The sequence below is a fragment of the Pipistrellus kuhlii genome, unplaced genomic scaffold (assembly GCF_014108245.1).
Source record: "Pipistrellus kuhlii isolate mPipKuh1 unplaced genomic scaffold, mPipKuh1.p scaffold_m20_p_14, whole genome shotgun sequence".
NCBI classification, from domain to species: Eukaryota; Metazoa; Chordata; class Mammalia; order Chiroptera; family Vespertilionidae; genus Pipistrellus; species Pipistrellus kuhlii.
Window position 1 is genome coordinate 10508875 of NW_023425449.1, and position 58246 is coordinate 10567120.

General features: G+C 42.5%; 1 protein-coding gene across 2 annotated transcripts; it reads left to right on the top strand.

The window, feature by feature from the left end:
* Positions 1-17284: 17284 nt before the first annotated feature.
* On the top strand, positions 17285-35509 carry PABPC1 (poly(A) binding protein cytoplasmic 1). 2 transcript variants are annotated; one of them, XM_036436727.2, is made up of 15 exons: positions 17285-18021; positions 21058-21251; positions 21704-21819; positions 23952-24091; positions 25287-25381; positions 25954-26091; positions 26480-26575; positions 30575-30847; positions 30966-31056; positions 32063-32173; positions 32262-32416; positions 33181-33265; positions 33690-33820; positions 34405-34498; positions 35305-35509. In XM_036436727.2, exons 1-14 carry the CDS (start codon positions 17829-17831, stop codon positions 34495-34497), a joined length of 1911 nt encoding a protein of 636 aa, XP_036292620.1. In that variant the 5' UTR covers positions 17285-17828; the 3' UTR covers position 34498; positions 35305-35509. The 2 variants fall into 2 exon arrangements, with proteins under 2 accessions (XP_036292620.1, XP_036292621.1); XM_036436728.2 differs by having other exon boundaries at positions 23952-24082.
* Positions 35510-58246: the final 22737 nt, after the last annotated feature.

The window sequence follows — 58246 nt, forward strand, 5'->3', positions numbered from 1 at the left end:
TGCGACTGGAGTGGGTAATGAAAGTGTGGTGGGAAATGAAGATAGGGTTGGGGGAGGGGCAGGTCACGTAGTACCTTGCAGTCCTCGTAATTCTGTGTACTTTGGATTCTGTGTACTTTGAGAATGGAAGCCACTGGTGGGTTTTGAGTAACATGGTCAGACTTGCATTTTAAAAGTACCCACGAGTTGAGAATAAACTGGGTGGTGGGGAGGCAGGGGCAGCATAAGGGCAGAAGCAGGATGAACAGTTTGAAGGCTACTGCAGTCATCCAGGTTGACAGATAATGACTTACACCAGGATTATGGCCGTGGAAACAGTGAAAAGTGGTTAGACTCAGGATAGCTCCACAAGTAGAGCTGGTTTGATCTGCTGACCAATTGAATGTGGAGTATAAAAGAAAGAGAGGAGTTGAGGGAGATTCTAAGGTTTTTGGCCTGAGCGATGGGTGGAATGGAGCTGCGATTTTCTGAGATGGAGAAAACCTGACGAGGAGCAGGTTTAAGGGCACAAGTCAAGAGTTCAGTGTGAGCCGAAACCAGTTTGGCTCAGTGGATAGAGCATCAGCCTGTGGACTGAAAGGTCCCGGGTTCGATTCCGGTTAAGGGCATGTACCTTGGTTGTGGGCACATCCCCAGTGGGGTGTATGTGCAAGAGGCAGCTGATCAATGATTCTCTCTCATCGATGTTTCTAACTCTCTATCCCTCTCTCTTCCTCTCTCTGTAAAGAATCAATAAAGTATATTTTAAAAAAAGAGTTCAGTGTGGGAAGTAACAAGTGTGAGACTCCTGTAGGAAACCAAGTGAAATGTTGAGCAGGCAGCTTTAGATATATCAGTCCCAGGTTCTGCAGAGGAATCAGGGTGAGACATAAATCCAGAGTCATCACTGGTAACTTTTTCACACGTGACTCAATGAGCACACCTGGGGAGGGTCGACGGGACTGAGCCTCAGGTCTTTCCACTGCTCAGCACTAGGGAAGAATAGGAGGAACTATCAAGGGGGACCCGTTGAAGGGGAGGAGCTGGAGGGAAGGGGTGTCTCAGAGAGCTGCGAAGGGGGTTCTCAGAAGGAGCCAGTGGCATGCTGGCTTTGGCAGCGTGGTGGCCACTGATGACTGGTAGGAGCTGCTTTTACAGCGTTCTCAGGATGAAAGCCTGATTAGTGGTATCTGGACTGGATCAAACAGAAAAAGCACATTAGTGGGGAAATTGGTAAAACCTGAATTAAGTCTGGTGTTCACTGAATGTACCAATATTAGTTTCTTGGTCTTCACCAATGTGCCATCTATCTAATAATGGAATATACAAATTGTCCAAGATGCTGTTACAGTAACAGTAATGACCAGCAGTCTGCCTGGGGTGACAAGGCTGGCAGGGGTGTTAGTGAGGGACGACCACAGGACTCAACAGCAGGCTGCGTGGGGCAACCAGGCCAGCGGGAGTGGGGGGGGGGCAATTGGGGGTGATCAGTGACCAGGCCAGTGGAGGCGGGGGGGGGGGGGGGGTTGGGGGCAACCAGGCCAGCAGGAGGAACAGTTGGGGGCAATCAGGCTGGCAGGCAGAGGTGGTTAGGGGTGATCAGGCAGGCAGGCAGGTAAGCAGTTAGGAGCCAGCAGTCCCAGATTGTGAGAGGAATGTCTGACTGCCAGTTTAGCCCTGATCCCTAAACTGGCAGTCAGACATCCCCCAAGGGGTCCCAGATTGGAAAGGGTGTAGGCTGGGATGAGGGATCCTGCCCCCCCACCCCCCACCACCCCCAGTGCACAAATTTCATGCACCGGGCCTCTAGTAGTAACGTAAAATGTTAACATTAGGGAATAAACAGGTGAGAGATGTATGGGAGCACCTGTTTATCTTTGCAACTTTTCTGTAAATCTAAAAGTATTCCAAAACAGAAAGGACAGAGAGAGGGAGGGATTGAGGGAGGGAGAGAAGGAGAGAGAATGGTTTGTCTGTAGGTGACTTTTGGGCTCTGCTGAAATTCTACCACTAAAACTTTCAGCTCTTTGAAAACAGACATTTTTTTTCCCTGCTCTAAAGCAAATACTCTTGTAGAAGATAATTCCTTAATCCCTTTAATCACTTATACCTTAGCACTGTACTGTAAAAAGTTTATCCGCTAGCTTTCTGAGAGCAACCGGGACAGGACGGGAGGAAGTCAGGGTTGCTTTTTTCATAATTTACTAGTATTCTAGGACTAGACTCCTTCAATGAGATAGTTATGCCTGTTTAGTTTTGCTTTCAATCTTTACATTACACTAGTGTAAACTCATATCATTCTTAGTCCTGTTTCCTTCCTTCCTTCCTCCCCTCCCTCCCTTCCTCCCCTCCCCTCCCCTCCCTACCCCTTTCTTCCTTTCCTCTCTTTTCCTCCCTCCCTCCTCCCTCCCTTCTTCCCTCCCTTCCTTTCTTCCTTCCTTCTTTCCTTCCTAAGGACTGTTTACAAAATGAGCAAAAATTGGGACAGAAACTTGTTTTCTCCCTTGGTTACAAGTGCTTGTAGAAAGCTGCATTTTTACAACCTCTTTGGTCCTGGCAGTAACCCAAGGGTAATCCACTACAGAACCCATATCTGAAGCCCCCAGATAGCGTTGCCTAGCCAGAGGACGGTGGCAGGAATGGCCGTCACTCTAGAAATGACATGTTCTTGTCTTATCTGCCTCTTGCAGATTCTTGAACTTTTTGCTACCCCTGTTATTTAGAATGAGAATATTGGATTCCTGGGAGTAGTAGAGAAACCCATAACAAGGTGAGATCTTATATTTAAAGAAGCTTTGTTATGCATCTCTGCTTTCTGAGTCAAATATCTTATGTGGGACTTTATAATTCAATCTTTATAAATACCTTATGAATGAAAGCAATAAATATATTTTGAACCAACTGTATTTTAAATAAGAAACTTCACAGTGTTACAACACAACAAAACTTTGACTTTTCAAGGATGAAATTATCCTTAAATAATTTTGTTCTAGTTCATCAAAGCAAAAACTTGAACTTCCATAGACAGAGAGAAATATAAGCTAGCCAATTAGTAACTGCAAAAAATTTCTACTAAACTTTAAAATTAATTGAATTTATTATTACATATAAAATCCTTAGCTCCAATGTGAAGTGGGCCTAAGCCAGCAGGCAGACATCCCCCAATGGGTCCCAGACTGTGAGAGAGTGCAGGCCAGGCTGAGGGACGCCAGGTCTCTAGTTAGATATAAAATCCTTAGCTCCATAAAAATAAAATGGTTTTTATTAAAAAAAAAAAAAATCCAACCATAGTATTCTTTTCAAATTGATAATACTGTAATGTACGGGTGTCGAACTCAATCAGAGAAGGGGCCAAAATCTAAAATCCAGCCTAAATCGCGGGCCGAATGGTTTACTGAACAGTCATAAACTGTCACTGTGATGGAAACGCAGCGGAGTGCAGTGATGACAGCGCGGTGCGGGCCACATTGCAAGGCCTGGCGGGACGGATTTGGCCCGCGGGCCTTGTGTTTGACACATGTGCTATAATGGGTCTTTTTTGATCTTTGCACACCAAAGTTCTCAGCTTACTAGGCCTGTCCCTGCCTTCAGGCCAATTTATTGAAAAATGAGAATCTATCCAAGACCTCATTTAAAAGAAACACAAAACCTGTTATGTTGACTGGATGTTCAGCCTTAAAAATACAGTGCTATTGGGACCAAAAATCCTTGTTTCTTCTGTAATTTCAAATGCCACAATTTTACCTGGAAAGAAAAGTGAGTCCTTAGCTCGCCTTCCCACACTGGTCTGGCTAGTTGGGGAAGTGATATTTAAGCTGAGTCTGAGGTCAGGGCCAAGTTCCTGGAGGTAACTGTGTGGTCAGACTGGACCCCACACTCAGAAGGGCCAGTGCTTAGTTTAATACTCTGCTGTTACCATCTTGAATTTCTTAGTACTTTTTGAATAAGAGGTCTGGTTTTCATTTACCTGGGGTCCTGCAGATGAGGCAGTCAGTCCTGCCGAGCAGAGTAGCACTTGGTGAAACACAGCGGTGCTCCTGAGGATGACAAGAAGGAGCCAGCGCACAGAGCCCGCAGATGAATGTACCAGGCAGAGGACTGGCAGTGCCAAGGTCTGCCCTGGGAACGGGCTTGGCTTGTGTGAGCTGGGCTGCCATGCTGCATAGTCCCGGGGTCATCGTTCCCCCAAAGCCTGCCAAATGCCCTTTCTGGAGTGAAGCTGCGCCCCCTCACATGGCGGCCCTGTGTGCGAGAAACAGAAAAGCAGCCTGACTACATCAGAAAGGAGAGTCAGGCAGGGGCCAGATCACATGGTCTCACGGACCGTGAGGATGCGCTTGGAGTTTATTGTGAGATGAGAGGGAGGCAGATGAGTTTTAGGCAGAGGAGTGCTGTGATCTGATTTACAAGATGAATCCAGGTTCTGTGTAAAAATGAATGGAGATGGTCAGCATGAAAGCAGGTAGACTTAACAGTCCAGGTTAGTGATCGTGTTGCGATGGCTTGGACTTCGGTGGCAGCAGCAGAGTGACGTGTGAATCTATTCGGTGTGTATTTTAGAATCAGTAGTAGTATTTACGTCTGTTTCTGCTGGCAGTTACTAACCTGGCTGGTTCTATGTCATAGGAAGTCATTACATTCTCAAGGTCATCCAATGTGCCAGAGTTGATGGAGCCCTGACTCACCTGTTTCGAGAGTACGCACCTTCAAAACAGATTTGGGCTTATTCAGTTTAGAGTATGAAGTCATGCTCACATGTGAAACAGGGAACCTGGCATTTGTGGATATATTTATTTTTGGTATCAAGAGTCTCTGTGATATCAATAGGAAATGAAACCATAAAAAATAAAACTATCTAAAATACTTAAGACAAGAACCGCTGTATCATAATGACTGTGTTCCCATAGCGACCTCACAAGATATGCAAAAACCTGGGGTCACTTTGCAGTCAGCACTCGGCTATGGATTGACAATGAGCTCTTTGGTGGATGGAGGGAGTCTGTAGCTGGTAAATCCTTCTAACAAGCACAAACATTCACCAGTAGCAGGAGGCTGAAAGCTGCCATAGGATTCAGCTATCTTAAAGCACCCTGACCCACAACTGTCAAAGACGTAGGAATATAGAATACAAATTAAATTGATCATTTTAAAGACAAGCAACTCATTGTATGGTGCCAAGGTCCAAGATCAACCTCCTGACCCGCAGACAGTTTAGAGCACATGTGTCAAACACAAGGCCCGCGGGCCAAATCTGTCCCGCCAGGCCTTGCAATGTGGCCCGCACCGCGCTGTCATCACTGCACTCCGCTGCGTTTCCATCACAATGACAGTTTATGACTGTTCAGTAACCATTCGGCCCGCGATTTAGGCTGGATTTTAGATTTTGGCCCCTTCTCTGATTGAGTTCGACACCCCTAGTCTAGAGAATAAGGTCACATTAATGGGATTTGCCCTTGACCAAGTGTCCAGCATCTTCATCAAATCAAGCTGTCTGCATTTCAAAATGCATGGAAGGGCCCAGCCCCTTGCCACAGGTATTTGTTTAATTTATTAGTTTTATGAGAATTACTTAAGAATTTGGAAGGGTTTGTTAAACAGGAAATTGATGTTTAAAAAGATATTCAAATTATTAGATTAATATATACAGTTTAAAATGACTAACCAGATAGATAGACATTAATTTGCTAGATTTATAAATGGGATTTTCAAATGGATATATTTAATACAGATTTTGAAAGTAATGAATATTAAATTTTAAAAACCAAAGTAGCTTCTAAATATTCATTTCTGGGTAGAAAGTCTTAATACATTTTAAAAATAATTTTTTTATACAACCACAGAGAAAGCTCACAAGGAAATATCAAATCTTTATATGTGAATTCCAATCTCAATAGTGAATTGCCAACAAAAGAGCATTTGAGGCTATGTGAGTAGGCAGTGAATGTGCAGTTTGGGAAAGAGAGTCAGAGGTTTAGAAAAATGACACAATATAAACTCTGATTTTTCGCCTTCTTTCCAGACTTGTTTCTCTGGCTGTCTACAGGCCTTCAACTCAACATCCTTGCACCACCTTCAGCTTTGCATTTCAAACACTTAGTTCATCACTTCTATATCCCCACCTCTCTCCTCTAGGCTTCCCTTCAGAATTAACATGTTTATTGCACCACAATCAGCCCAGTTCACCAGGCTGGAAACCTGGTCATTTTACCCTCATTCCTTTCTCTCTACCCTAAATCCATCATTCAGCCCTGCTGAGCCTTTCTCTGAAAAGCCCACTTCCCTCCGTCACCACCACAGTTTATGATTATGTCACCTTACAGCAGGATTACTGCCCTAGCCTGTGGTCAGTCTCCCCTTGCTGTGATTCATTCTACAGATAGCTGCATCAGGCTTCGCTTTCATCTTTTTTGTTTGCATAAGTCTTAAACAACTCCCCAACATCTGTAAAATAAAATCCAACTCCCCTTGATGCCTAAGGTCTTCTGCAAACTAGAAATGCTCATCTTAGCATCTTCTATGTTGTCTTTTTAAAAAATATATATATTTTATTGATTTTTTACAGAGAGGAAGAAAGAGGGATAGAGAGCTAGAAACATCGATGAGATAGAATCATCGATCAGCTGCCTCTTGCACACCCCCCACTGGGGATGTGCCTGCAAACAAGGTACATGCCCTTGACCAGAATTGAACCTGGGACTTTTCAGTTCGCAGGCTGAAGCTCTATTCACTAAGCCAAACCGGTTTTGGCTTCTATGTTGTCTTGAAGCCACTCTATGTTATTAAGCTGATTTGCTGGCCATGTTCTCCACGTATGACACTGTACCCACATGGACCTACATCTTTGCATAGCCCGTTGCCTGTATATGAAAGGCAGGATCCCTCGTTTCTGACCCCTTGAGTCTGGTTTCCTCTTCTCCTTGCAAATCCTGTTAGCACTCACCTCTTCCCAGGCTTTATAATAGACCTCCTTTGGCTAGGTACAATATATATACCAATGGTCGGCAAACTCATTAGTCAAGAGCCAAATATCAACAGTACAACAATCGAAATTTCTTTTGAGATCCAAATTTTTTAAACTTAAACTTCTTCTAATGCCACTTCTTCAAAATAGACTCACCCAGACTGTGGTATTTTGTGGAAGAGCCACACTCAAGGGGCCAAAGAGCCGGATGTGGCTCGGGAATCGCAGTTTGCCGACCACGGATATATATAATACAGTCTCTTTAGCATCTGTATACATTTCTATAAATAATTTCCATGTGTTTATATTACTCTGTAACAATGTCTTCAGTTTTAGACATGTATTATTTCCTTAAAAAGACTATGGAAATCTTCAGGGAGGAATTTTATCAGCCTTGTCAACCACATGGGTAATAAAGAGTATCAAAAGAAACAGTTCATGTAGAAGTACTTTGCAAACTACCAAATTTTTATTCAAATACTGTGTTGGAATAGCACTGGTGTGGCTGAAAAGCCAAGGATTTGGACTTAGAAGTTTTGACTTGGAAGAGCTGAGTTCTCTTACTAACTCTATCTTCTACCAGTTGTATTTTTATAAGCAAAATTTACTCCTCCCTGAGTTGCAGTAGCCTCACCAGTAAAATGGCCATAAGATGCCTTACAGGGCAGAGAGGGGGTTTTGAAGAGCAAAGAAATTGACATAAATAAAAACTTTTTCCAAACTTTAAAGCATCATGTAAGTGTATATTGCTCAGTAATGACAAGGGAAGCACTTGGCTAATAAATGTTGACATAATGACCAATACACGTTGCCTTAGTGATTCAGAAAGACTATAAGATGGAGAGCACATACCACTGGCATAAGCAGCATCCCTTCGTAAATGGCATTTCATAGCCAACGCAAGTCGCTTTAGTGATTCACACAGACTGAATGTCCCTTATTTATTTATAGAAGTGATTAGGACTTCGGTTTAAAAAACCTCATATAAAAACAGCATTTCTTTTAGAGTAATTTACTATGTTTATTTAATTATGAGGGACTTTTGAAAGGGTAACACCATTTTAGGTCCTGGTAAAAATAGTTTAAGTCCTTTTTGTCAGGGAGCTTCCATTGCAATGGTGGCTAAGCCATAAGCAAACAAAATAACCACAGATGATAATAAATGCTATGAAGATAGTAGTAGTGTGGGCTGGGGTGAGAGCGCACTAGAGATGGCACATTCAGGAAAGACATCGAGGACGAGATGACATTTAAGCTGAGGTTGGAGGATGAAGAGCCACAGAAAGCCCAGGAAAGTGCATGCCAATCTGAGAGGAGTGAGGGCACACGCCCTGAGGCAGGAAAGGGCTGGCTGTGATAAGAGGCTGGTGTGGTTAGAGCCTGGTGATTAAAGAGCAGTCTGGAGCCAGATCATGCAAAGCCTGGCAGGCTTTGGTGAGAAGTTTGGATTTTATTCTATGATGAAATGGGGCTAAATGGGCTTACATATAATTGAGATTATAATTATACTTTAAGAAATCCTTATTACCATAATATACTATCTTGGGTCACTTCACAAAGCTTAGCATTATTTAGTTCAAAATCTAAGTTTAAAAGAAAAGAACTGGGTGTTTTTAAATTTGGGCATCCTCCGCACGGGTGGGGTGCGTGAGGAGGAGGAGCTGTATCAGTAGGTTCTACCTGCTGCTGCTCTTACCTTCAAATGTAAACTGTCTCTCAGCTGTCAAGAGGGCAGACAGGCCCTAGCCAGTTTGGCTCAGTGAACAGAGCTTCAGCCTGTGAACTGAAAGGTCATAGGTTCGATTCCGGTCCAGGGCACATGCCCGGGTGGTGGGCTCGATCCCCAGTGGGGGGCTTGCAGGTGGCAGCCAATCAATGATTCTCTCTCATCATTGATGTTTCTCTCTTTCTCTCTTCCTTTTCCTTCCTCTCTGAAATCAATAAAAGTATATATCCAAAAAAATTAAAAAGAGGGGAGACAGGCCACTTTCAGGTATCCTTTAAATAGGTTCTCAAGACATAAGTAAGGGAGCAGGAGGCTGTTGATGTGCTGATATGAAGGGATCCCAAAAATGAGTTGAGAGGAAAAACCCTTGCACACAATGAAGGTGTGCCATCAGTACTCACATATGCATAAGAAACTGGGAACATGGGTCACACCTAGCAATAGCTGGGGAATAGAGAGGAACACAATTCTTGCTCTCTACTTTTTAAATTTTTTTAATATTTTAAACAATGCGAATGTATTGCCCATTCAAAAAAATTAAAATCCAATTTTTTCAGTATCTTAAAGGAAATGGACAATATTCCAGAATTGGTGAGAAGGAACTTTTATTGCTTGGTACACCTAAAGTTATCCCATATCATTAAAAGGAGGTTTAAGATTAAGATCTATGTTGTCCAATGAGCCAAATGCCTATTTAACTTTAAATGAACTTAAAATTCAGTTCACCAGCCACATTTCAAGTACGCAATAGCCATTAGCTGTATGTGACTAATGGCTACTTATTGGACAACAGATACAGAAATTTCCCCATCACAGAAGTTCTACCAGACAGCCGGCTAGAGTCTTCTGCAGAATAGAACCAGGGTTGTGAACTAGTTCAAAACTTAGCTGAGCCCTGGCCAATGTTTCTCAGTAGTTAGAGCATTGGACCTAGCCCCAAAGGGTCTCAGGTTTGATTCCAGGTCAAGTGCACATTCCTGGGTTGCAGGTTCGCTTACTGCCCCGGTTGAGGTATGTGCAGGAAGCAACCAGTAGATGTGTCCCTCTCACATGGATGTTTCTGTCCCTCCCTCTCTTCCTTCTTCCCTCCCTCCCTCTTACCCTCCTTCTCTCTCCCTTCCACTCTCTCTGAAAAGCAATGGGGGAAAAAATATCCTGGGTGAGGATTAACAACAACCAAGTTTAGCTGATCAATACATAGAAACTCGGGAGTACAAAAATTCAAATATTCCAAAATGAATTTTTCCAAAATGACTCATAAGAATGGCACTTTGAGGTACAATCAAAACTGTGAACATTACATTTCTAAGGCAGTTAAGGATGTGATTTTGTCACTATAAAAAAAATAGTTTGTACTAGTATAGACATTGGCAGTTATGGACTAAGAGTTAACAATTATTCTTCTAAATGTAAACTTAAATTAAGTAAAACTAACATACTTGATATTTCCTGAATTTCTGTACCAATTCAGTGAGTCAAATAGTACTAACATGATAATATGAGTCAAATAGTAGATACTTGCAGCTTCTCATTAAGTATAAGTAATGAGGTTCAATTATATTTGACTTCTTTAGTACAATTTGCCAACTTTTTCATTTTGGCTTCATTATGAACTCAGCTTTTTACATATTAATATATTTCAACTAACCATAGTCATTATTTTCCTTTTGATACTCAAATTGACAGAATTTAACCAATGGGTTTCCCCTTAAACTGGCTTCTGTATTCTTCCATGCAAAACCATTATTTTTGGCCAAAACCGGTGTGGCTCAATGGATAGAGCGTCGGCTTGGGGACTAAAGGATCCCGGGTTCGATTCCGGTCTGGTTGCGGGTACATCCCCAGTAGGGTGTGCAAGAGGCAGCTGATCGATGACTCTCTCTCATCGATGTTTCTAACTCTCTATCTCTCTCCCCCTTCCTCTCTGTACAAAATCAATAAAATATATTTAAAAACAAAACAAAAAAAACAATACTTTTGGAACAAAGTATTGCTTTCTGGCCCAGTAAAATGTCCTAAGATTCACCTGTACCCTCCCAGACCTAGACGTCAATCAACCATTTTTCTAAGGTATATTGTTTCCTTTAAGTGAGAAATAGTATTTGACTCCATAATTTAGGCATTAGGAATGCATATCATCAGGTTCAGGGAGTAGTATTGTTCCTTAGCCATTTCAATAAACAGAGCTAGAAAATACATATTTTATCAAGTGACATTAATTTGTATTATTATTTCCAACTTAGTTCTTACACTACAGTATGGTTCTTCAATTTTTTAAATTCTTTATCTAAATTATATTTCCCTTCTTATAACTCAAGGAAACACTCAATTATCACACTAAATAAAAATGTTTAATTCTTAACACAGCATACTATGACATTTCTTTGATCTGATAATAAAAGCATAAAATATTACTACAAATATTAATACTAATAGTGAAATTGCTTTTTTCTCTTAGAATGCATCTTGCTAAGGCTGTCCAGTCGATTAATTTGCTACTCGTAATAAATCTTCATTTTGCAGGCTTATCTAATACTTACAAGTATATGGTTCACTCCTCCTGTCTTTGAGACAATTGGCCCTTCTGAATTTTGGACGTGGTGTCTTTCAGCTCCTCACTTTTACCTTTTGAGAAAACAAAATTTGTTTTTCAAATGCAAATTACTCATCAATAGTTAAATAGACAATAAGCTATCTTCACATTATCCTTTAAAAATAAATTTTTATATGGAAAGAAATGGACAATGGTCAAAATTATTAGTGAAAAAAAAATGGTATGACTGGGTAAACCTTAAATAATTCTAATAGATTAAAAAAAAAAATCTAGATAATAACCCTGGCCAGCTAGCTCAGTTGGTTGGAGTATCATCCCCATAAGCCAAGGTTGGGGGTTCAATCTCCAGTCAGGGCACATCCAAGAAACAACCAATGAATGCATGGGCAAGTGAAACAAGTCAACATTTCTCTCTCTCTCTCAAATCAATAAACAAAAATTTAAAGAAATATAGACTAAGTGGGGTAGGGTGGGGAGAGATTAACCAAAGAATTTACATGAATATGCAAAACCCATGGACACAGACAATAGTGAGGTAAAGGGGTGGAGAGGTGGAAGGGGCCAATGCATGTGGGGTGGGGAGGCGCACATCTGCAATACTTTCAACAATAAAGATAAATTTAAAAAACTCTACACTATATAACTCTAGATTTCCCAAGTCAGAGGCACATTGGACAGGTAGTTAAACATATAATTTTGTCACTAAAACCACTCAACGTGCACTTGTGGGGACAGAGGGCAGTTATTCGCCATGTGGCATCCTTGCTGAACCAGAACTGATTTCCCTCATGTAATGGAACAGGTAGGTCAGGTACACCTCACTTGACCTGCTGCAGTGCTCTAAGGGGCCTAACCCGGAGGAGGGGGCGCATCCCCGAGGTCATTGCAAGGGGTCTGCACCCAGGGCCCAGCTGTGTGCTGACCTTCTCCAGAGCAACTTGCTAAATTAGGAAACTCAGCCTGTTGCTCCTCTCATACCCAGTCCCAAACACCCAAAGATGAGTTCAATACACCTCCCCTTTGTACCCAGAGCACCTCATACTATACCACTGATGTTGTGTGTAATTGTTGGTTATCATGCCTGTCACCCCATTAGACTGTACTTCATGTACTATTTTATCATTATAGAGATCTCTGGAAAGTATACCCCTTCAGTTGGGAGGGGATGCTATATTCTCTTACTATTCATCTCAAATATCTCAATAATACCTAAGAGCTCATAAGCCCAGTCAACTTTGTGATATAGTAAATGAAACACTATAGTCTGGATATATTCTGAATATAGCCTGAAAATTATTTATAAATCTCTAGTGAAGTTCAAGCAAACAAGTTCTCTAGAGAATTTTACCTTTTATTGGCTAAAACAAGTTAATTGAATGGTGTTGATGTCATTAAACATTCTTAGGCACCTAGAGTGAGATGCTGCACATATAAAGACACTAGAGGCCCAGTGCACGAATTCATGCATGGGTGGGGTCTGGCTGGTCTGCCTTGATTGGGGCCCATCCGAGGTTGGCTGGCTGGCACTGCCCCGGATCTGGGTAGGCAGGGGGGGAGGAAGGGGAGAGCAACAGGAAGTGGCAACAAGGGGCGGGGCCAGCTGGGGGAGAGGCCCCGCCCCCAATCCGGGTCGGGGAGGTTTGATCTGGGCTGCAGTGCACATCACAGTGACGGGTTGTTCTGGTTGTTCCAGTGTTCAGTTCGCTTGGTATATATATATAAAATTCTGTCCTACAGTTTTGTGATCTAAAATTAGATGTACATAGGCAAACCAGATAAACACAGACAGCACATTTTTTAAGACTGAAAAGAGAAAAAGGAGAATAGTGAATCAAAAAGTCAAATGGAATAGACAAATATTACCTCTTCTGACTTTTATTTGTAATCTTAACTACCTCTATCAGAAGCTATCATACTGCTAAGGTCAAAGAGGGAGGCTGTCTGATAGCCCTTGAAGGCTGACAGAACGTTAATGGTTTCACCACTGCATGGTGTCCTCAGCTTTGGAGGTTCAGAAACTCCTTTTATCCAGCAGCCCTGGTCTGTCCCTCCTTGCCCGACTCTGGGGACTAGAAGTCTCCTCCCTCCAAGCACATCACTGAAAATGAGTGCCCAGCCAGTATGTTAGGAAATACTCCCTCCAGTAGCCTGTGGGGTTTAGCAGTAGGGCAGCAGGCTGCCAGGCAGCTTGGACTTGAACATGGCTCTAGGTGCCCAGGTGAACTTCAGGCTGAGATCTCCGATTAAGCCCCGTCTTTGTGTGGTCAATACATAAGCCTGACTGGCCTTCTCCCTCCAGTTAAAGAACAAACAAACCAAAAAAAATGCCTCCAGTGTGCCAGGCTTTATGATCGGCAGTAGAAATACAGATAGAGAGAACACTGGCTCTATTTTAGAGCTTACAAGTTATTTGACAAGCAGACTATTTTAAGACCATTTGCTAAATGTAAGGCAGAAGGGTGGTCAGGGGAAAGCCCAATGGAGTGGCCAGGGAGGGTGACAAGAAGGCTGGGAATAGGCTGAAAGCTGGGCAGAGCCAGAAGGCTTGTGATCCGGAAGCCAAGAGAGAGTATTAAACAAAACAGAGAGGAAAACAGGGTCAGATTCTACAGATGTCACGCAAAATTAACCAGAAGAAAGTGCATTCGGTTTGTCAAACAGAAGAGGAAATATTGTCGACTGATGAGAGGGCAGTCTGAGTGGAGGTGGGAGAAACTGTATGATAGAGGGGTTGAGGAATTAAGGGGAGATAAGAAGTGGAAAAAGTTTGGCTTTGAAAAAGAGAGTAAATCAGAGACTATGTGATTAAGGGAGAGTTTGGGTTTTTTGTTTTGTTTTGTTTTGTTTTTTTAATCAGAAAGGCTCCTGAGAGAAATGATCTCGGTGGAGATAACGACAAAGAGGTGACTTGTTTCATGGACCAATGGAACAGGTTCTTGGTTCGTTTCAGATCCTACTCCCTTTTCCTCCTGAGATGAGCTCTGACTTCCTCTCCTGAGTCAACTAGCTCCCTCTGCTCAGGGGCGGGCTTTGCTTCTAGTCTTCCCTGTGCCTACTCAACTGTACCTCCCTCAGATATGACAAGGACATGCCCCACATGCCAATGACAACGACAGCTGCCTAGGAATCCTAATGACCACTTTCCTTCTCAAAGTATTTACTAATCTACAAAGAACTGGCAGAACTTTCCAGCAACTAGAATACTTCTACCATCCAGGGCTTCCAATTCCTGTGTCAAGGTGCCCTGGAAGCTCAGCTAATTAATTGGACTTATTAATTGGGAAGTTGCTGGTTCAAAATGGATTTGTAACAAAGAGAAGTCTTTTGAGTCATTTAATGTAAGCTCTAGTGAAACCATTTCTAGTGACGGGAGTGCTCAAACCCACTCTAGATAGTGCTGGCCAAACTCTTGTTCTCTTGACAACATTTTCTAGACTCCAAGCAGACCTTTTTTTTTCCTTCTCAACTTTGGTATTTACAATCATGTTTTAGTGAAGTGCACCAGAAACTGTACCCTCATCTTCCTCTACCAGAAGTATACTGAGTGGCCAGATTACAATCTCTGAACATATAATAACCTGGCCACTTATATAATAAAAGGCTAATATGCAAATTGTCCCCTCGACCAGGAGTTCGACTAGCAGGCAGGCCAGCCAACCACCCGTGTCCCCTTCCCTTAGCCAGGCTGGCCGGACCCCACCTATGTACGAATTCATACACCAGGCCTCTAATACACATACACACACACACACAGAGTGGCCAGATTATTATGCGTTCAGAGATCATAATAATCTGGCCACTCAGTGTATATGTAAAATCCCCTGGATAGATAATCCTGGTAATTATGCATGGTTTGGGTAGTTTATACTTAGTATAGTTTAATTTACAAGTTATTAGTAAATTACTAATTTATTGTTATAAATTAGTAATTTACTAATTTATTTCACTGCTTTATTGAGTACAACTCTTTTTTTAAATCCCTTTTTAATTTTATATATTGTCTCTGTCCAGTGATTTCATTGAAATACTAAAATAAATTCATGTTTTCTTTTGAAGTATAATAATGGAACTTTCATCCTCTTTTTAAAGAAAACAAATTTAGAATCTAATAGAAAACTGTCATAGATAAAATGCTGGGACTGAATGTTTACTGTACTGAATGCAACGCCTGTATCTATGACTACCAGAGGAACTCATCATAACCCTCTGAGGACAGGAATTTGTTTTTGTCTGCCATCCTTACTTAACGAAGATAGTACTCTCCCCTTGATAGGCACTCTATATATCGATGGATCCATTTTAATCAGAGTTCTAATAGATCGAGTGTGATTTACCATTTAGGAAGAGATGTGTCTTCTTGAGGCACAGAGCTAAGTTTTTTGCTCTTTTGCCCAATAAAGCAACATGAAGCAACATGTTTTTCAGAAATACCATCTTTCTTCCTACCAAGATAGGGGTGAAAGAGCACTTACGTGGGACTCCGCTGGCTTAAATTTTAATTAAGTGTCAGTGCGGCACCCGGGTGCACACCTGCCAATACGTTTGGCATGCACTGACGTTTACTGAAATGAAGAATGCGCTGGGCAAAATCATTTGAGGCCGTTCCCTCAACAGTAAAATAAAATGATTACTGCTTGCTCCACGTCCCACACAAGATTGCTGTAGGGAACAGATGGTCGAATGTTTATGCAAGTCCTTGGAAAACTATTAAATACATTAGTAGTTTAAAGTGGGAGTGTGTCTGTGTGTGTGTGGATAGTCATTCCTATTAACTGGCGTTTTCCGTGGCTAATAACTCATTCCATTTAGCATTCCTACTGAAGGCCGTAACGAATGCACGGAATTGTTCTAAGCACGAACTACGGCGCTTTAGACTTATTCCTAAATTTGACAGATTTGCAGGTGGTGAGGTGCCACGGAAAAGTGTGATAGGACTCAGACTTTAAGGAGAACATTTTTTCTCTCGAGTCCTGTCTTCTGCCCCAAGGAAATTTCTGGCAGAAAGAGCACCAATCGATAATGATGACTCCGATCGAGCATCTTAAGTTCATAGTGACACCATCCTTTAACAAGGGAAGGGCACAAAGATCCTCCCCACCCCCCCCCCCCAAAAAAAAAGCACACAACAAAAACAGCTTTCCCCAATGAAAGCCACTGACCAACGACCAGTCTAATGAAGACTGCGGAGCGCCTACGGCTCGGAAACCAAGGTGACCAAGGAGCCCGAGGACCCCTCCCCCCACCCCTCCGCTGAACGGGCGGCCCCGGGGGCCCAGCGCCCGGACGGACGGTTGGGGCGCCCGGACGCGCGGCCAGTTGGGGGGGGGGGGGGGGGGGGAGAGAATCAGCGGGCGCCGCGGCCGTTGGGGACTCCAGCTCCCGGCAGGCACCGCTCCTGCGGCCGAGGCGCGGGGCGGCGGTGCCCGCTGGGATTGGTAGTGCGGTCCGGGTAGGAGAAGGGGGAAGCCAGCCCCGGCTCCTTTTTCACGCCACCTTTCGGAAACTGGGTCTGGAAGGGTTCACGCCGGGCCCCCTCCCTGGTGCCCGGCGTCCCTCGGGGACGGTGGGGCGGGGGCGGCCGAAACCGGGCAGGCCGAGGCGGGAGGAGGCCGGGGCGACCCGTGCACGTGGGGGGGTGGTTAGCGCCGAGGAACCCGGAAGCCTCGCGCACCGCCCACCTTGGCTGGCGGTGACGGGTTAACGCCTCTCCCGGGTGGAGGTGGGGGGCGGGGGAGCGTGGCGAGGCGGGGCGGTCCCACCCGACGCCTCCGGGAGCCGCCGCGAGCCGCCCTCCCCGGCCCCACGCGCCGACGACTCAGCGTGGGCCCCGCCCCCAGGCAGCCGCGCATGCGCAGAACCCCCGCCCCGCCGCCCTAGCCCCGCCCCCCGTACCCGCCTCTCCCTTCCTCTCTGGCTCTTTCCGCCTCCGGTTTTCTCTTCCCTCCGCCCTCTCGCCCTCTTCCTCCTCCTCCTCCTCCGGCGGCGCTGACGCTCACGTCGGGTCCTGGCGTCAGACGCGCCGAGGCGGGGCGAGGGCCGCGTGCGGTATAAGTAGAGGGAGCAGGAGGCGGTGCTTCCCCTTCTCCCCGGCGGTTAGTGCTGAGAGTGCGGAGTGTGTGCTCCGGGCTCGGAACACACATTTATTATTAAAAAAACCCAAAAAAATCTAAAAAACCTTTAAAAAACCCAAAAAAAAGAAATTTTACAGAAAAGTCCGCGTCTCCCTCCCCCCGCCGGAGACTTTTATTTTTTTTCTTCATTTTTTTTATAAAAATAACCCGGTGAAGCAGCCGAGACCGACCCGCCCGCGGCCCCGCAAGCAGCAGCAGCAGCAGCAGCAGCAGCTCCAAGAAGGAACCCAGAGACCGAGGCCTTCTTCGCTGCCCCGGACCCGACACCGCACCTTCGCTCCCAGCCGGCAGCCAGCAGCCAGCGGCCAGCGGACCGACCCCGTCCGGCGGCTGTTGAGTAGTTTTCTCGATTCCGCTTGATTTTTGTCCCTCCGCGCTCGCCCCCGCTCCCCCTCCCCCGGCTCCGCACTCGCTCCCCTTCTTCCTCTCGACTGGAAAAAGGTCGCGGCCTGTGGCCCCGCGGGCAGCCGTGCCGAGATGAACCCCAGCGCCCCCAGCTACCCGATGGCCTCGCTCTACGTCGGGGACCTGCACCCCGACGTGACCGAGGCGATGCTCTACGAGAAGTTCAGCCCGGCCGGGCCCATCCTCTCCATCCGGGTCTGCAGGGACATGATCACCCGCCGCTCCCTGGGCTACGCGTATGTGAACTTCCAGCAGCCGGCGGACGGTGAGCACCGGGCGGCCCGGCGGGAGGGAGGGAGGGAGGGCGGGCGGCCATGAGGCTCCGGCGGCGGCGGGCGGGCTAGGCCGGCGGTCCCAGGGGGAGGGGGCGGCTGGGCATGTCACACCCCCCGTTGTCCCCCTCGATCTCCCCCCCGAGGGTCGGCGCGGAGAGGCTGGGCGCCGGGACCCCGGCTCCGCACCCCGGCGGGAACACGCGCCGCCGCCGGCAGCCGCACGCCACTCTCACGCCCCGGCCACTTCCTCCTTTGCAACCATTTTCTCGGCCTCAAAGCCGCTCAAACTTTAGGGCGATGACGCGCCGCCGGGGGTGGGGGGCGGGGGTGGTGAGACTGGGCTCTCCGGGCGCTTCCGCCCGCCGCCGCGGGATGCCGGGAGCCGGGCGCAGCCCCCCCTGGACGGGAACAGGTAGCGGCGCTGCAGCCGCCCAGCCTCCCCCTGTCTCTGCCGGCGCCTCGGCCCCGGGAGGAAGTGCCGGTCGGTGCCGGGAAGATAGCACGTGTTGAACCCCCGTCACCCCACACACACAGGCCCAGAGGCCTGCCTGCCTCCGTAACCGGCCCCCCATCTCCTGGCGGTGGTCCCCAGGCTTCTGATGTCATTCCTCATAACCTGCCAGGCATTGACGGCCCTGCAGATGTAAATTACCGGGGATTTCCCCAAGTTCAGGCACTTTTCACTGGAAGCCCGCAGTGTTGGTTGGAGGAGGGAGGGGATGGAGAGGGTATCGGTTTCTCAGGAATTTAGACCATTTCGATTTTAATAATCAGGTTAAGTTTCATAATGCTGGTAATTTGTTAAGAATATTGGTTTTTCTCTTCTAAAATAGTTCCTATGATTTTGAGGGCCTTGACTTAAAAAAAATGTATTCGCAAATGTGGGCTGTAAAGTGTTACTCGTGAACGCAGTGTGGATCATCATTACTTATGTGGCATTGGAGTAGTTCAAGTTTCTTTTTTTAAAAAGTAGCCTACAGTATCCATAAGTCATGAAGAATGACCGAGTTTTGAATAACCAGATTCTAATTAGCTTGAGACTATGGGGAAGTATATTTCTAACCTTATGTTTTTATTTTGAAGTTCATTTAAAAAAATTTTTTTTGGTAGGTAGGATATGTGGCCTGGTGCATGTGGCCAGGATTTTTTTTTTTTTTTCTAAATCTGGATCAACTGAATTCCAAGTCAGCTTCAGTCAATTTAATTTTGTAGAAAAGGCCTTAAGGCTAGAATTTAAACCTTTATTAAATCCACTTAGTCAGCTTTTCACTGGGTGAAGTTAATAATGGAGGTTTTGGGTAGCAGACTATTGTGACACTGAACCAGAAGTTGTAAAACTGCAGCAGGTTTCCTGCCCCTTTGCTCTGTAAGCAGTACCTCCAAATGTCACTTCAGACCAGTTCTTCCCAACTCGGCAGGATTGGTCACTGAGAAGATAAAGGAATACTAGGGAACATAAGTTTGGGTCAGGTAATCACAATCTAAAGAATTGATAGAGAAAACTTGAACAAATTCTAGAGACCAGAAAATGGTGACTTGAAAAGTGGCTTTTGTTTTTTCTAAGCTTAACCATTTGAAATCCAAAGGAACAACTTTTTTAAGTTCTTGGGATTTGAAAAAAAATTGAATTAACCATGTTAAAATATACCCTAAGTATTATCAGTATATCAATAAAACAGTGCTAGGACTAAAAAGAAATTAGCGTTTTTCCATCTTCCATTTACTTGTTTTCTACATGTACAAATTACTGTCCTCCCCAATAGTTTTTTCTTTTTTTCTTTTTTCCCCCCTATTTATTGCTATGGACTTATAGAATAATTTCTGAAAGTGACCAGTTTCTAATTTAGCTGGAAGAGGTGACTCATTCAAAAGAAGCTTAAGCAAAGTCAGCTAAAAAACTAGGGGAGCTGAGTAGGTGTGGTCAATTGATAAGGAGTTGACAGCTTATCATCACTACCTTATAGAAAATGGAACTTTCATTTAAAAAAGTGGCTAGAAAATTGGTCCTCTCAATAACTACAGTTATGTCGGCATGGAATTTGTGAAACTTGTAGAATTTGAAGTGGACTGTTTTTCTCCTCTTAAGGGACTAGTCTTTCACTTAAGGATTTTTTTTTTTTTAATTTAGTCTCAACTTCTCTAATTTAAAGTGTTTCTTTAATGTACATAATTCTTCATAGGTCCTGAAATCACGGTGTAGATTTTGAAATTTTCTAACACTATCCAGAAATAATTGGTTAAATTATCAGTCAGTAAGTACAAAAGTGATCTAAGATAAAATTGGTTTTATATCTCAAGAAAGGGTTAATAATCAATTGTGAGTATTGTAGACCAAATTATGTATTCTCCAGCTATGCCCAACTTCACATTAGTTTTTGAAGGCCTGATTCAATTTTTTTTTTTCTGATTCGAATCTTGATCTGAATAGATAATAGCCTTTTCTTTTTTGTTATATGGCAATATGAAGTTGTGCCATGAATCAGTGAAATCCCCCAAAATAATTCAGGGATTTTTTATTTTTTAAGAAAATGGACTGGTTTTTGCTTCATGTTGGTACTGATAAGCTGCAATGAAAGGACCAATTTTGGCAAGCAATAGGGAAGAAGAAGAAATGCTTAAAAATTCATAAACTATGTTTAGCCTGTGGATAATATTTAATTGCTTAATGTCTTATATTGCTCATTAAGCAGATTTTATGTTAAAAGAGATCTTGATTTTATGTTGACCAGGAACGAAAAGGTGCTTTTATATATAATGGCAATTAAAGGGAAAGATTGTTTTAGAAATACATTATCAGTGATATTTCATTATCTAACAGGTAGGAAATTTGGGGCTTCTGATAGCCACTTCATGTGTTACATAACTTAAATCTCAACTCGGTTGAGGTAAGGTCCAGCCATCCTGTGAAGTTTGAAGAAATAGAGAGATTGTGGGCCCAATCACTCCTTCCACACAGTTCATAAAATTTTAAGTGGCCTGTAAAAGTTTTGAAGTAATAATTCACTATGAAAATATCTTTCCTACAGCGGAGCGTGCTTTGGACACCATGAATTTTGATGTTATAAAGGGCAAGCCAGTTCGCATCATGTGGTCTCAGCGTGATCCATCACTTCGCAAAAGTGGAGTGGGCAACATATTCATTAAAAATTTGGACAAATCCATTGATAATAAAGCACTGTATGATACATTTTCTGCTTTTGGTAACATCCTTTCATGTAAGGTAAGCAACAGCGTGACAGATAAACATATTTATCATACTTTTTCCTAAATATAGCAACCATACTGTCTATTAATAATGGGTATCTTTATTTCCCAAATACCCAGGCAATGTGACTGACAAGTTTCAGTTGACATTTGAAACAGTGCCCACTTAAATGCAAGTTTTTAAAGTAAATATGTGTTTTCTGTTTGGGAATCCATGTATGCAGAGGGCCAACTATGCTTTGTTCTACACTGTTCTGTGTAGCCACAGATTTTAGTATCTGGGGATACTGAGGGATACATTCTTATTTGGGGAGTCAAAAGCTATATGTAGATTTTGACTGCTGGGTGTCAGCTCCCCTAAGCCTCCCTCTACCCTCTCAGCATTGGTCAGCAGTATGGTACTTTGAACATTGGGGAAATGTTGAATTAATACTATGTAATGAAAAACTGTTACACATTTTCCCCTAGGTGGTTTGTGATGAAAATGGTTCCAAGGGTTATGGGTTTGTACATTTTGAGACACAGGAAGCCGCTGAAAGAGCTATTGAAAAAATGAACGGGATGCTTCTAAACGATCGTAAAGTGTAAGTATAAAAATTTAGTTAGACTTCACATCTCTTTAGTAGTTTCAATCAATGCATTAATTTTATAAAGTAATGTATTTGTGCTCTTAATAAAGAGAAATTTGAATGAAAAGTAACAAACGTACATCTTGGGGTTGATTTTTATAATTGTCTTTCTCCACACTCAATGTAACGTTAAAATAACAGTGAACCAATAAAATGGTCAGCCTTCAAACTAAAAAGAAAAAAATGGGTATACTGGTATATAAAGCTTTTTCAAAGTAAGTGCATAGTTGAACAACTAGAAGCCAGACAGAAGCTTAATTGTAATTTCTGAGGTAGTAATTAGCCCATTTTCTATTTGAGGAAACTGAGGCTAAAATAATTTGCCTGTAATTAAGTGCTGGCATAACAGATGGGTTAGAATACAAGCCCAGTGGTCTAAGTTCTGAGCCCAGGGTGACTCTTTACTTGGTTATACTGCTGCAATTTATTGATGGATTATAAAGTTTCCCCCCAACTTTTTGAACCCATCTACCTCTTTAAAGAAAAAGCTGAATTAAACCAGAAGTCTTTATGATTAATCTTTCTGAAATAAACTTGTTCCTGAAAATTAAATAATGACACTGATGGCCTGAGCGTGTGGCTTGGTTGGTTGTGCATCTTCCTCTGCAACAAAGGTCAGTGGTTGGATTCCTGGTCAGGACATAGGCCTGGGGTTTGGACTGGATCCCAGGATGAGTGAGATATCAGGAGGCAGCCAATTGATGTTTCCCACATCAATGCTTTCCCTTCTTTGTAAAATAAAAACATTTTTAAAAATAATAACACTGATAAAACCTGTGTAAGACTATTTCTGTTATTGGTTTTAATAAAACAAGATTTTATGAGCCCCAAAATAGGACAAATCTTATTTCTCCTCAGTCGGTGGATCTGGGTAAATTCAGCTATGAGGTCATATTGTAAATGACCTGTTAGTTTATGTTGTTGTGTAGTTAATGATGGCATACAAATTGGGTTTGGTTATAAGTCAACTGCATCATTCTTAAGGTGTGGTGCTCATAAACCAGTGCATCAAGTGGTGTGATCAGTCTGTGCATGAAGTTATGTAAATGGTATTACCTGTTGGAATTTTGAGTACATTTAAATGAGAAATATTCAGCATTATTAGTATTCTCAGATGGAAACATAGTTTTGCCAGTCAGCAGTGTCAACGGTGACAAAGTGCTCACTCATCACTGGTAGGTTGATTTTTGAGGAGGATTATGGGAAATGTGTGTGTGTGTTTTTTATATATATTGATATTTTTTTTTTTATAGAGGAAAGGAGAGGGACAAAGAGTTAGAAACATTGATGAGAGAGAATTACTGATCAGCTGCCTCCTGCACACCTACTGGGGATGTGCCCGCAACCAAGGTACATGCCCTTGGCCAGAATCGAACTTGGGACCCTTCACCTCGCAGGCCGATGCTCTATAAACTGAGCCAAACCGGTTAGGGCAGGAAATGTTTGCTCTATATTTTTCAATGGCCCATATACTATTATATTAGGGGAAAACTAAATTTAAAAACATTTTGTTGGTAATATAAAAAATTATGCAGGGCTATTATGTGTTAAGAATATAGAATTAAGTTACATTTTAAGTTAAAAAGTGTAAGAGCCACTTTGAAAAGCTGCTGTGAAAGCTTTTGTCTTTTTTTCTAAATCCTCACTGGAGTGTATGTTTTAGGGAGAGGGAGAGAGAAACATCAAAACAAGGGTTGGTAACTTCCTGTATGTGCCTTAACCTGGGATCTAACCTGCTACCTAGTTACGTGCTCTGAGTTGGAATTGAACCTTCAACCTGTTTGGTGTACAGGACAACGCTCCAACCAATTGAGCCACCTAACCAGGGTTTTTAAGTCTTTTCATTGGCATCCCATTCATTTGTAGGTGTGATCTCTTTAACCCTGGCTCGACAGAAGGGAGAGAAGTGTGTATTAAGAAAAATGTTTTGTGTTTGTAGGAGAAAAAATAGTGTTTGTTTTGTTTTTGTTCTGTTTTTTTTGGTGTGTGTGTGTGAGATTGTAATTATGAAGTTTATATTTTAAACTTCCATTTTTTTCATTGAGGCTCTATTTCTGTTTTATAGTCTATGTATTTTTTTCTTTTAGATTTGTTGGACGATTTAAGTCTCGCAAAGAACGAGAAGCAGAACTTGGAGCTAGGGCAAAAGAGTTCACCAATGTTTACATCAAGAATTTTGGAGAAGACATGGATGATGAGCGCCTTAAGGATCTCTTTGGCAAGTTTGGTAATGTGTCTGAATTAAATTTTTACAATGTTCTGAGTAATCTTTGTATTAAAAGCCTACATGACCCTTAACAGCCAATGACCAGAACAGGTCGCTATGATGCACACTGACCACCAGAGGGCACACGCTCAATGCAGGAGCTGCCCCAGATGGTCAGTGTGCTCCCACAGGGGCAGCACTGCTCAGCCAGAAGCCAGGCTCACAGCTGGTGAGTGCAGTGGTGGGAGCCTCTCCCATCTCTGCAGCATTGCTAAGGAGCAGAGAGGGCTGAGGAATGTATACCAAGGGCCCCCCCACCACCACCACCACCACGAATTTGATGCACCAGGCCTCTAATTGCCTCTAATTAGTTTTGGCTAATTTTACCAAAATAAATGAGACTCACATGATACTTAAAATAATTTGTAGTTTTTTGGATAAAGCTACTGATCATCTATTGTACTGCAAAGTTATATATATGCGCCTAATATGCAAATTGTCCCTGCCAGAGTTGTATATTTCATCTGTCCTTTTGAGATTAGAAGCTATTTCTAACGTTTGATTAGATATTGTTAACCACTTATTTCAAATGAATGATGCTGTCAGTTGACCAATTTGTAAATTTGCCAGTTTTATTCTGGATAGCTTTGCATAGCAGGGATTTAAAGTATAACCTTAGGACTAAAGTACATTCAAAAGTAATAATCTATGCTCATACATCTTGCAAATTCTCTAATTAAATGTGATTTTTAGCCTTTTTGTCCCGTCTACCTGAGATAATACCCGCCTCAGTTAAGTGTCATTTTTACTTGCGTGGGTGGGATTGGGCATTGAATTCAGAAACATGCCACCTCCAGGTGATTCTTTTGTCTTCCCAAATGTCAGGCGCTGTATTCCCTTCACTGACTGTTGAAATCAAGTGGGCCAGGGCTTAAGAAATTCTTATTAATTCTGATGTCAAGAAAACCAAATTGTTGGGTTAAAAAAAAAGCAAGTCTGTTCTGTACTATTGCTAAGAATAAAACTTCTTTTTTTACAGTTGTCTAACACCCCCAAAAAGGAAGTAGGAGTGTTTTCAGTTTACTTCTTAGTAGAAATAAAGGGTCTTTGAAGAGACTAGTGCGCATGCATGGCTTTGTTTTTGTGTGTTGAAATTTAAGATGTATAAACTAAATATTGTATGGATATCTGAGTCATTAATTTTTTCTTTTTTTAGGACCTGCCTTAAGTGTGAAAGTAATGACAGATGAGAGTGGAAAATCCAAAGGTTTTGGATTTGTAAGCTTTGAGAGGCATGAAGATGCACAGAAAGTAAGACTTAAATGTATTAAGTAAAGGCTCTGGGTGTTCTGTGTTTTTTGCAATAAAACACAGAACACCTAGTGTTGCTCTTATGTTGAAATTTACATGCATACCAATGGCTATTGCATGTTCATCTTTACATGTTTTTAAAAAAATATATATTTTATTGATTTTTCACAGAGAGGAAGGGAGAGGGAGAGAGCTAGAAACATCAATGAGAGAGATACATTGACCAGCTGTCTCCTGCACACTCCCACTGGGGATGTGCCCGCAACCAACGTACATGCCCTTGACTGGAATCAAACCCGGGATCCTTCAGTCCGTAGACTGACCGCTCTATCCATTGAGCCAAACCAGTTTTCGCTCTTTACATGTTTTTTTTGTTTTGTTTTGTTTCTATTTTATTTTATATATCGATATTTTGATACTACAAATTGGGAACCTACATTTTCCCCAAACCGCAAAATTTAGTTTTTGTTATGGGTCTGTCTAGATCATTCACAATGTAACAAACTTTGTTTTTAAAGGAATGAATTTCTATATTTCAAATTAGTAATTAAAGTTTTCATTATTTCTGTAAGGCTGTGGATGAGATGAATGGAAAGGAGCTCAATGGAAAACAAATTTACGTTGGCCGAGCTCAGAAAAAAGTGGAACGGCAGACGGAACTTAAGCGCAAATTTGAACAGATGAAGCAAGATAGGATCACCAGATACCAGGTTCGTTTTTGTGTTTTAATAAATTTTTATTGATTTCAGAGAGGAAGGGTGAGAGAAAGAGAAACATCATGATGAGAGAGAACCATTGATGGGCAGCCCCTACTGGGGTTCAAACCTGCAGTCCAGGCATGTGCCCTGACCAGGAATCGAACCGTGACCTCCTGGTTTCATAGGTCTATGCTCAACCACTGGGCCACACCGGCTGGGCTGCCCGGTTCATTTTTAATTAAACAAGCTGAATAAGACAGGGATGAGGAAACCTATTTTATGTTCATTTTATTTACAGACAGGTAATCGGGGAATTTGAGAGGGGGGAAAGAAACATGGGATAAAACAGTAGGAAGTGTGCTTAAGTGCCACCATAGTTTTCTTTCTTTTTCTTTTTTAGGGTGTTAACCTTTATGTGAAGAACCTTGATGATGGTATTGATGATGAACGTCTCCGGAAAGAGTTCTCTCCATTTGGTACAATCACTAGCGCAAAGGTAAGCAAACGATTTTTTTTTTTTAAGATTTTGGAAAATTTCATCTTTATGTGTATTAAATGTCACATCAATTTACTTCAAGTTTTTTCCCCCCACCTTGCAAACGAATGTAACCAAATAAGGTTCCCTCCCCCACCCCTTTCCCAATTTTATTTTTCTTTTCCTAGAAATCAAATTTTTGCTTCATTACTTTAAAAAAACAACAAAAGATTCAAATTTGATGTGGGTGTTGTAGCCCAGATCTGAATTCTTACCTGAGGAAGGCTACAGTTTATGACAGACCAGTTACATTGATTGATCCTCAGTGATGTGCACTATTCTACACTTTGTTAAACTAGTGCTTTTTACTGGTTAAGTGTCAGTCAGTTTATTAGGGGACTGTACCTGTTAACAATTGGGCTATTCTGTATTCACTTAGTCTTTCTGAGGAGTCAAACTCTGAAAACAGGATTCTGTACTAAATCCTGGAATTTTGGAGTGTAGGAAAAATTAAAGCTCAGTGCTCTGGAATGATCTGTGGCTCATCTTTCTCAGCTTTTCCTGGCAAACCCATTGATCGAGGAAACTTCTGTGAAAGAGGAAATGTTAGGAGCACAGTAGATGAATACAAATAAGGAAGCAGGGAATGTGGTTGTCTTGCGTTACAGCCTGTGCTTTTGTAAGAGTACCTGGGGTGTGGTGGAATTTATTCCTGCGTGTCTTTAACCTCTGTATTCCTTGGAAGCTGTTTAAACTGGATGAATATACATCCATTTATTTTAAATGTATTTCACATGCATGTTTTACAAAGAGTTCTTCAAGCCCTTTGTGGATTATAATATCACTATTTGTAAGGAGGTGAAAAGTTTGGCAAGAATTTATTTTGGAGGGAGGAGGGCAGTATGTTAATTTAATAATGCTACCGGAAAAAAACATGTCAAGGAGAAAGACAAAAGTGAAAGGCAACTCCTGCACCCCCATTTTTAGTCTCCAGAAAGATGGAGTGGTGTTGAGAATTTTTCATGCTTGTCCAGTCTATATGTATAGTTTTTAGAAAACAGGATAATGCCCTGCATATTCTGCAGTTTGCTATTTTATTTAACAATATATCTAAATACATACTTATTTTGGGCATTTTTTTTTTCCCAAGAGCTAAATATTCATGGTATGGATATATCATAAATTATTGTACTTGTATTGATAAGCATTTCAGTTGCTTTGCCTGTTTCCAAAGTTAAATCCACCTTTCTAAAAACTATTTTATTCATCTATATTTGTATACATGCCAGTATTTCTAGAATTGATATTGCTGGTTTGTGGGTGTATATTTAAAATTGATACAACAAAATTGTCCAAAAGGGCTGAACAAATTTATCCGTTACTAGAAAGCAGTATATACATATATCTTTTCAAATGGTGACATATTTTTCATGTGTTTACTATTTTTGTCTTTCTTTGCATACTTTTACACTGAGTGCCCAGATTATAATCTCTGAATGCATAATAATCGTGCGTGTGTGTGTGTGTGTGTGTGTGTGTGTGTGTGTGTGTGTTAGAAGCCTGGTGCAAGAAATCGTGCATGGGGGACATAGGCGGTTGGCCTGCCTGCCTGCTGGTCGAACTCCTAATTAAGGAGACAATTTGCATATTAGCCTTTTATTATATAGGATATATACACTGAGTGGCCAGATTATTATGTGTTCAGAGATCATCATAATCTGGCCACTCAGTGTATTAGGTCTAGTAATAATTAATGTCGTTTCCTAATACTTTTTTAAATCGAATTTATTTAAACAATACAACAAAATTTAATCAACAATATAGTTGCCGTTGTTTTCTACTACTTGTGCCCAACGCTCAGAAAGCATTTTAATCCCTCTGTTGTAAAATTCTTGTGATTTTGATGCAAAAAATTCGGTCAATGCATTTTTGAGGAATTCTTCATTATTAAATTTTTTTCCAAGAAGAAAGTTTTGCAAAGAACGAAACAAATGGTAATCGGAAGGGGCAATATCAGGAGAATATGCAGGTTGAGGGAGAACTTCCCATTCCAACTGGCGCAGTTTTTGAGCAGTGATTCTTACGGTATGCAGTCGTGCGTTATTGTGGTGAAGAATTACACCCTTCCGATTAATCAGCGCAGGTTCTTTTTCTCTTAAAGCTTGGGCTAACCTTTCCAATTGGGCACTATACACTGCACTTGTAATGGTTTGGGTAGATGGTAAAAGTTCATAATGAAGAATTCCTTTAAAATTCCACCAAACACACAACATCACTTTTTTCGCATGCAAGTCAGGTTTTGGCGTGGGCTGCGGAGCCTCATTTTTGTCCAACCATTGAGGCTGCCTTTTCAAATTAACATACAGCACCCATTCTTCATCTCCGGTAACAATTTGCTCTAAAAACGGCAAACGGTTTTGACGAGAGAGGAGAGAACTGCAAATTGTGACTCTTTGATTACGGTTGTTGTCGGTCAACTCATGAGGAACCCATTTTCCAAACTTTTGGACTTTGCCAAGTGCACGCAATTGATTGGAAATTGTTTTTTGTGAACAATTTAAAGTTGTCGCAAGCTCTTGTTGGGTAATTTGAGGATTTTGCACCAAAAGAGCTTGAAGAGCTTCTTGATCAAAATTGGACACATGGCCTCGACCACTCTTGTCATCTAACGAAAAATTTCCCTCGCGAAATTTCTCAAACCAACGCTGGCATTTTCTGGCGCTAACTGCATCTTGACCAAGAGCACTACAGATGTTTTTTGCAGCCTCACTTGCTTTTCTTCCTAATTGGAACTCGTAAAGCATGCAGTGCCGAATATGCTCTTCATCCGCCATCTTCTTAGCCCTAGTTTTGCAACAAAAACCAAACCAAACACAAACTTTTTCAAGCGAAACTTGTTAATTGCACTTCACACGTTCTGTAGATACCACGTTTTTGAAGGTTATGTCAATACAAGTCAACGCCAAGCAAGATTTTAAACGAATGTTGAAAAACGACATTAATTATTACTAGACCCGATATACAGTACAGTATTAATAACTACCGGTACTAGAGGCCTGATACACGAAATTTGTGCAAGAGCAGGCCTTCCTTCCCCTCTGGCACCCGGGACCCGGCTTCCCTTGCAGCCCTGGCAGGTCATCCAGTCTAATCAGCATATTATGCTTTTATTAGATGCTGCACATTCCACTTCCATGATTTATTTTGTAGCTGGGAGTTTATACTGTTTAACCCCCCTTTACCCCTTTGGTACCCACTAGTCTACTTTCTTTTTCTTTTCTTTTTTTTTCCATTCGTCTATTTTCTATATCCAGGAACTCAGGAGTTTCTTTTAATTTTTTTTTTTAATTTGTTTTTGGGTTTGATTCCACATATAAGTAAAATTGGCATCTGTTTTATTGCAATTTTGTTTATTCCTGTTTAATGTAGCTGGATAGCATGGTTATGTATATTTCTCGGCTAGTTCTTTGCATTTCCTCATTGCATGCTGCAAAGATCTTTGCAGTCAGTGAAAGTTTCCTGAATATTGTTTATACCCCAATATTCACGGCACTTCTGGTCTTAAGTGTGAAGTTTTTATTTTAAAATATTTGTGCTATAAAATTCATCTGCTTTCCCTTCTCCTCTTTCCTCTTTAAAGAGTAGTAAAGCATTTGGCCCACTTCAATGTCTTGAAGAGTGGTTTTAATTGGGTATTTCCACTGATGCTGAGTTTTAAATTTAGTAAGCCTTGAATTTATTTAGCTATTTAAACCTTAATATTGAAAATCTTAATATCTAACTGAATATCTTTAAAAAGTTGCTGTTGTACCTTTGCCCCTTCCTCCTTTGCTTGGCTAGGATAACGCATGTGTGTAGCTTGCCCTTAATATTCAGGTACTAAGGGAAAATTGGGGGGGAAATTATTTCATTGTTAACAGGGTTTAGTTGAGTCAGTAGCTATCATTGAATAATGCTCTCCATTTATGCCTCATTCTACCACTGCATTAACCTTGTTTAATGTTTTTCTTCTTTCAATAGGTTATGATGGAGGGTGGTCGCAGCAAAGGGTTTGGTTTTGTATGCTTCTCCTCCCCAGAAGAAGCCACTAAAGCAGTTACAGAGATGAATGGTAGAATTGTGGCTACCAAACCACTGTACGTGGCATTAGCTCAGCGCAAAGAGGAGCGCCAGGCTCACCTCACGAACCAGTACATGCAGAGAATGGCAAGTGTGAGAGCTGTGCCCAACCCCGTAATCAACCCCTACCAGCCAGCACCTCCTTCAGGTTACTTCATGGCAGCTATCCCGCAGGTACGTTTTTCTGTTTGAGAACCTGCATTTGGTTATTGCAGGTAAATAAAGAGAGTATATAGTTAGTTGCATTATTTGCTTTTTTCCTTTCGCTGATGTATTTGCTTGCTTTCTACAGACTCAAAACCGTGCTGCATACTATCCTCCTAGCCAAATTGCTCAACTAAGACCAAGTCCTCGCTGGACTGCTCAGGGTGCCAGACCTCATCGTAAGCTTTTCCTTTTTTCTCTTTAAGGCGATGGATTATTTGGAATAAAAATATATCTGGGCCAATTAGCTGTTACATTTCAGTGATGTATTATCTTGCTTTTCATAATTTATGGTTATCAGTGTTAATTTGGGGATTCCAGCATTTTCCCCCCCCACCCTGGGTCATGCTTGTTGAGTTTATTTTGCTTTTTACTAGAGAGGCCTGGGGTATAAATCGTGCACTGGTGGGGTCCAGCCAGCCTCGCCCCACTGGGGTTGGTTCCTTCTAAGGTTTTTTGGTCCCTGGGCTTTTACTGTAGGATTATTTTAAGTCTATTGTTGAAAGTATTACGTATGTCCCCTTTTTGCTCCTATTTGTTCGTTCTTTTAAAAAACTGTAAAATGCTTCACTGCTCTGTGCTGGTTTGATTTTTCCCTTTATAAGTTTAGGAATGGATCCAACTCTTTATTCTTTTTGAACGTATTTTAATGTCTATTGATTTTTTTTTTTTTTTTAAGAGAGAGAGGAAGGGAGAGAGAGAGAGAAACATTGATCAGTTGCCTTCCACACACTCCAACCAGGGATCGACCCTGTAACCTGGGTATGTTCCCTGACCAGAAGTCAAACTAGTGACCATTCAGTGCACCAACAATGCTCAGCCAGCTGAGCCATACTGGCTAGGGCAGGATCTAATTCTTAATTTCATATTTGGATGGGCAGTGGTTTTAAAGATTTTGTTACTTACATGAGGATCAGGTCCTGGCCATTATCCTGTCTGTAGAATAGTGCTGTATTGTAGGAGCACTTGGAAAGAGGTTTGTGTATGATGTTAGATATTAATAAGTATTGTATGAATGAATGTTTATTTACTGATGCTATGAGAAGTCTGGGGAAATTGCAGGTGTGAGACTAAAAAATGGTATTTATTTTTAGCCTTTTGTTCAAGTCTTAGCTCTAAAAAGGCAGCATGAACACTTTCAGTGAGTTTTGCCAAGTTAATGTGTGTTCATATCTTTAAACGCAGCATTCCAAAATATGCCCGGTGCTATCCGCCCAGCTGCTCCCAGACCACCATTTAGTACTATGAGACCAGCTTCTTCACAGGTTCCACGAGTCATGTCCACACAGCGTGTTGGTGAGTCTTAACCCACCCTGACTGTAAAAATTGGTTTACAGTTTGAAGTAGCAAGGTAAATGTACAAAATGTATGTTTTTATTTTTAGCTAACACGTCAACACAGACAATGGGTCCTCGTCCCGCAGCGGCTGCTGCTGCAGCTACTCCTGCTGTCCGCACCGTTCCACAGTACAAGTACGCTGCAGGAGTTCGCAATCCTCAACAACATCTTAATGCACAGCCACAAGTCACCATGCAGCAGGTATGGACTTAGGATTTCTTCATAAGTTGCAATCAGAAATTGAAGACAACTGCATGATATAGGAGAACTTAGGCTGTCTAGAATATCTTGTTAATTGTCCCATTAATTGATAGTATGCAAAAATGTCAACTGCATGTGCTATAGGAATTAGACAAACGTTTTGCATTTTATTAATTTATTTATTTATTTTTTTAATATATTTTATTGATTTTTTACAGAGAGGAAGAGAGAGAGATAGAGAGTTAGAAACGTCGATGAGAGAGAAACATCGACCAGCTGCCTCTTGCACACCCCCTACTGGGGATATGCCCGCAACCAATGTACATGCCCTTGACCGGAATCGAACCCGGGACCTTTCAGTCCGCAGACCGACGCTCTACCACTGAGCCAAACCGGCTTCGGCTGCATTTTATTAATTTAATTGGGTGACTTAAGTTTCGTTTGGCATGGCTGTAAGGAAGAAAGTGTAAAATCAAGTTTATGAAAGGTAGCTTTTTTTTTTTTTTTTTTTTTTTTTTTAAACTCTGGACCAAGACTGTCATTACCTATAACAGAAATCTGGTTCCACAGAATACTCCAGGTTAAAAAAATAAGTGAAATATCCCATGTAGTCCTAACACTTGAACAAATAAGTGTGTTTCTGGTTTACTCAGCTTCTGTTCAGATTGCAGTCCAACTCTTCGCTGATTTTCTAATGGTAACTCACTTATACTTGCCATCACTTCTGTACTTTAAACTTAGGAATTTTCCTATTTTATATCTAGCCTGCTGTTCATGTACAAGGTCAGGAGCCTTTGACTGCTTCCATGTTGGCATCTGCCCCTCCTCAAGAGCAAAAGCAAATGTTGGGTAAGTACCTTTGTCTTACCTAGTCAGAGACTAGGAAATAGACACAAAAACCTCTTCTGCACCTAATAATACAGCTAGATATATCTGAATTGGCATGAATTATTATGATGGCACAGTTTGTCTGCCTAAATAATTTAAAGCCCAGAGAGTTATCAAATGTTGCTTTTGATGGATCGGGTAATAGGGCATTACACCCCTACTTGCCATGCATTCCCGCCACATTGTTGGAAGAGGGAATTTGAACCAAATGAGGGACAAACTTTGTTTGACTTTGCCTGAGCATAGATTTAACAATTTAATATGGCAATATAGATTATGCCTATTTATTTGCTATATACAAAAGGTTCTTAATTCCCAGTTTTTAATATGGTAGGTGCTTTTAGGATTTTTTCAATGGAAGTTTTTGAAATGTTTTTGTCCCTAGGTGAACGGCTGTTTCCTCTCATTCAAGCCATGCACCCTACTCTTGCTGGTAAAATCACTGGCATGCTGCTGGAGATCGATAATTCAGAACTTCTTCATATGCTTGAGTCTCCAGAATCTCTTCGTTCTAAAGTAATTTAAATTTGTCATATATCTAACAATTTATTCTACAGATACTTTAGGACTTTTTGTGGGAATTTAATTTCATAGAACATTTTAAAGTGCTATATACAGGGTGGGCATAAGTAGTTCACAGTTGTGAGTACATGAAGCAGATCATTCTACAAACCATGCACTGTTCTAAGAGTTCTTCAAGTAGTCATTGTGAGTGCGGACAATAGCCTGTGCTGAAATGGAAAGGTTAAGTAATTCCCCAGTGCTCACAAAACTAGGAAGTGCCGAGCGGGGTCTCACATCAGTCAGTTTAACTCTAGTGTCCATGCTCGCCTAACTGCTGCTGCTTTGTTGGAAAAAGATAGTGATATTTGCTAATATTTTTCAATTTTGGAGGGTTTTTGGTGAGAGTAAGAAGTACAAGAGAGTTCATAATTCTGGAATAGTGGTGGAATGGAACTCAAAAAGATATGGATAATAGTTGGTATTTTTTTTTGGAATTATGAGTTCTTCACACTTTACCTTTGATGACATTTGTATACGGTCAAGTTAAGATTCTTCTAGTTACTCCTTTTCAGAGCCAATTTGTTCTCCTTTTTTAGGTTGATGAAGCTGTAGCCGTACTGCAAGCCCACCAAGCTAAAGAGGCTGCCCAGAAAGCAGTTAACAGTGCCACGGGTGTTCCAACTGTTTAAAGTGAGCTATCCCTCATGGTCATTTAAGCTTGTTTCCTCAATCTTATATATAATAGTTGGAGCATATTTTGAAACATAGCAAAAATTAATTTTACCATTAAATCCAAGTGTATTAATAGTTTTTCAGAGAAATGGAAATGTAAGAATTAAATTTTACCTGTTACCCTGATACTAACTTGAATTTTCAAAATCAAAGCATGTTAAACATTAGTGAGTTTTGTTAAATGGGGTTGGCCCTTTGTATGCTTTACTCTCAGGGCTTTGCTAGCTTACGCTTTTTCTTGGGTGGCAGTAATTACAGTTGCCCTGAGGCCTCTACTATTGCCCTTTATTACTCCCAAGAAATAATATTATAATGTAGCTGTTCAGCCAGGACCAGAAGTTGGAAAAGCTTTTCTGAAAAGGACCAGATAGGAGATATTTTGGGCTTTGTGGCCCTTGTGTTTGTTGGCAGGTAACTATGTTGCAGTGTGAAAGCAGTCATAGACAGTGTGTAAACAAGTGAGTGTGGTTGACTGAATTTGGCACACAGCTTTAATTTGCTGCTGACAAGGACTACTATTGGTCTCATCTTCCTTGTTTTGTTGGCTTTGGTTTTATTGAAGAATATTTGATACATAATGGTAAAATTTAAAGCACACCATGTTTACTTGACACATGCCTATATTGTGATATTATTGCCACTGTAGCGATGGTTAGTACTCCATCATTTTATGTAATGAGACTATTTTTTAGTGGTTGGAATAATTAAGATCTAGTCTCAGAGCAAGTTTTATGATTATAATCTTTTCCCTCCCACATTTACAGATTGATCAGGGACCACGAAAAGAAACTCGTGCTTCACCGAAGAAAAATACGTAAACATCGAAAAACAATATTACGGAAAAAAAAAACATTGCAAAATATAAAATAAATAAAAAAAGGAAAGGAAACTTTGGACCTTATGTACCGAGCAAATGCCAGGTCTAGCAAAAGTAATGCTAGTCCTAGATTACTTATTGATTTAAAAACAGAAACAAAAAAACCTACAAAAAAAATCGTAAAATATAAAAACAAATTAATGTTTTATAGACCCTGGGAAAAAGAATTTTCAGCAAAGTACAAAAATTTAAAGCATTCCTTTCTTTAATTTTGTAATTCTTTACTGTGGAATAGCTCAGAATGTCACTTCTGTTTTAAGTAACAGAATTGATAACTGAGCAAGGAAACGTAATTTGGATTATAAAATTCTTGCTTTAATAAAAATTCCTTAAAGAGTAAACAATGATGTTATGCTGTTTTATTTCTCTTGGCTTGTATAAGTAGGTGATAAGTTGGAACTAGCATAAGAACCTCTTGTGATAAAGTTATAGTTAAAATGATCTTAATATATATATATATTTTTTGAGATGATGCCAGTTGAGAGATAATTAGCTCAAGCCTTCATTTATATGGTGGAAGACAAGTAAACAGTTACTGTATAGAAGAGTGTGTTTTGGGTATGGTTTTTATATTAAATGTCAACAAGAATTAATTTTAAGCCTTATTTAAAAAAATATTTTTAAAATACTGACTTCAAAGAGGAAGATAGATAGAAATAGAAACATCAATGATGAAAATCATTTATCAGTGGCCTCCTGCACACCCCCTGCTGGGGATCAAACCCACAACCTGGGCATGTGTTGTTGACCAGAATTGAACCATGACTCCTGATTCATAGATTGATGTTCAACCACTGAGCCACTCCAGAAAAGCTAGGGAGTGGGTTTTAGAAGATCGGGGCCAAGGCCCCAGGCAGCTGTGTGAAACAATTTCCCTGGCAATTTAAGTGTGCTTTTTGAGAATGGTTTTAATACCAGCTCTCCTGCCTTTGGGAGCAGACCATTCCTATATCGGCTCTTTCTGCATGATGAAGCCTTATAGTGCTCTGTGTCTGTAATGCTTTTCATTTGGCTTCCTGTTTTGAAACAATAAAAAAATTCCACCTCTATCCCATGGTTTAAATCAGTATACCCCCTCCCCCATAGGCCTTCTAATAACTATTGTATTTTGCCTACCCATACACTTACTCTCTAAGGGGCAGTTTAGGTAGAGAAGTATATATCCTATTTTTTGAAATTTGAGAAGAAAATGGTTCAAGATTTGATGTTTGGAGCAGACGAGTTTAAGTTTAAAATATCTTAGAAGTTATATCTATAAACTTCCCACAGTTGTAGTTTAAAACTATTTTAAAATCTAGAGTTGCAGATAATGAGTTTGCAGACAGTAGCTTTATATGGTTTTATGTGCTGCAGATAAATCATCTCCACTGTTATGCAAATACCTTCATTTCCTAGTGAAGCAAACTCCTGCTTGAATTGGAACCAACAAACTAAAGTTTGATCTGGCAGGAATTGATTTAGGAAAAAACTTGCACACCATTACTCCATTCTCATTGTTTGATTCTGTATTTGCAAGTTCATCTCACTAATAGATCCTGGGAAAGTATGGCTGCTTCTATTGGAAGTTTTAAGACTTAAGTTGATAGGTGACTTTTTTTTTTTTTTTTTTTTTTTTGTGGGTACTAGGTGTAGACTGGCTAATTGAAATTGCTTTTTTAGCATTTCAAGTTTTTCTCCCATTTCTGCATTTATACAGACATGCTTGGGTAAGGTCAGCTAAAGGAATGTGTCTTGTTTACAATATTTTGTTATTGACTGCTTAACAATGGGGATACATTCTGAGAAAATACAGAGTTAGGCAATGTCTTCCTTATGTGAACATCATAGAATGCCTTTAACACAAACCTACATGGTAGTTTTCTAGAACTGGCAGCCCGGTGGGTTTGTTTATACCAGCATCCCAAAGACACAAGTATTTTGAGCTTAAAGGAGGAGGGCTATGACATCACCAGGCAGTAGGAAGTTTTCAGCTCCATTATAATCTTTAGTACTAGAGGCCCAGTGCACGGATTTGTGCACGGGTGGGGTCCTTCCACCTGGCCTTGTGGGGATCGGGCAGAAACTGGCTCTCTGATGTCCCCCACGGGTCTCACATTGGGAAAGGGCAGTTGTCTGGTAATGCACCGTGGAATTGGGCTCCCTCTCTGGTGTGTCACTCCACTGCCAAGTGACTGCAGCTCATGCATTGAGTGTCTGCCCCCTGGTGGTTAGTGCGCATCATAGCTACTGGCCAATTGGCCAGCTGGTCACTTAGGCTTTTATATGTATGGGACCACGATTGCATACATGGGATCTGTTAATGACTAAAATGTCATTCAGTACATGACTGTACTTTGTGTCCCATCAAACTGTGGCTGAGAAATGTATCAATAGCAATTGGTGTGAACATCATAGTGTGCACTATACAAACCTAGGCGGTATAGCTCTCTATACGTATGGCTACATGGTATAACCTGTTGCTCCTTGGCTACAACAAACAGGATTATACTGTAGGCTATTGTAACAGTGGTATTTGTGTATCTAAACAGAAAAGGTACAGTAAAAATGGGGCATAAAAGAAAATGGAATACCTGTACAGGGCACTTAATCATAATGGAGCTGGCAGGGCTGGAAATTGCTCTGAGTCAGTGAGTGCTTAGTGAATAGAAGGCCTAGGACATTACAGTAGACAACACTTGGGCTACATGAAATTTATAAACTTTTTTTCAATAATTAAACTTACTGTAACTTTTACCTTTGTCTTAATTTTTTGAATCTTTATTTTTAAAATATATTTTATTGATTTTTCACAGAGAAGAAGAGAGAGAGATAGAGAGTTAAAAACATTGATGAGAGAGAATCATCAATCAGCTGCCTCTTTACACACCCCCTACTGGGGATGTGCCTGCAACCAAGGTACATGCTCTCAACCGGAATCAAACCCATGATCTTTTAGTCTGCAGGCCGACGCTCTATCCACTGAGCCAAACCGATTCCGGCTAATTTTTTGAATCTTTAATAACACTAAACTTAAGATGAACACATTGTGCATCTGCACAAAAATGTTTTCTTTATATTCTTATTCAATATACGTTTTTCTTATTAAAATTAAAAAAAATAATTTTAGATTTTATTAATAATTAAGACATAGCTGAAACCGGTTTGGCTCAATGGATAGAGCGTCGGCTTGGGGACTGAAGGGTCCCAGGTTCGATTCCAGTCAAGGGCATGTACTTTGGTTGCGGGCATATCCCCAGTAGGGGGTGTGCAAGAGGCAGCTGATCGATGACTCTATCTCATTGAAGTTTCTAACTATCTCCCTTCCTCTCTGTACAAAATCAATAAAATATATTAAAAAAATAATTAAGACAAACACGATTAGCCCAGGCCTGTAGGGTCATCAGTATCACTGCCTTCTTCCTCCATATCTTGTTCCACTGGAAGGTCTTTAGGGGCAATAACACACACGGAGCTGTCATCTATGACAACAGTGCCTTCCTTCTTAGTGCTTCCTGGAGGACCTGCCTTACGGCTGCTGTCACTCTTCAGAAATGTGTTCGTGGTGTTTGGCTGGGCTCGTTTTTCTATTGTAAGCATGTAGTGTATCATGCACATTCCGCTCTATTAATGAAAACCTATTAGGTATTGGGGGTCCATGTTTTCAAACTTTAAAGACCTGCAAAAGCTGCTAACCCCTTTACTGAGTTTTCTTGGGGGTCCTTGTTCTGTAGTTTCCTTTTTCCTCATCAGCTATGTGTTCCTATTCCAGCCCTGACAACTCCTTAGTCAGTTCCTCAGGAACCACCTCGGTGTCATCCTTATCCACTCTAAGATTTGCTTGCCATTTCAACCACAGACTATTTTTTTCTTTGCAGAGAGAGAAAGAGAGAATCATTGATGAGCTGCCTCCTGCATACCCCATACTGGGAATCAAGCTCACAACCCAGGCATGTGCCCTCAACTGGAATCAAATCCAGGACCCTTCAGCCCACAGGCCAACACTAACCACTGGACCAACCGGCCAGGGCTCAACCACAGCCTTGTCGATTTTTGCAAACTCATTCTCAGCAACTCCTTTGAAGTCCTAGACCATGGTTGGCAAACGGCGGCTTGCGAGCCACATGAGGCTCTTTGGCCCCTTGAGTAGCCTTCCACAAAAGGCCACATGCAGGCGTGCATGTACAGTGCAATTGAAACTTCGTGGCCCATGCGCAGAAGTCGGTTTTCAGCTCTCAAATTTCAATCATTATACTGTTGATATTTGGCTCTGTTGACTAATGAGTTTGCCGACCGCTGTCCTAGACTGACCTTTTAAGTGTCTTCCAGACAGCAGTTAAATACACTTCCTGGTGACATCGCCCCAAGCCTAAGCAAGGTTCTCAATGCATGCAGTCAGATGTAATCCTTTCAGCATTGCATCACCAACAAAAACAAGAATTCCCAGGAGCTTTATCAACAATAAGCAAAATCTTGAAAGGCACATTACTTCCAACAGTACTTTATTTTGCTCAGGATAGCTATTCAGAAGGGCATTTTGGAAGAGGAGGTGAGTCATCCATGACTATTGCTTCTGTAGGACACTGGCTGTGTGTGTGTGTGTGTGTGTGTGTGTGTGTGTGTGGCTATGCCTGAAGGCCCTAGAGTTACCACTGTGCCAGGTCACAAAGGAGTTACGTTTGTAGCCTGCAACACTGCCCCCAAGCAAGATTGTTATCCTGTCTTTTAAAAGCCTTGAAACAAAAGTAAAAGTGACTGGACTAGAAGGTGGAAAATCAATGGTGGTTACTCCTCCCCTCGTGATGAAAGTCCTTTCAGGCATCCATTTCCAGAACGGAGTTTTCATCTATAATAGATAGAATATTTGCTCTGCCAAGTAATTGTCCACAGTCAGCTTCTCTAGAGTTTACTTTTTTTTTTTTTTTCTGCCTGCACATCAGCACTGGCAGATTCACCACTTTTGCATTATGTAATAACAATTCTCAAATTATTTAAATTCCCTGGAGCTAGCAGTGAATTCAGCATCATTGTCCGGTCTAGCTTCTGTGTCTGGTCTTCAGGCAGGTCATGGCAAGTTTCTCCATGTCTTGTGTAGACCCTTCTTTAATTTTTGTTAGAACCCTTGCCTTCAAGAAGAAGGTTCTTTTAAGTTTCTATCACTTGGTTCTTTTTCTTCAAGATTGTTACTAAGGTGGAATGGGACATACCGGGCAGGAGAGTAATACACATGACTGATTTTTGTAGTCCTTAATCACTAATTTTCTTTTCAGGTCCTTCACCAGACATGCCCTCGTACTGGCAATGTTATTAGTGAATTTTGTACACTAAGGGGCCATGATGAAGAAAACATGAGACTGAATCATTTTGTGCTTGATTTCATCAAGAGACATGGTAAACAAGATGTATGGGCTGCTATTGACATATTAGCATACTGTTTTACAGCAAACTTTTTAATAAATAGACTATAAAAATAATGATATAGCATTGTAAATACATGGACCAGTCACATTTATTATCAAGTATTAATGTACTGTATAATTGTATGTGCTATACTTTTATATGACTGGCATCATAATTGTTTACACCAGCATTACCACAAACACATTAGTAATGCCTTATGTTGTGATGTTGCCATGTCTATGATGTTACGAGGCGGAAGGAATTTTTCAGCTTCATTATAATCTTAGGGAACCACTGTTGTATATGGGGTCTGTCGTTATGCAGCCCATGACAGCAGTCAATTGCAGGTGACATTTTAGAGCAGTGGTCTCCGACCAGTGGTCCATGAGGTCCGAAAGGTTGGCAACTGCTGTTTTAGAGAATACTTTGAAACTTTTTTTGTTCTTTTGATGTAAAATGGCGCCAGATTATGCATTTGCAAAGAGTACATGACTTTGAAGAAGACCTGGATATTTGTGTTTAATGAGTACATTCTCTCTGTCCATGAGTCCCCTCTTATCCACAGGGGATATATTACAATACCGCCAGTGAATTCCTAAAACCATGGATAACATTGAATTTTCATATTTTCACTTAAAGGAAGCACTTTACAGCTTCTTTTTGGCAGCATTACTACTATTGTGCTTTGGGACCATTATTAAGTAAAATAAGGGTTACTTGACACAAACACAGTGATACTATGACAGGCAATTTGATAACAGAGATGGCTATTAACCAGCAAGCGGGAAGAACTAGATAAAGGGCTGATTCTGCCTAAGCAGGACAGCGTGAGATTTCATCACACTGCTCAGAATGGCACACAATTTTAAAGATGAATTGCTTACTTCTCTTTGGGATTCTTCATTTAATACTTTCAGACCGGTTGGCTGCAGGTCACTGAAACCATGGAAAGGGACACTGCAGGTAAGGGGGACTACAGTAAAACAGTTCTCATGGAAACAGTAAAATCAAGTTGGATTTAAGCTGGAAGCAAATGAGTGGAACTGGTCAGTCTACTAGTCAGTACCATCAAGCATGATAGTCTGATGCACTGCTGTGCTAGGAAACCAAGCCATCATGAAGACACCCTGAAGTCTTCCAATGAGGACAGGTACACCTTTGGACAAGGTCAAAGCTACATTAATGGATTACTATCTCAATCCAGACTTCATACTGACAATCTAATTGGTTAGATTTAAGGGTTCTTAGTTATCACTTTGATACATCTCAGATCTTCTCAATCACCTGTTTTAAGTGTGCATACATACATGGCAAGAATTTAAAGGGTAAGCCAATTTCAAATTTTAGGTGGTATCTTATAGCAGTCCTCTGCACTCATTGATTCCCAGTTGTGGATGTCCGCTTGCCGGCTTAGGGGAGCTGGCAGAGTCTAGACACAGACTTCCCAGGTATCAGTCCCAGTGCCATCACTTACTAGCTTTGGGTTTTCAGTTCATGATAACCACTTGAACTTTCCGTAAGTTCACATACTGATGAGAGGCCTCCCTCGACCTCAATGTTTTAACGTTCAAGTACAGGGCTGCCTCCTAGGCTGCTGTGAAGATGTCATGGAAAAAACACAGAAGTTCTTGGAGCACTGGCCCATCCAGAGTTCTCCATACACAGTGGCTCTTATCACCGAGCGCAGAGCAGCCACGAACAAAGATACAGCCTCACTGGAGAGGACTGCCACCCTGACCATGGACTTGGGCCCAGAGAAGCACGAGAAGCACAGAAAATGACCAACTGGGAAGCATCGTTGATTTACTTCATACTTTCTGCCCAGGAGTCCCACCAGTTTAGAGAAGATGGCAGCTAGCTTTGTTTACTGCTCAGCACCCTTGTGACAACTGCCCAGGAAGTGTCTGTTGTTGTTTTGTGGCACCGTGTCTTCTCTTTTCCCCGAGTGTGGTTTCCCGTCTTGACTACTTGAAATGCTTCCAACACATTTTTAAAAACAGCACTTAAAAAAAAAAAAGAAAAGCAAACCAAAAGAGCCAACATGCTAGGGACAGCATTTTGCCCGCGTCCTCTCTGCAATGAAGCCGGCAGCCACCGCGGTCGATGTACAAGGGCTGAGCAGACCTTGGCAAGTCCGCATCCGTCACTGGATACGCGAAAGGCCACACTATCGTTCTCTTAGACAAACATCCTGGGCAATTTGGCTTCTTTTACTCTGTCATGAATACAACCGGTTTGCCGAGTACCTTAGGGGACCTTGAAAGACTAGTTCTTGTTATTTTAACCTCCTCAATTGGCTTATCGTCCTGGTTTATAATTCTAACGTATTTGCCAAAGGCTTCCAGGTACCACTGAAACAAATACCTAGGATAAACAAAGAGCATTTTTTTTTTCTTCCTGAGATTCATATCCCCTTGACATGATGGGAAAGCTTCAAGGAATGCCAAGGAGCACGTGAGTGTGTGTCTTTGTGCGTGTTTATGCGAAACTAGGACTGAATGTTCTGTGCAGCAACACTACCTTAGCTCCTGCTGCCACTTCCCAGTTTGGTCGAGGCTGTTGGAACGAAGCCTTCTGCCCTTTAAACCTCTGATTTAAGGTAAAATGACACCTGGCTGGCTACTGCAGGGACCAGGGAAATGAGTGAGAAGAGTAACAGTGCCCCCTACAGGTATATGTTGATGGCAGTGAATTTGACCATCTCAGGGACCTGAGCAGCGGAATGGTGTCCCCCAGGGTCTGGCCTGATGATATATGCAGACTGGTGATTCATGGTGAATATAAGCCTGATGCTTATTGCCAGCATCTCACAAAGGTCAGAGACCAGGCCCTCCGTGTCATCTCTGCAGTGGCCTGTGGGAGCTACAGCTGGTTCTGTTCAGCTGGTTTTCTCATTTCTCTTTTCCTGCTCCCAGGACCCCTTTTTCTTCAGGAAATTTCTCCTCCACTGGGTTTGATAAGCCACAGTATTTGATCCTGTCGTTAGAGGCGAGATTATGATCCAACCGGGTCAGTCTTAGTGCTGCATCCTTGTTGAGTAAGCTAGAAAGCCGGAGGTCATCCTGGACACCAGCCTCCCCCTTACCTGTCATATTCAGGCTGTCAGGGGCTCCCAGGGAATTCCTGGATTTCCTTCCTGTCCATCTCTCCTATCACCCTGATCTCTGCTGCTATCACCTGTCTCCTGAACAACTGTATAGTAGGTGTACCGGTTAATAAGGTGGATTTTTTTCAATAGATGGAGTTACACATATGTTGTTATATATGCAATTGAATATGTATGCTATTTTATTGTATTGACAGCTCATATTGAAGCTTCAAAACTTCATACGTCAAATTTTCTGAAGGTTTTAACATCATAGATATTTGTACACTTAAAAATGTCGAATTTTGTGCCAAGAAAAAGAGCATTTGCAAGAAGTTTTCTTTATTTTTTAAGAAGTTTTAATTCATTACTTTATTTGGAAAAAAACTGCTGCTGAAAGTTATTGTATACTTCAGGAAGCTTATGATGAACATGCTCCATCTCAAGATACTTGTGAACGCTGGCTTAAATGCTTTAAAAGCGATGATTTCGACATGAAAGACAAAGAATGTCAACCAAAAAAAGTTTGAAGACCAACAATTACAAGCATTATTGGGTGAAGATATGTGTCAAATTCAAAAACAACTTGCAGAAAAATTAAACATTGCTCAGCAAACAATTTCTGATTGTTTACAAGCCATGGGAAAGATTTGAAAGGAAGGAAAATGGGTGCCACATCAATTGACAAATGGAAAACTGAAAAATCATCAGTAAAAATGTTGCTTCAATGGCACAAAAGAAAGTCTTTTTTACATCAAATTGTGACTGGCGATGAAAAGTGGATTTATTTTGATAATCCCAAACACATAAAATCATGGGTTGATCCAGGTCAACCATCAACATTGACTGCAAGGCCAAATCCCTTCAGACAGAAGACAATGCTCTCCTTTGGTGGGACCAGGAAGGTGTGGTGTATTATGAGCTTCTAAAACCAGGTGAAACCATTAATACTGACCACTACTAACAACAAATAATCAATTTGAACCACGCTTTGATTGTAAAACCACCAGAATGGGCCAGAACACAGCAAAGTAATTTTACTTCATGATGACGCACCATCACACACTTCAAAACCAGTTAAAGACACTTTAAAAGATCTTGCTTGGGAAGTATTAAACCATCCGCTGTATTCACCAGACCACATCCTCATCAACATTTGTTATCACCAACTGAAAATGGCCAATGAAGGGTGCCAGATGAGTGATGCAGCTAGATCTTTTCTTGGTGGCAACCCCCACTCCCAGCCCTCCAAAGAAGATGTGACCAGATTTCTTTCACCTCAAGGAATTTTGTCCTTGAACTTGCACCAGTTCTGTAAATCTGACCTTTGAAGGAGTGTTCTCTCTTCTTGAACTAAGGCCTAAGATGTGCTCTGTATCTAATATCTAAGACAGGTAACTTGACAATAACATGAAAGAATTGAGGTATCTGGTTAAAAGATCAGAAAGCAATGTAAACTGAGATTTTTTGTTGCAATAGTCTACAGGGGAACATTACACGCCAAATCACAATTTGTGGACTTTTCCATTCTATCACCTGAAAATCACAAACAACTATCCACAGACAAATGACAACTCTGTTATTATCTCAATGGGGATCCTTTCTGGTCTTTAGTAATGTATACCCCTCTCCTGATCTTTTTGAAAACGTCAAAGGCAACAAAAGCAAAACAAACCAGTGGGACTGTATCCAACTAAAATGCTTCTGCACAGCAAAAGAAACCATTGACACAATAAAAAAGCAGCCTACCAAAACAGAGAAAGTATTTGCAAATTATATGTCTGATAAAGGGTTACCCTGCAAAATATATAAAAGACTCATGCAACCCGGTAGCAAAAAAAAAACCAAAATAAAACAAAACAAAAACATAAACACACAAACAATCCAATGAACAAAATGCACAGAAGAGCTGAATACAAATCTCTTTAAAGAAGTCACACAAATGGCCCACAGGTGCATAAAAAGGTGCTCAACTGTCATTAACCGTCATGGAAATGCAAATCAAAGCCACAGTCTCAATTAGATTCCTAGTGAGCAATCACAACTTAGATGTTGTGGAATCTAAAGAAACCAAACTAGATAAAAGAAAACCCAACCTCATGGATACAAAGAGCAGGCTGGTGGTTGCCGAGGTAAGGAGGGTTGGGTGGGAGAAATGAGTGAAGGGGGTTAAAAAGTACTAACTTCCAGCTACAAAACAAATGCCATGGGGATGCCAAGTTACAGCGTTGTAATTATAGTTAATAATACTATATTGTTTATTTGAATGTTGCTAAGAGGTCTCATCATAAACAAAATATTTTTGTAACTATGTATGATAGATATTAACTGAACTTATTGTGGTGGTCATTGTGCAATGTTTACAAATATTGAATCATTATGTTGTATACCTAAAACTAATATGACAATGATATCATGATATAAATATATATTAACTTTTAAAAATAAGGTGTGTCACGCCCTAACCGGTTTGGCTCAGTGGATAGAGCGTCAGTCCCAGGTTCGATTCAGGTCAAGGGCATGTATTTAATACCTTGGTTGAGGCAGCTAATTGATGTTTCTCTCTCATTGATGTTTCTAACTGTCTTTCCCTCTCCCTTCCTCTCTGTAAAATAAATAAATAAATAATAAATAATTAAATAAAAATAAAAATAAAAAGGTCTGTCACTCAGCCTGAGATTTGGGGAGAATAATGGGGTTGGTGGAGATTCTCAAACACTGGAGAAGCTGCCAGTTGCATTAGGATCACCTGGGGAGCTTTTGACACCTGCCCAATTCTAGGCCTGACCCTTGGAGAACCTGATGCAACAGGTCTGGGGTAAGAAGTGAGAGAGTGGAGGTGGCAGGGCCTTCCTGAACTAAGGCCTAAGATGTGCTCTGTATATAATATCTAAGACAGGTAACCTGACAATAACATGAAAGAATTGAGGTTTTTGGTTAAAAGATCAGAAAGCAATAACTTTAACCATTATTTTAACATCAAATACCGATACTATTATGAAGACAAACCAAACTGAGCTGGGAGAGAAAAAGAGGCAGGAGTGAGAGAATAAAAGACTGTTAAAAAGCATGATTATTATTTTAGCTGAGGTGGTCGGTAGTCCAAGAAGGTGACATTTGCCGGGACCAATTTGGCTCAGTGGATAGAGCGTAGGCCTGGGGACTGAAAGGTCCCGGGTTCGATTCCGGACAAGGGCATGTACCTTGGTTGCAGGCGCATCCCCAATAGGGGGTGTGCAAGAGGTAGCTGATCGATGATTCTCTCTCATCCATGTTTCTAACTCTCTATCCCTCTCTCTTCCTCTCTGTGAAAAAAACAATAAAATAAAAAATAAAAAAAATAAAAAAAAGGTGACATTTGTACAGAGACCTGAATGAAGAGAGGCTTGGATCCATCAGATATCTGGGGATGAGAGAACAGCAAAACACAAGATTCTGAGGCAGAAGGACCGCGTGGTCCAGGAAGAAGAGGACTAGGACGCACGAGGTAGAGTGAAGGGGGGTGAGGAGGCGAAGCCCATGGTGCTGCCCAGCACATATGAATGTGGACTGTGATCTCCCGCTAGAGTTTGACGCTCAAGTCTTTGTGTCTCTCTGCGTCAGGTCATGAAATATGTTTAGAAGCATTTCTTAAGTAAAGGAAAATGAATCATTTGCTAAGTATAGCTCCTCCATCAGCAAATTAGAATATCAGTATTCCAGGCTTAATCTTCCACTTCCTAGTTCCATGCAAAGCCCAACGAGGAGATGTGATGTGTGTGGAGCTCTCCTGAGGCTTTGTTTTATGAAAATATAGTCTGCAGCCCATGAGAAGGGACGTCAGATGGGCCACCAAGGGATCAGAACAATGCAAGTCTCTTTCTTGGTGCTTACAAGTAAGTGGCTCTCACTAGAGTGCCGTTATTATGTACAACTGCTTATATGCTGCCAAGGCTTTCCAAAATTAGTGCTTTGCTAGTGTTTCCTGGGGTCTGATTGAACATTCAGCCAAGGAGCAGGCTGTCAAAGGCTGCTCCTGGTGTTGCCATCCCCTGCTGTGCGTGCTCGGGGCACAGTGGAGAATCCTGCCAATGGCAGGCGGAGGCTTTGTTATCATCGCATCGCCACTGTAATTTAGAGTAGCTCGTGGCTTCCTTTTGCAGTTTTTCTTGCATCTCAAGGACAGCCTTCCCACCCCCCACTTTTTTTCCATAGCAGTCTGGTTTGTTGTGGGTTTGTTTTGTAAGCTCTGCAGGCCATGGTAGGGAAGGTTCCGGAAGCCCTGTTCCATTACTTGGGTGTTAAGTTGGTGTGTATTGGTCTTAGCGGGTAACTGTCACATTAGCCAGTTAAACCTCCCTTCTGCTCCCATGTAGTAAGCGCTCTCCACTTTCACTGTGGGTCCCCCCTCCCCAGCTCCAGGGGGCCCTCGTGGGGCTGGGGGACTTGGGGTCTTGCCTCCCCTGCCTCCTGCCCTCCTTGTCCCTGGTGCCCAGCTCGCCAGGATAGCCAAGAAGAGCACTTCCTTCCCCAGGTCACAGTGAGCCTGGGTTCAGGGCTGGGTCCTGACTCATCCCAGACCATCAGGGTCCTGCCCATGAGCTGACAAATCAATGCTCACTACGAGGGAGCACACTGCCCTCTCCCTCTAAGATGGTGGTTCTCACAATGAATACTTCCTTTTTATAAGCAATTACTTTGTTATTATCCTTTTAATATAGTAAAAGGGAATCCAGAGATAATGTGTCATTAAAAAATAATAGGCTCTCCTAACTCTTAACACCAAAGAGAAATAAAAAATAGCTTATAAAAAGAGTGTAACAAAAGTAATAAATGAATGATGCATCAATATATAATAAATGCATGGGCCCACCTACACTTGAGGACATAACAACATAACCAGATGCTTACCCCAAACATGTAGAATCACCATGGCAGACGGAGATGTGTGTGTAGGTGAGCTGTATGGTTCCTCCAAAACCGTTCGTGACCATTGGTGATGTGATATCTGAAATGGTGAACAGCCCTTGTTAAAATTTGAAGTGGAAGAATAAAATTTCCCTGCACTTTACACGTGGTAGTATTCATGAATAACTCCATGTACATTAAAATTAAGCAACACATCTAGAGATGTACTGAGGTTTTCTCTGGGGACACGGACAGGGGGCGGGGGGATGCCACCTTTGCATTGTCCATCTGCTTTGCTCCAGGTCTCCGGTATCTCTTGGAGGGGAGTTCGTACACTTGCCTGGCCCCCCAATGTTTGTGTTGACCTCTAGACCACCTGGCTCTGGCAGCCAGTGGGGCTACTACTCGTGTGTCCACGGGACTGCGACAAATAGAGAACGTGTTCTTTTCCGGCCGCCGCACCCATCGAGAGCAGCAGAGATACAACATACTGAGGAGCCCAGGCGTTCTATCAAAGAGGCCTATTAGCTTACCTTCTTAGCTGCGAACCTATGGGAGGGCTAGTGAGACAGACATCTAAGGCCGCTGTAATCTTCTCTAGAGACTCAGAGGGTGCCATGCTCTCCGATGTCATGTCGGAGGCCCCAGCGCACCATTTATGGCCCTCCCATCCCCAGTGATTTCATGGGCAGGAGCTTACCCAGGCACTCCAACCACAAGCCAAGGCTGTCCCGGTGCGGCCTGGGCTCCAGGCTTAGAGCAGCTTGGTGGTTTATTTCCCAGGACTGCCCTCAGCTTGCGCCATGTTAGCTATAGCTCCAGTCCATGTGCAACTTGTCCCCAGGACTTCCTGAAAACCACACTCACTTCGGCTCTAGCTCCAGGGGCTTACCCCTGGGAATGCCTGCAGCTTGTACCACTCCAGCTTCGGCTCTAGGCCCTGGCATGGCTTGGCCCCAGGACTACCAGAGGCCTGAGCCACATTCTAGCTACAACTCCAGCTGGCTTCCCTAGAGTGGATTTTCCCTGGGACTTCCCTTAGCTTGTGCTCACTTCAGCTCCAGCTCCAGGTCACAGTGAGTCTTAGCCCTGTGACTTCCCACGGCCTCACATGCTCTAGCTCCAGCTGGCCTGCCAGCAACACCTGGCACATGCAGCTTGCAGAGCGGAAGCTCCTACACAAGGCCACTTCAAGACTGGTTGCTGTTTCGCCTGATTTATAGAAACAAACACGGAGAGACAGCCAAAATGAGGAGATGGAGAAGTGTGTTCCAAATGAAAGGCCAGGACAAAACTTGAAAAAAGGAACTAAATGAAACAGAGACAAGCAATCTATCAGATAAGAAGTTTAAAACATTGGTTATAAGGATGCTCAATAACATGGGAGAAGAATAGGTGAGCTTAGTGAGAACTTCAACAAAGAGAAAATATAAAAAAGAACCCATCACAACTGAAGACTACAATAACTGAAATTGGAGGGAACACATTGGAGGAAATCAATAGCAGATTTGTTGATGCAGAAGAATGAGTCAGTAAGCTAAAAGACAAGGCAGTGAAAATCTCCCAATCAAAACAGCAAAAAAATAGAAAAGTAGCCAAAACCGGTTTGGCTCAGTGGTAGAGCATCGGTCTGCGGACTGAAAGGTCCCAGGTTCGATTCAGGTCAAGGGCATGTACCTTGGTTGCGGGCACATCCCCAATAGGGGGCGTGCAAGAGGCAGCTGGTCGATGTTTCTCTCTCATCGATGTTTCTAGCTCTCTCTCTCTCTTCCTCTCTGTAAAAAATCAATAAAATATATTTTAAAAAAATAGAAAAGTACTTTAAAAAATTAGGATAGTTTAAAAAGGCCTCTGGGATAACATCAAGAGTACCAACAGTTGAATAATTAGGGGTCCCATAAGGAGAAAGGAACAGAAAGCCGATTTACAGAAATAACGGCTGAAAACCTGCCCAATCTGGTGAAGGAAATAAGGCATCCAAGTCCGGGAAGCACAGAGTCCCAAAGAAGAAGAACCCAAAGAGGCCCACACCAAGACACATCATAATTAATACGTAAAAAGTTAAACCAACAAGAATTTTTTAACTTCAAAGTTGGAAACCAACAGAAACAAATGAATTTAACTATTACATCAAATAGTTAACAACCATATTAACAAAAAATAGAAAGGAATCCAAATAATTTTTAGCTACAGTACTTTTGCCCTCAGCCTGAAAATAAAAGGACAAAAAAAGGACTGCAAAGAAAACTTGAATTTGACTTAATTTGTAGGTTTATTGTCAATAGGGGTTTGGGTATAGTTATTCTGAAACAAATTTACGTGTGTTGTAGAATTGAACAGATGAGTAAAGATATTGATCTTGTTTGGTGCTAGGCTTCTCAGAGTGAGAGAAAGAAGCTGCAATTATAACTAAAAAGACACAGCTAATGAGGGTCAGAGCCCGTTTGAATACGAAAACCTGGAGTCCTTTCTTGCGTGAGCTCTGATTAAAGCCAAGTGCTACACATGATCTCTGCACTCCCAGTCCCAGACCCCTGAGGTGGTTCTGCAGGGAATGGCCCTTCCCCTCCCCCTCTCTTTCCTCTCCCCCTGTTGGGTGGCTTCCTGGTGATCTGATTTGATGAGTGGAGAGAACTAGAATACCTATAGGAATAAGCTGTTGGTTAAATAGCCCTGACCCAGATAAGCCTTCCTTGTGCTCCCCTGACTCACAACCCAAACCAGCACAGGCTTTGTGCTCTGCGCTCCATGCTTGTCCTCCGCAGAATGGCTCACATGTGGAGTCTGTTCCAGTTGTACTCCTTCTCGCTGAATATCTGGCTTCCCCATGACACTGTCTGAGCACAGGGACCCCTGGCTCATCTGCCACAGTGCCCACTGCCCAGGCCCAGGGCCAGACACACAGCAGATATCCACTAACCACTTTCCCCCCTCTCGGCTGAATACCAGTCCACCTTACCTGACAAGCTCACTACCAGGACTGCCAGCTCAACCTTGTTCCTACAGCTCCCTAACTAGAGATGCAGAGAAGCTAGTTGTCCTCGAGTTCATGTTGATTTACTGAAATCCAAGTCTGATAGCTGAATAGTAGGACAGGCTCAGCAGGTGGGACAAACCCAGGCGTGTCATTATTTACTAGAGGCCCAGTGCATGAAATTCATGTACTGACAGGGTCCTAGCGGTGGCTGGCTGCCGGCCAGGATCTCCCTCCCTTCCCCCAGCCAGCTCTGCCTCCTGGTCAATCTGCACATTATGCTTTTATTCTATAGGATGGTATGTGCTGGCGTGGCTAGGAATGCCCTTCCTTTATCCCCAGCCATGGAGCTGTGGCTCTCATTTCTGTTAAAGGAACAAAGTCTTTCTATAAACCGTTACACAATAGGGTTACAAGTGGCAGAGAAAGCTCTGCTCTGTTTCAGAGCGGCGAGGCGTGGCTGCAATTCACACAGCATCCTCACAGCTAAGAAAGAGGAAGAGGAGACAAAAAAGAACCAAAATCAAACAGAACAACCTTTCTAAAAGGCATTCCTCAAAAGCCCTGGGCATGCAGAAAAGGGGTGGCTGAGTCATTCTCAGTTGTACTGTGCAGTGATTTCTCTTTTAAAACAGTCAAATACAAAGATACTACTTAGTGACAAACATATGTCCCTTAACTTACACTGACTTACTTTTAAAAGTAAAAAAAAAAAAAAAAAAAAAAAAGATTTTTTAAAGAAATAAGGCCAATTTTGTTGTTGGGATAGAAAGTTCTAGTGCTGAATAAATTCACACCTAGAAATGTTCTCTATTCTATGAACTTATCAAATTGTATGCTTTACATATGGGCGAGCTGTTGTATGTTGATTATGTCTCAATAAAACTGCTGAGGATAAAAAGAAGTATTAGCCATCACTATTACCCCATCCTTGTTAGCACACTACCCCAGAATCAACACAATTCTTGTCCTATTTGTTTTCCTGGCCAGATAAATCTTTTGATTCTCTCCCACTTATGAAAACTTAGGATTCTATAACTGACTAGTCTTCTGACCTTAGGCAAAGTCTCTGAAGCTATCTGAACCCCATTGTTTTTCAGCAGTCACATAGAAATTATAATATCAACCTGGATTTTTAGAGTGTTGTGAAGGCTGAATGCCTGACTGTTCATCAAAGTGCTTTAAAACACTTTGTCTGGTGTTGGGCAAACGTCAGGGGATGATACATGATGTAGGAGTTCAAATATTCAATGTGTATTCCAGGACTTAGTCTGGCAGCTGAACTCGACACTAAGTCCCTCTTAAAGCAGCACCTTTATAAACCTGACTCAGATTTATGGTTTTTGTATGAACACCATGGTTAGGTCATGTTTGCGATTTATCATCCAGGTCTGTGGAGGGAAGGGAGTTAGGAGTATTGAGTCTGAGGGGGATGCAGACCAGGGCCCTCAGAGAGGCCAGCCGGGGTTGGCAGGGGCTGCTGTTAGCAGAAAGCTGCCGCCTGTGGATGCTTCTTCCTTCCTGCCCTGCGTGAGGGAAAGCCCGGTGCTGGGTGGCTGGCTGGGCCCGGCTTACCCTCTTGTGTGAAAATGATTTAGTCTCATCGGAGAGAGCCTGCAAGGGCGGGAATAGAACTTACTGTGGAGGTTGGAGGGAGTTCATAAACCCAGAGTGGAAAAGACTAGAAAGACACAGACTACAATTGTATTCACATGTACAAAGGTACAAACCAAATCACTAAACTTGGCTTATCTGTATTTTCTACTTTTTCTACAATGAATATCTTTCCTCTTCCTCCTCCTCCTCCTCCTCCTCCTCCTCCTCCTCTTCCTCCTCCTCCTTCTTTTTTTTGCAATAAGAAAACAAAAGCAAAACAACAACTAAAAACCAAAACCAGAGAGTTTCTGGCTTGGAATTGCTACCTTTGTTCCAAAAAGTAAGAAACATTTGTGCTACCTCTAACCGATAATGATAATCATCAGCTGCAAACAGAGAAATGACATGCCTCAAGCCCCCGTGTGACCTGCCAGCTCAGACATCTGTCTGGGAGAGCTGTGCCACGGGGTGGTTTCGGGAGGCTGGGCTGTGCCCCTTGACTAGGGTGACCAGACGTCCCGATTTTTAACAATTTGTCCCGGGTCCCATGGCGTTTTAAAAAAGTCCCGATTTTTTGAAAGATTCAGGACTTTTTTAAAACGCTGTGGGACGCGGGGACAAATTGTTAAAAATCGGGACTGTCCCGCCAAAAGCGGGACATCTGGTCACCTTCTCCAAGAGGGGAAAGTGCCGATTATGGACCAGGCAAGGCGGTGAATGCTTTCAAATGGCACTGAATCCGCACAGCATCCCCGCAGGCAGGCGAGGTGATTGTGATCCCTACTTGACAGCTGGACGCTCAGAGGTGACGTCACCCAGTCACGATGTAGAGAGGTGACATTTGACCTCAGCCTCTTTCCATAAGCCCAGGCTAGAGAAAACTCATGCTATCCTAGGGGTTTCCAAAATCAAGCATGATGGAGATGTGTGCACGTATAGAAACATGAATATTGAAACTCCAAGTATTTCAATAGCTGAGCTTGGAGGGGGAGGATGTGAGTTACGGGCTGGCATGGTCCGGAGGGGCTTCATGAAGACCGAGCTGCTCAGATGAGGAAGGGAAGGCTGGCCAGGATCGTGTCAGAAGGGAAGGGTTCACAAAAGGCGAGGCTTGGTGATTAGGCATCTCTGGTCCACCCCTGAGGCCAGCACACAAACACTGACTGCTATCTGTGACTTGGCCAGCATGTCCACGGGGCAGTTTCTGATACCCAGCATCCAAGCAGCCCCTGTGGTTTGCGGCCATTTTTGGATCACTGCCTGCAATTTTATTCTCTCGGGATGGGGTTTCCTGACCCCTACACAAAGCTCAGTTTGACAGCTGGGTGCTTCCAGGCAAAAAGCTGAATTGTAAGTGACTGTCCATCCCAGGATTTGTTAATTGAGCACACTTCCTGAACATCTGTCCTGATGGTAGAAGCGTATGCTGAAAAGAGCCAGTCCTAAAAGTTCATGCACAGCAAGAAATACTCCTAGAATGGGGTGGGGGTGGGAGGGAGATAGAGAGAGAGAAGGAGAAGGAGAAGACGGAGGAGGAAGGTACTTGCTGACAGAGTACTCATGTCTTCACCTTATGTCAGACTTCAATTCATCCCTCGAATGGCACACCTCAACAGTAAAAGTGTGCTACCTCGGAACCCTCACTCAGCAAATATTAAAACATCTCCTCAGTACGAACACTTATATTCAACAAGTATATGGGCAATTATCATTTCAAGAAGACAGGTTAACTTTAAAGTATCGTTTAATAGCCTTTAATATTGTGGAAAATTGGAAATAAAACCAGTGAATGGCTGTGAAAGTCATCACTGTGAGAGAGACTAGAAGGGCCTGTGAACCACAGAAGGGGAGTGGGGCTAGACTGCTTTCTTCGGTCAATAACCGGTTAGGGATGGTGTCATTAAGAAAGGGACTTCTTTAATGAACACCTTAATCCCAGGAAAAGGAAAGAGTACGCAGCGTTTCCCAAACTTTTGACATATGTGTAACCCCTTCTATAATTTTCGTAACGCTGAGTACCCCTCGTACTCATGAGAACGTAGAATTAGGCGCAGCTAAGCACGGTGCAGTGCATATCCCCACCAAACTCTGATGCAACGCGTACCCCCACCGAACCCTTCCCGTACCCCTGGGGGTGCGCGTACCACACTTTGGGAAACACTGTATTAAGGGAATCAGGGATAATCTCTATCAATTACCCAGAGCCTTTCCTGTTGGGGAAGTCTCAAGAGAACAGGAAAAGAGCTGGGTCACGATCCAAGTGCTTACCCTTTGTTTGATGATCCAGGAGCTCCGCAGTCCAGTTTGCGGGTAAGAGAAGACAGCCGAGAAGCTACAGGTGCTGTGTTAACCCCCCAGATCACGCAGGTAATTGGAGAAGATGCCAACACTGGCTCAAAAGCACCCAACCATCATGAGGACATGGAGACTGGCTGGCATCCTTTTGAGGCTAAACGAGTCTAAATGCACACCCTCCATCGGCTGGACCATTTGGAAGGACCGATGAGCACATCCAGAAGAGAGACCGAGCCTGCTTCTCTTGGCCCCGGGAGCCAAGGTGGCCCACCTGAAGGGTCACTGCAGTCCTCATGCAGAGGGACAGAGGGACAGAGGGGGCCGCTTAAGCAGCAGTGACCTTGGCGATGGTCCATCGGAATCGATGAAGGGCCTTTCAGTCTTGGATTAGGGTTAAAGAGCACATATTTCCGGAACCTTGTTCCAGGTCTGAGAGTCCGTGTGATGGAGGCCCATGCAGCCTGAAGGGGCGACTATTAGAAACACGGACTTTTTGAAAGAAGAAAAAGGGTTCTCTTGTTTGAGGAGATTCAGGAAAGTGTTTTCCAGCCACTGGTCACCCTGCAGCAGGGCCTTCCAGGTTCCTCTTGGGCGGCCTCTGGCCGGGCCACTGCTCCCCGCGCTCCCCTCAGTCCGGCCGTCACACCCAACAGGGGAGCTGCGTCCTCGCACGGCTTCCCGGGGGGACGTGGGCACAGGCCTGCTGACAGGTGTGCGAGCTGGCACCCGGAAACAGCCCATCCGGGCCTCAAGGGGCGGAGTCACGTGCACAGCCGTAAGCAATCATGTAACCAGGGGGTGGGACCACGTGGACAGCGTAAGTGAGCACGTGAGCAGCCGTAAGTGAGCACGTGATCAAGGGGGCGGGGCCACGTGGACAGCCATAAGTGAGCATGTGAACAGCTGTAAATGAGCTGGGAACAGCCATAAATGTGCACGTGGACAGCGGTAAATGACCACGTGAACAGCCGTAAGTGAGCGCGTGATCAAGGGGGCGGGGCCACACGAACAAACGGAAGTGAGCCCTGTACAAGGGGTAGGGCCACGTGATCACGCAAGAGTGGGCACTTGAGGACGGAGGAGGGGCCATGTAAAGATTGAAATGCTGCGGCCAGGAGCCCCCAGAAGCTGAAAAGGCAGGCAAGACCCTCTTCAGACCCTTTGCGAGAGCAAAGGAGGCAGAGGGGCCAGGCAGTGGGTTCTGGGACCCCCGCCTCACCCAGCAGGTTTCCCGGCCCCGGGCTCCAGCGCCCTCCCACAGTTCCCAGTCCGGGTGAACGTCCCCAAGCCTCTGTATGCTCTTTATTGCCAGATCTCGCTCTGTAATCCGTACATGAATATAAATTGTTAAATCGACTTGTTTTCTGCCTGTGCTGCTCAGCTGGAAAGCAATTGTGTTGTGCCCTGAGCCCCCAGACCTATCCGCCAGTGGGTCCAGAGCGGCCTCACTAAGGGTGATGAGGCGGCTGTCACTGGTTCATGCCCTCTCTGCTCAGCGAAGACCTGGACCCACTGCAAAGAACCTCTGAGAAGTGTGGGGACTCCTGGAAGCTCCCACAAAGTCCACCGGGCCGGGCCCCGCTGTCCTGCCGCTTGGCTTCTGCCGTGTCCTCTGCAGAACCCAAGGAGTCAAACTGCAAATCCCGGCCGTGGGGTTCAGCCTGTGTCACCTAGGGCGAGATAATTTGTGTCCTAAAAAGTAAAGATCACATATAGAATCACCATAGGATCTGGTAATTCCACCTCTGGATATTTATTCCAAGGAAATAACATTAACTCCAAAAGATATATGCACCCCCATGCTCACTGCAGCACTGTGTACAGCAGCCAATACATCCAAGCGACCTTCATGTTCATCAGAGAATGAATGGCTAAGAAAATGTGCTCTCTACATACCTGCAATGGAACATTAGTCATCCACAAAAAAAAACAACAAGGAAATCTTGTGCCGTTTTAACAATATGGATGGATTTTGAGGGCATTATGCTAAGTGAAATAAGTCAGACTGAGAAAAGATGAATAGTCTATGATCTCACCTATATGTGAAATCTTAAAAAAAAAAAAAGTACACATACACACACACACAAAACAAAAACTCAAACAGAGCAGGAGGTGGCTCTTTCTCCCTCTTCTTTCCTCTCTCGCTCTCTAAAAAAAAAAAAAAAGGAGAATCAATTTAAAAAAATGAGAGACTGTTGAGAGAACTTGGGATGCTTAGTGCAGAGAACAAAGGGTTTTTGTGACCCCAGCTAACTGGCTGCCGACATCTATTTAAAACCAGGGCTTCTTGGGGATCAGGAGAGGCCCAAGCCTCTTCCATTTAATGAGGCTCCTGGTATATTAATAAAAATAAAAAAAGGCACATGTACACAATCCAATACCACGTGCTATAGAAAAAGAAGGAACTTTTACTCTTTGTGACAGCATGGGGGGACCCGGAGAGTATTATGTGAAATAAGCTCATCAAAGCAAGACAAATGCCATATGATCTCACTAATATGTGGAATTCTAATGGACAAAATACACTGATGAAAAAAAAATGGAACCAGAAGCATGGGCACACGGAACAGACTGGAGGGAAGTGGGGATGTCTAGATCAATGAAGGGATTAGCTAA

What these genes read in the sequence shown, in the direction of transcription:
- PABPC1 (XM_036436727.2), top strand. Translation starts at nt 17,829, where the DNA reads ATGAACCCCAGCGCCCCCAGCTACCCGATGGCCTCGCTCTACGTCGGG. An exon ending in GTACAATCACTAGCGCAAAG is followed by an intron (nt 26,576 to 30,574) that starts GTAAGCAAACGA and finishes TTCTTTCAATAG; the next exon opens with GTTATGATGGAGGGTGGTCG. An exon ending in TCAGGGTGCCAGACCTCATC is followed by an intron (nt 31,057 to 32,062) that starts GTAAGCTTTTCC and finishes CTTTAAACGCAG; the next exon opens with CATTCCAAAATATGCCCGGT.